Source organism: Canis lupus, chromosome 6, assembly GCF_011100685.1.
Source record: "Canis lupus familiaris isolate Mischka breed German Shepherd chromosome 6, alternate assembly UU_Cfam_GSD_1.0, whole genome shotgun sequence".
In the NCBI taxonomy this organism is placed as follows: Eukaryota; Metazoa; Chordata; class Mammalia; order Carnivora; family Canidae; genus Canis; species Canis lupus.
In genome coordinates, this window is record NC_049227.1 from 9,578,072 (window position 1) to 9,650,160 (window position 72,089).

General features: G+C 40.6%; 3 protein-coding genes and 1 pseudogene across 3 annotated transcripts; 3 read left to right on the forward strand and 1 right to left on the reverse strand.

The window, feature by feature from the left end:
- Nucleotides 1–16,590: 16,590 nt before the first annotated feature.
- GJC3 (gap junction protein gamma 3) lies at nucleotides 16,591–26,262 on the forward strand. The gene is made up of 3 exons (XM_038538859.1): nucleotides 16,591–16,689; nucleotides 22,879–23,654; nucleotides 23,966–26,262. The coding sequence occupies exons 2-3, from the start codon at nucleotides 22,880–22,882 to the stop codon at nucleotides 23,971–23,973; spliced, it is 783 nt and encodes a 260-aa protein (XP_038394787.1). The 5' UTR covers nucleotides 16,591–16,689; nucleotide 22,879; the 3' UTR covers nucleotides 23,974–26,262.
- A 2,657-nt stretch (nucleotides 26,263–28,919) lies between these two features.
- TRIM4 (tripartite motif containing 4) lies at nucleotides 28,920–45,080 on the forward strand. The gene is made up of 6 exons (XM_038539344.1): nucleotides 28,920–29,388; nucleotides 34,163–34,258; nucleotides 34,912–35,142; nucleotides 39,679–39,701; nucleotides 39,938–40,035; nucleotides 43,442–45,080. Exons 1-6 carry the CDS (start codon nucleotides 28,996–28,998, stop codon nucleotides 44,026–44,028), a joined length of 1,428 nt encoding a protein of 475 aa, XP_038395272.1. The 5' UTR covers nucleotides 28,920–28,995; the 3' UTR covers nucleotides 44,029–45,080.
- Nucleotides 45,081–56,266: 11,186 nt separating this feature from the next.
- On the forward strand, nucleotides 56,267–57,226 carry OR2AE1 (olfactory receptor family 2 subfamily AE member 1). Its single transcript, NM_001389057.1, has one exon. It carries the CDS (start codon nucleotides 56,267–56,269, stop codon nucleotides 57,224–57,226), a length of 960 nt encoding a protein of 319 aa, NP_001375986.1.
- VN2R301P (vomeronasal 2 receptor 301 pseudogene) lies at nucleotides 62,562–63,445 on the reverse strand (annotated as a pseudogene).

Here is a 72,089-nt window from a genome sequence, read left to right on the forward strand (position 1 = left end):
AAGGCCCCTCTTGCATAGATATATTGGTGTGGTTTTGGGAAAGATGGTCTACCACTGCAGGGCAAACAGGATGATCCAGCCCTCACTGCTGACCTCCTGGAGCTGTGGCAGACTGTACACCTAATGTCCTCACTTCAGTAAGGTCCAAGTCAGACATTTCCACTTGGCTGAGTGCTTCTTGAGTCTTAGAGGTAATCTCCTATTTGTCACAAGAGGGAGATTATCCGTGGGCTGGGAGAGAGAAATAAGTTCTGCAGATGCTCCTGAATCAGTTGGACAGAATTTATTTCTTAGGAAATCTTGTGAATATTGGGTGAACCAGGCACGAGAACATTAGTAGGTATTCCAAAACCAAATAAGAATTGTTTTAAATATTATATTATTTGCAATTTTTCTTTCTACTCGAGAGTTCAACTGTCTAGTTGCATGGTTGTAGAGTGATTATGTCTGCTCCTTTATTCTTTTAGTATCCCCCCTCAAATTCTTGATGTTCCCATAACTCTCACCTATTTTCATTAATGCTCCATGATTCTCTTCTCTCTGAACAGCCACTCCCTGGGATCAATATAATCCCTATTTGGGGATGCCTCTTCCCTCCTGCTGATTATTCAAAAATAGTAATCCCTAATATGGTAAAAAATTTGGTTAGTGATCCAGGTTTCATAGACAGTATGTCTGGGTTTGATCACCAGCTTCACCACCAACTGCTAAATTTATGATTTTCAGCAAATTCGTACTTAATTCCTCTGTGCTTCAATTTCCTCATCGCTAAAATGGATATTATAGGAATAGCTTTATCACAGATGTTTTTGATGAGAATTAAATAAGATCACAGGCACCTGGTACATAGCACTTACTTGATAAATGCCATTAATTATAATCACCTAGTGTCTTCCTCTTCCTCTCTTTATCCATCACCTCTGTTACTAATGACTTCTGAACACAACTTTTCTATTCCAGCCAATGTACTTCCCAGTCCTTGTGTCTTGATCACTCCTACTTAGGAGACATGGTCCAGGCTCTTTTCCTAATTCATCCTTCTGGAGATTCTCTGCAGCTTTTGGGGCATTTTGTTCTCTAATCCCACTCTTTGCCCCTAATTTTATGCCTTGGTATCAACAATTTATGGGGTCTGAGGAACCAGCCCCTTGTCTTGTTTTGCATCTTGCCGTCTGTATGATCCACAGAAATTATGTATTCTGATTCTGTTTCCTCTTATGTAAAATGGCCTGGAGGATTCCTTAGGGTTTCATGTGGCTATAACAGCAATGGAAAGGAAAACATTCAGTGAAAACCCCAAATGGACTATGAACTCTGGACTGTGCTGAGAAAGTTCTAAATGCTGAGCAATGTCCTTGGAAATGAGGGAACAGGGTGGATCAGGAGACACACCATCCCTTATCCACAGGCAGCTTACATAGGCTAGTTTTTAAATATGGAATTCTCACAATAATCATGAGAGGAGTTGTTAATGCAAAGTTGCCCAGATGATTAAGTCACCTGATTAAGCCACTATGAAATATCTAGTGACTAGCAGAGCCACCACGTGAACCATGGTCAGAATGACCCCAAAGTTGGCTCATTTTCCACGCATCAGCCCTGGCCATAGGTGAGTTGGATGCTTTCTTTCTTTCTTTTTAAGATTTTATTTATTTATTCGTCACACACACACACACACACACACACACACACACAGGCAGAGAGAAAAGCAGTCTCCATGCAGGAAGCCGGATGTGGGGCTTGATCCCAGGACTCTGGGATTATGCCCCTAGCCGAAGGCAGACGTTTAACTGCTGAGCCACCCAGGCATCCCAAGTTGGATGCTTTATAAAGTGGGATCAGCTTCACATGGGTAGGGGTATGGTCAGTCGAACTTGGATAAGAGCTGATTCTGACACTACCTCCTGTGTGAAAGCTGAGGCCTGAAAGTGAGAATGGGAATATGATAGGGTAGGAAGAAAGCAGAGGAAGTATGGGGTAGGGAGTGCAGAGTGTCTGCATATTTCTACTTGTATCTTTTGTTGATCACTGGGGCTCTGATATTTCCTTCCTGCTAATTCCTGTTTTCATGCCTATTAGAGATTGCCCCTTGAGCTTGTGGAAACAGCACAGCACTCAGTCTACTGGCATTCTCTGTCCTTGGAATAGTCCATGGTGTCTTTCAAAGATGTCATTCCTTGTCTTATGAACTTGGCTTTCCTCCTGTCCTCCATCCCCATCACTTGGCTCTAGGACCCGAGGGGTTTTCTGCCTTTATTATCGTGGAGAAAGAAGATCTGACTACTGGGGTAGGCAGTGGCCTAAAACCTGAGGAAGACTTCACTAGATCCGGAAAATCTTGTATAAAGAAAGTCACAGAGTAAGGACCTGTCAAAGCGGAGGGGACTTTGAGGTATGGGTCAACTGTGAGACCCACTGTGGGGCGGCAGAAAGTCAAGAAGGAAAAACTTGATCTTTGGGATCAACAGCTGCCCATGGTCTCTGGTCTCCAGGGTTTTCTTCCTGTCAGCCTTGAGGGATTGATTGCATGCTTACACAGGCAAGAGCTTGTGTTCAAGAAGTTCAGGAAGGAGAATTTTCTAGAAATTCTGGTAATAAGCCAGATGTAATCATCATGGAATAAAACCAGGATGCTGCCTCTGTATCACCAGTTCTTTGAGTAAATTTGCTGCTAAGTTAAATTCTTGCCATACTAGTGAGAAATGCATTTGTTGACTATTTATAAATGTTATAGATTTTAAATCTTAAGAAAGTATTAGTTTATATTTTTGTTTCCTCCAGATTTTCATGTGATGATGGGTGCAGGACTAGCTTAGCTCTCTTCTCTCCAGGTCAGGCAGTATCTCGGGTGCAGTGCTGCTGCATTCAATTCTCTGGGCAGATGTCTTCCTTCTTCTTCTGACACTTTCTTTCTGCTGACCCCTCCTTAACACTTGTTATCAACCCTAGTAATCTCTCACTCTCCTCAAAACCAGATAGATAAATCCAGCTGTGGAAAAGAAGAAGGGAGAGAGAGAAGAAAGGTTTCTCTTCCCCTCGTGGTGGATACAGAAGTGCCAGGCCTCTATACTTCTTTCTCCTCCCTACTCTTGGGTGATCCCTGCATCCTACTGCTCCAGGTCTTGGCACATGTCATTAACATATGGCTGTGGGAGGAGGCTGGTCTCATTTGGTGGGAAGAGGAGAGACAAAGAGGGTACTGTTTGGTGGAATAAAGGAGTGGGATGAGAGCTCTCTTTACCCTCAGGCGCTTCTTTCCTGGCACCAATCCTCAGAAACTTATTGTGAAAGAGAAGTTTGTCTTAGTGCTTTAAGGTCTTGTAAAAAGCTTAGAAATAACTAGGCAAAAGCCCCCTCTCCCCAACCCCCAGCACCAAACTTAACCTCCTCCCCTGATACCCACACTGACCCGGGCACTGAGGACATTTATAAATGGAGCCATTGAGGAATCTGGAGAAATTCATCAAACTTTGAAAAGTGTCCCTATTCCCTGGGTTCTGTGTACCTCCCCACTTTCCACCCCCACTTCAGACATTTAGACAAGGACTTTGGTCACTCTGACTGGACCATCTGCATAGTCCTGAATGTGGGATCCTAGCTCTTGGTTTCCAAGGAGATGATCACATGCCATGAGCAAAGACACCTAACTCCGTGGCTCCTCCTTGAGAAGCGGTTTGGTAGAGGGGGAAGAGTCTGACCCTAAAGCCATCTTTAGTTCCTATCCTGCCCCCTTCCAGAGCAGAAATAAATTAAATAGAGACCAGAAACACAATAGAAAAGATCAATGAAACTAAGAGCTATGTTTTTTTAAAAAAGATAAACCAAATTAACAAACCTTTAGCTAGGCTTACCAAGAAAAAAAGAGGGAAGATTCAAATAAAATTACAAATGAAAGAGGAGATATTACAACTGATACCACAAAAATACAAAGAAGCATAAGAGACTATTATGAATAATTATACATCAACAAATTGGACAACCTAGGAGAAATGGATAAATTCCTAGAAATGTACAACCTACCAAGTCTGAATCATGAATAGAAAATATGGACAGACCAATGATAAGTAAGGAGATTGAATCAGTAGCCAAAAAACTCCAATAATAAAGCCCAGGACCAGATGGCTTCATGGGTGAATTCTAGCAAAAATAAAAAAAATTAATGTCAGTTCTGCTCAAACTCTTCTAAAAAAGAAAATGAGGAAATACTTCCAAACTCATTTTATAAGGTCAGCATTACCTTCATATCAAAACCTTGTAATAAGGATATTACAAGAAAAGAAAACTATAGGGCACCTGGGTGGCTCAGTGTTTGAGCATCTGCCTTTGGTTCAGGTCATGATCTGAGGGTCCGGGGTCAAGTCCTGTGTCTCTGCCCCTCTCGCTGTGTCTCTTATGAATAAATAAATAAAATATTTAAAAAACTATAGACCAATATCCCTGATGAATATATATGCAAAAATTCTCAACAAAATACTAGCAAACCAAATTCAACAGCAGTTTTTAAAAAATATTTTATTTATTTATTCATGAGAGACATAGAGAGAGGCAGAGACAGAGGCAGAGACAGAGGCAGAGACAGCGGCGGGACTTGATCCCCTGATGGGATCACGCCTGAGCCAAAGACAAGACACTCAACTGCTGATCCACCCAGGCATTCCAAAACAGTTTTGCTTCCACCTTTCCCACTTGGATGCCCTTTATTTCTTTTTCTTGCCTAACTGGTCTAACTAGGATTTCCACTACTGTGCTGAATAGGACTGCTGGTATGGGCCTCTTCTTTTTGTTCCCAGTCTTAAAGAGAAAGTATTCAACCCTATCACCGTTGAGTATGATGTTAGCTATGGGTTTATCATATATAGCATTTGTTATGTTGAGATGTGTTCCTTCTATATTCAATTTGTTGAGAGTTTTTGTCATGAAAGAATACTGAATTTTATCAAATGCTTTTTCTGTAACTATTGAGATGACTATGTAACTATATGATTTTTGTCTTTCATTCTATTAATATGATTGTATCACATGTATTGATTTGCATATATTGCACCAACCTTGCATCCCAGGGATAAATCCTACTTGGTCATGGTATATAATCCTTTTAATTTGCTATTGAGGGACGTCTGGGTGGCTCAGCGATTGAGTGCCTGCCTTTGGCTCAGGGTGTGATCCTGGGTTCCTGGGATGGAGTCCCACATTGGGCTCCCTGCGAGGAGCCTGCTTCTCCCTCTGTCTATGTCTCTGCCAATCTCTGTGTGTCATGAATAAATAAATAACATCTTTTAAAAAAGACCTGAAACTATAGAACTCCCAGGACAAAACATAGGGAAAAATCTCATTGACATTTATCTTGGCAATGATTTTTTTTTGGATGTGATGCCAAAAACATAAGCAACAAAAGCAAAATAAATAAGTGGGAACATTAAAACGTTTCTACACAGCAAAAGAAACAATCATCAAGATGAAAAGGTAATCTAGGGAATGGGAGAAAATATTTGCCAACTCTATCTGACAATGGGTTAATATCCAAAATATGTAAGGAACTCATATAACTTACTGGCAAAACACCCCCAAATGCAATTTAAAACTGTGCAGAGGGAGGTACCTGGCTGGTTCAGTCAGAAGAGCATGTGATTCTTGATCTCAGGGTCATGAGTTCAAGCCCCATGTTGGGTGTAGAGATTACTAAAAAAAAAAAAAAAATAGATAAACTTTACAATATGCAGAGGACTTGAACAGATATTTCTTTCCAGAAAAGATATACAAATGGCCAACAAATATATCAAAGGGTGCTCATTATTACAAATCATCAGGGAAGTACTCATAAAAACCATAATGAGATATCACCTCACATCTGTTAGAATGGCTCTTCTGAAAAAGACAAGGGATAAAAATGTTAATTTGGATGTGGAGAAAGAGAACCCTGGTGGACTCTTGGTGGGAATTTGAATTGGTACAGCCACTATGAAAAAAAAGTATGGTCTTTCTAAAAATATGAAAAATAGAAGTACATTATTATCTAGCAATTTCACATTTGGGTATATATCCAAAAAAAAAAAAATGAAATCAGAATCTCAAAGAGGTATCTGCATTCCCATGTTCACTGCAACCTTATTTACAACAGCCACGGTATGGATACAAGTGTCCATCTATGGATGAATGAATAAAGGAGATGTCACACACACACACACACACACACACACACACACAAACACACTGGAATATTATTCGGTCATAAAAAAGGACATCCTGCCATTTGCGACAGCACGGATGAACTTTGATTTCACTTGATTTCGCGGATTTCACTTTGCCAAGTGAAATGAGCCAGACAGGAAAAGACAAATACTGCATCTCTTACAAATATGTGGAATCTAAAACATTGAACTCATAGAAACAGAGAGTGGAATGATGGCTGCCAGGGGCTGAGGGGTGAGGGATACGGGGAGATGTTGGTCAAAGGGTCAATCAGTTGTAAGGTAAGTAAGTGACCACAGTTAACAGGATTGTGTACTTGAAAGTTGCTGTGAGGAGGACTTTAATGTTCTTGCCATAACAACAACAAAAATGGTAATTCTGTGAGGTGAAGGATGTGTTAACTAACCTTATTGTGGTAAACATTCTGTAATATATATGTGTATTAAGTCATTATGTTGTATACCTTAACGTTATACAACATTATATGCCAATTATACCTCAATAGTTGGGGGAAAAAGTGCTGGCAAGTATACAGAGAAAGTGAAACCATCTACATTGCCACTGGGAATGTCAAATGTTGCCACCATTTTTGTTTTTTATTTTTATTTATTTATTTATTTTTATTTTTTTAAATTTATTTTTTATTGGTGTTCAATTTACTAACATACAGAATAACCCCCAGTGCCCGTCACCCATTCACTCCCACCCCCCGCCCTTCTCCCCTTCCACCACCCCTAGTTCGTTTCCCAGAGTTAGCAGTCTTTACGTTCTGTCTCCCTTTCTGATATTTGCCACACATTTCTTCTCCCTTCCCTTATATTCCCTTTCACTATTATTTATATTCCCCAAATGAATGAGAACATATAATGTTTGTCCTTCACCGACTGACTTACTTCACTCAGCATAATACCCTCCAGTTCCATCCACGTTGAAGCAAATGGTGGGTATTTGTCATTTCTAATAGCTGAGTAATATTCCATTGTATACATAAACCACATCTTCTTTATCCATTCATCTTTCGTTGGACACCGAGGCTCCTTCCACAGTTTGGCTATCGTTGTTGCCACCATTTTTGGAAACAAACTGGCAATTCTCCAAAAAGTTGAACATAGACTTTATAAATATGGAGACATGTGTCCACATGAAAGCTTGTACATACATATTGTGGCATTATTCAAAAAGGAGCACAACCAAAATGTCCATTAACTGATGAATGAATAAATAAAAATGGTACATCCATGAAATAGAATATTAGTTAGTAATAAAAAGGAATGAAATCCCAATACATATTACATCCTGCTTGAACCTTGAAAACACTATGGTAAGTGAAATAGGTTAATCACAAAAGGCCACATATTATATAATTCCATTTATGTTGAAAAACCTAGAATTGGAAATCTATAGAGATGGAAAGTAGGTTAATGGTTGCCCTGGGATAGGGGTGAGGGATGGGAGATGAGGAGTTATGATCAGTGGGTACAGGGTTTCTTTCGCTGTGATGGAATTTTCTAGATTACATAGTGGTGATGCACAATATTTTGAATACATTATACCTCAATGAATTGGAGACTTAAATGTGATTCATAGCTCAATAAGGTTATTATAAAAAAGATAGGTGGACAGCCAACAGTTGGATATTCTGTAGTAAGTACAATCAAAAGAAATCAAATCCAAAGGCCTTCATGTAAATCCAAAGGCCCTCGACAGGTTTCTGAACTGAGTTAGTTCTGAGCACTGTTAGTTTTAAGTACGGTAGACTGAGAGTCTATCGATTGAAGATGCAGTTGGATCTCCATGTGGAAGGAGTCTGCAACACCATGTCAGGTGTATGTAGTAGTGATTCCTTGAGTTCTTTCTCATTGTAATCTACAGCCATTTACTCAAAAAAGCCACATAACAGGGAAGGGGGATACCAAAATCTTTTGGGGATGGTTGGATACATGATTTGACTTGGCACTGACAAGCTGAGGACACTCCATCATAATGCATATGGCAGTTTGGCAATAAGTAGAGCCCTGGTCCAGCTCCCTTTCCCAGTACATCTAATTGTTGCTGGCTCTCCAGACCCATCCGGTAGTCATTTCCAATGTTTCAGAATGTATAATAAGAATGTATAAGCTTAGCATGTGGCTGAATTCCACATAGATTCCTTACCAACGGAGTAAAGCTATTATGGTTGACCCTTCAAACCCATGTTGTTTGAATTTGAACTGCACAACCAAAATCTGCATATAATCTGCATATAAGTAACTTATATGCAGATTTCTTTCAATAAATATATTGGAAAAATTTGGGGGAAGATTTGTAACACTTTGAAAAGAGTCACGGATGAATCATGTAGCCTAGAAATATTGAAAAAATTAAGTTAAAGGTATGTCATATATGTAGATGCAATCTATTTTATCATTTATGACCATAAAAATGCACGAATCTTTTTTATTTTTTATTATTTTTTAAAAGATTTTATTTTTAAGTAATCTCTATACCCAACATGGAACTTGAAATCACAACGCTGAGATCAAGAGTCACATGCTCCATCGAGTGAGCCAGCCATGTGCCCCGATAAATCTTATTTAAAAATATTAAAATTTATCAAAACTTATGCACATAGTTACAGACTGTACATGGTGCCATTTGCAGTCAAGAGAAATGTAAACAGATGTAAAGATGCAGTAATAAATCCTAACTGCATGAAATTACCTGTAAGTACATATTTTACTGTAATGATTTTCATAGCCACTTCCTGTTGCTGCTGCGGTGAGCTCAAGTGTGAGCAACAGCTTAAAAATCAAATGGGAAATCAGCGAGGGAGACAAACCACGAGGGACTCCTCGTGGAAACAAACTGAGAGTTGGGGGAGGGGACGCGGGACTGAGGGTTGGGGGATGGGGTAACTTGGTGATGGGCATTAAGGGGGGCACAAGGATGTGATGAGCACTGGGTGTTATATGCAACTGGTGAATCCCTGACCTCTGCCTCTGAAACCAATAACACATTATATGTTAATTAATTAAATTTAAATAAATTCTGTGGTATGAAATGTGAGGAAACATGATTCACATTGCCATTTTTTTGGTCTTTGATTATTGAACATTTGGCAAACATTTTTGTTTCAATAAAATCTCACATTGACATCGTCGATATGGTAAATATTTGCAAAACTCTTCTTCCATGGCTCAACCAATAAGCATTAGCAAAGAGCACAAGACCATTAAATTCATTCTATTTTTTTAAAGATTTTACTTACTTATTCATGAAAGACACAGAGAAGGCAAGAGACATAGGCAGAGCGGGAAGCAGGTTCCTCGCAGGGAGCCCGACTTGGGACTTGATCCCAGAACCCCGGGATCACACCCTGAGCTTAAGGCAGATGCTCAACCTCTGAGCCACCCAGGTGTCCCAATTCATTCTATTTCTTTCAGCAGTTCTACAAACGAGTGATGACTTACAGTATTTGCATATATATATTCAATTAATTTATCAACCATATTCATGATTTTCTTAGAGTCTACTTCAGAACTGAACATAAATGTTTTCAATATACTTCATATGGTGGAACAAAGCAGAATGAAAACATCTAGAGAACTGTCCATCATGATAGAAAATATTTTTAAAAATTTCTAGCTGAAAACAAAGGGCTCCTTGAGGAAGGGGAGGTGATGGGGTAACTGGGTGATGGGCACTGAGGAGAGCATTTGATGGGATGAGCACTGGGTGTTACACTACATGTTGACAAATTGAATTTAAATTTAAAAAATGTAAAGAAATAAATAAAAATAAAGCCTACAGTAAATATCATAAAAAATAAAACTTCTAGCTGAAGTTCTTCTTTGATAGTTGTAAAAGATTACAAAATATCTATGCTATAAGTATGATTTTTTTAGGCCATGAATTGACAACATTTATTTATGAGTTTGGAAGTATACTGAGACAAAATGTACTCAAAATATTAATTGAGCAGTATCTCTTATCACATGATTCATCTGAGGCTGAAGAAAAGTTCTTATAATTTTTAAATTTTGGTTCAATTCATCTTTGGGATTATTGAATTCTATGGGTAATTGTGTGGTGGCTTACTGAACTTTCATTGTTTTGGTAAAATACAGTGTTTTTAGTCTTCTTCATAATTTTGTAATGAAATTCCTATAGTTGAAATAATTTATTTTATCATCTCTCCATCTAAAAGTGGTTTCCAAAAAAAAAAAAGTGTGCATGTACAAGAATTCAAGCTATTTTATAGCTGGCCAAAGTTACAGGTGCAGATCACATTACAAATGGTTTAAAGCTTTTGTTGAACATGTAATTCTGATTTTAGGTGGCTAATTTGTTGATACTTCTTTGACTACTTCAAGGAAATTTCTTTTTTTTTTCTTTTTAAGATTTATTTGAGAGAGAGAGAGAGAGAGAGAGGGAGAGTGTGTGGATGTGTGGGGTAGGTAGGTGGAGGGGGAGGGACAGAGGTAGAGGGAGAGAATCCCAAGCAGACTCCCCATTGAGCTCAGAGCCCCATGTGGGGCTCAACCTCTCCACCCTGGGATCATGACCTGAACTGAAACTAAGAGTCCGATGCTTAACTGACTGCACCACCCAGGTGCCCCATGAGGAAATCTCTTGTTTTTTTCTTTCTTTAAAAAAAAAAAAAGATTTTATTTATTTATTTGAGAGAGAGAGAGAGAGAAGGGAGAGAAAGAGAGAGAGAGAGCATAAGTGGTTTGAGGGGCAGAGGGAGAAGCAGACTTACCACTGAGCAGGGAGCCTCATGCAGGGCTCCATCCCTGGACTCTGGGATTAAGACTGAGCTGAAGGCAGATGCTTAACCAACTGAGCCACCCAGGCACCCCATCATGAGGAAATTTCTTATCAAATTCACTATTTACTGAAAGTGTTTCTTACTATAGTCAACTATATTGCCTTAATTTATTAGAAAAACAAACAGCTTTTTAATTTTGCTCTGCCTCAGCGAATTCCAGCTGCTGATCATTGTGAAACCGAGACATATCTTTTTCCCCTTTTCTTTTCCAGTCACAGTGCTAGTTTTTACTTTTTTTTGCTTTTATCTAAATTCCAGTTAATTAACATACAGTGTTATGTTAGTTTCAGGTGTACAATACAGTGATTGAACACTTCCATACAACATCTGGTGCCCATCCCAACAGACAAGTGTGCTCCTTCATCCCTATGACCTATTTCTCCCTTCCCCTCACCTTCTTCCCTCTGGTAACCATCAGTATGTTCTCTATAATTAGGTACAATGCTAGCTAGATTCTTTTTTTTTTTTTTTTTAGATTCTTTATATCCATTTGATTTTGCATCAGTAGGGTGCTTTATTTTAAATTTAAAAATCTTTCCTATTTTAATGATTTTATTTTATTTTTTTTAAGATTTTATTTACTTATTCATGAGAGACAGAGAGAGGCAGAGAGACACAGGCAGAGGGAGAAGCAGGCTCCATGCAGGGAGCCTGACATGGGACTCGATCCTGGGCCCCCAGGATCATGCCCTGGGCCAAAGGCGGTGCTAAACCACCGAGCCACCCAGGCTGCCCAATTGATTTTATTTTTAAGTAATCCTTACACCCAAACTGGGTCTCAAACTCACAACCCCAAGCTCAAGAGTTGCACATTCCACTGACTGAGATAGCCAAACACATATTTAATTTTTTAAAAAACTAGTAAAAAACAAACAAACAAAACAAAAACTAGTAAATAATTTAATTGTTATAATTAAAATAAGAAAGCACTTCAATTTAATTACCACTATAATTTACATAGGTATCACTGTATCTCATGGTGTCTGCATAAGATATTTAATAAATACATTGTAATGTTACATTGGTAGGTAGGAAATTAAATAATTGAACTGAAATCAATCTATTGGCACTGACCAGATCAGTAAGAAGTTTAGTGAATTATCAGGAACAGTGCACATGCTTGACACTTGCACTACAATGTAACAATAATATCTTATGCAATGCATGGTTAAAGACCATGTTGTCCTACCGAAATAGCAAAATTGTCAGGATGCCTGGGTGGCTCAGTTAGCTAGGTGCCTGATTCTTGATTGCATGGTCTCGGAGTTGTGAAATCAAGTCTCATGTCAGGCTCCACTCAGGGAAGAGTTTGCTTTAGATTTCTTTTTCTCCATCTGCCCCTCCCCATGCTCTCTCTGTCTCTTTCTTTCCCTCTCAAATAAATAAATCTTTAAAAAAACAAGCAAACAGAAAAACAAAAGTTGTATTTAACAGAAAAAAACTTAATTGGGTTTCAGTTTTTAAATTTAAATAAAAATTAATTGTACTTAGATGAATTTAAAAATCCCTTTCCTCAGGGATCCCTGGGTGGCTCAGTGGTTTAGCACCTGCCTTCGGCCCTGGGCGTGATCCTGAAGTCCCGGGATCGAGTCCTGCATCGGGCTTCCTGCATGGAGCCTGCTTCTCTCTCTGCCTGTGTCTCTGTCTCTGTCTCTGTCTCTCTCTCTGTCTCTCATGAATAAATAAATAAAATATTAAAAAAATAATAAAAATCCCTTTCCTCAGTTGTCCCAGCCACATTTCAGATGTTCAATAGCTCCATGTGGCAATGGTTACCATATTGGATAGTATTAGACATAGGGTGAAATATAAGACTAATTTAGCGATCTTATAGATGACACTGTTTCAGTAACCAAAGGAAAGCATTATTTTCAAGCATACATATGGAGTACGTAAGAACACTGAGCTCATGTTAGATCATAGAGTAACAATATTAAAGGGCTGGAACTACAGAAATTATGTTCTTTCAGACCATGATGCAATTAACATAAAGACGATAAGAAGAAACTTCCCATACATTTAGAACTTTAAAAACATACTTCTAAACATTCCATGCAATTCAGACAAAATAATGATGGAAAATTAAAAAATATTTTAAGCTGAATGATAAAAATTCTACATATCAAAACTATCATATCCGGATAGGGAAGGATATCCGTAGACAAAAAGGACATACTATCAAAGAAAAGAATTGGAAGATTTGACTGTGTAAAGAATGTTTGTTATCTAAAGCCTCCATGATAAGAGTGAAAAATCAAATCACTACCTGGGAGAAGATATTTGCAAAATATAGAACTGACTAAAAAATAACATATACAAAATAGAAAAGTCTCCTACAAATCCTTAAGAAAAAGGAAAGCAGGCAGCCCAGGTGGCTCAGCAGTTTAGTGCTGCCTTCAGTCCAGGGTGTGATCCTGGAGACCCAGGATCGAGTCCCACATCAGGCTCCCTACATGGAGCCTGCTCCTCTCTCTGCCTGTGTTTCTGATTCTCTCTCTCTCTCTCTCTCTGTGTGTGTGTGTCTCTCATGAATAAATAAATAAAATCTTAAAAATAAAAGAAAAGGAATCCAATAAAACAATTGGGCAAAAATCAAGAACAGGCATTATGCTGGTTTCCGATGGCTGCTGTAACAAATTGCCACAGATTTAGTGGCTTACAACAACACAAATATGTTCTCTCACAGTTCTGGAGGTCATAAAATAAAAGTTTCTTTTTAAAGGTTTTATTTATTTATTTGAGAGAGAGAGCGAGCACACGAGCATGGGGGTGGGGTGGGGCAGAGGGAGAGGGAGGCTGATGCAGGCTCAATCCCAGGACACTGGAATCATGACCTGAGCCAAAAGCAGATGCTTAATTATGTGGTCAACAGAAATGACTTATAGACCCGCTAGATAGGAGAAGGCAGTTAAATAATATCTTTAAAGTTCTGAAAGAAAGGGGTGCCTGGGTGGCTCAGTCAGTTAAGTGTCTACCTTGGGCTCAGGTCATGATCCTAGGGTCCTGGGATGGAGCACCATGTAGGGCTTCCAGCTCAGCAGGGATCCTGCCTCTCCCTCTGCCACCCCCTACACTTGTGTGTGTTCTGTCTCTCTCAAATAAATAAAATAATTTTTTAAAGATTTTATTTATTTATTCACAAGAGGCACACACAGAGAGAGGGGCAGAGACTAGGCAGAGGGAGAAGCAGGCTCCATGTAGAAAGCCCCACATGGGACTCAATCCCAGGACTCCGGGATCACACTCTGTGCCAAAGGCAGCCGTTCAACTTCTGAGCCCTCCAGGTGTCCCTCAACCAAGTGTTCTTAAGCCAATTAAATAACAATTCAAGATTGAGGCTCAAATGAAAGCACTGTTAGGCCAAAGAGAATGAAAAGAGTTTACCCCTGGCAGTTCCCCAGTGGAAATACTACAGAAGGTTGTGTTTCCAGAAGAAGAAAATTTGGAATACCCATGTTCACAGAAGCACTATTTACAATAGTCAAGAGGTGAAAGCAATCTACATGTCCATCAGTGGATGAATGAATGAACAGAATTTGATATATACATTCATACACACAATGAATATTACCTGACCTTTCAAAAAAGAATAAAGTTCTGATGGATAACTACAATCTGGATGAATCCTGAAGGCATTAAACTAAGCCAGTCACATAAAGACAGATGCTGTATGATTCTACCGACATAAGGTATCTAAAGCAGTCGAATTCGTGGTAACAGAAGGTACAGTGGTGTCACCAGGGGCAGAGGGGAGGAAGAAATGGGTACAAGGTTTCAGTTTTGCAAGATGAAAGAGTTCCAGAGATCTGTTGCACAGCAACATGAGTACATATAACATTACTGAACTTCACACGTAAAATGATTAAGATGGTTTAAAAAAGGAAGAAAGGAAAATGTAACCCAGATGGAAAGTATGAGATTCAAGAAGCAACACTGAGCAAAGAAACTGTAAATGTTGGTAAATTTAAATAAGAATTGAGTTAAATATTCTGTTTGCAATGCACAGAATGAATTAGAGGAAAACAAATCTAGGAGTGGGGACACTAGGATGGTGTTACAGTAATTCATTCTTGAACTACAACACCATCTTAATTTAAGGGACAGAATCAGTACCACCAGTCAGTTGAGAAGATGTGGTCAATGAAGGAGAGGCTGTCAGTGATGATGCCCAAGTTTTTGATTGGGGTCCGGGGCAGATGGTGAAGTTAGTCATTGAGGTGTAGAACATGCAAGCAGAGGATTTTAATTTTCTTGATGGTACAAAATAACAATGGGTCTACAATCAGAAGCTCTTTCAAAGATGCTAATTTGAATAACAGGGAAGCTGGCCATGTTGTAGTGTTTAAGAGTTTGCCATCTGCAGCTAGACTGCCTTTTCAAATCCCAAATTCTCCAACTCACTAGCTGGTTAACCTTGAATAAGTTATGTAACGTCTCTGTTCTTTATCTCTCTTTTCTGTAAAAGAGGATCATAATAGACTTACGTCATGAGGTTGTCATGGGGGATAAGTAAATTACTAGCCATCTAGCACTTAGAATATTCATCATTTATTTATTAAGTACTGAATAAATGTTAGTGTAATGGGATATTAAATTGGAAAATTTGGGATTTCAAGATGTAATGTTTTAGAAAATACAACATGTATGACACTCTGAAGTGACTTGCTAGTCTGAGATGAAATATTTCAAATAACAAAAAAAGCCCCAAATAAAGAAATAATGGTTATGCCATTCTTAAGCCCCATGCCCACATCAGAGTCATATGCTATGGCAAAAATTGTTGGAAATTAGAGAGAGGATATCTTTGGAAAGAGATATGCTGTTAGTTCTCCTCAAGGGTAAGGGGTGAGGGTGCTGCCTCCTGCATCTCAAACCTAGAGAGAGGGACCATCTAGAAGATGGTTGAACAATGCCCCAAAGGCCCACAGGGGCAGCATCTGGAACTCTCTTCCATGGAGAGTGCAGGGTTAGCTCTGGTCAAGACTCTGTGGCAATGAGTTAGTTACTCTCTCACCCACCACCTGCTGACCCAGCCTTGCCCCTTCCTTCCTCTGAAGGAGCTCCTGCTCTAGCAATGGGGCCGGGAATGGGTTGTCAGGCAGGTGTCACAGGTCTCACTGGGCCTGGTGGAGAGGGGCTTTGGCTCCCTGAGTTCCTGAGGGACATGGAGCAGAGGCCCATCAAGCAGTTTTACCCAGACACACACACACACACACACACACACACACACTCACATGCACATTCTTTTGTGTATAAACTTGTGCTTTGGGTACTTTGGCCAAAGTGGGGGACAGTGGAGGGCTTCATAGAGATTTAAACTTAAAGAAATTTTATCTGTTGTTGCCTGTGTACTGACTCTCCCCAACCCCCAACATGCAGAGGCCACTGCTCTCCTTTCAGATGGTTTCCAAAATCCCTGTTTCAGCGCACTTAAGAGAGGTACCCCTCACCCCCAACAACAGAAGGCTATTCTCCAGAGCCCATTCTTCAATAGCAGGGCTGCCGGCTCCTCCAGCTGCCCGTTCTGTTACTCTTCACTAAGGCTGCCAGGAATGAAGAGGGGAGGGGGAAGACGTGGGTGGTGGCAGGAGGCAGGGCCTGGGGGAGAGCTGGGACCCTGCTGGCTCCAGCCTGAGGACTTTGCCTGGCCTCTTTTCTCCGCTGTTGGTGCTCTTGCTCAGTGCTGCCAGGTGAGTGCTGGGCAGAGAGCAACTGGGCTGGCGCAGGGGCCTGGGGGCAGTGGGGGTGGGGGCTGCCTGGGTGCTAGACTGGGTTTCTCTAACTCATGCATATACCAGGGACCTGGGGCGGTATTAGTACAATTCAGATTTGATTTGCTAAGCCTGGGATGCAGCCTGAGATTCTGCAATCCTGGTGATGCCTGTGCATCCAGGGGTCGTATTTTGGGTGCAAGAATCTAGAACGTTTTCCAGGCCAGATGGGGCAACACAGGAGCAGTGAGCCGGGTCCAGCACTGCCCTTGGTGCACGTCCCTCCCTCATGCCTTAATTGGCTGGGAGGGTTTCTGAAACCAAGGGGATCCTGAATTTTTTCTTCCAAAGAACAGAAATGCTTAGAAACATTCTTACCAAAATCATGATGGAATTTTTAAAAATCTATTTACATATTTGAAAATCCCCTCACATTCTGGGCTTTCCACCCTCCCCCAAATCTTGAGTTCACGGGTATTGCTTCATTAAGTAAAATCATTATGCTGAGTGAAATAAGTCCATCGGAGAAGGACAAACATTATATGTTCTCATTCATTTGGGGAATATAAATAATAGTGAAAGGGAATAGAAGGGAAGGGAGAAGAAATGGGTAGGAAATATCAGAAAGGGAGACAGAACATAAAGACTCCTAACTCTGGGAAATGAACTAGGGGTGGTGGAAGGGGAGGAGGGCGGGGGGTGGGGGTGAATGGGTGACGGGCACTGAGGGGGGCACTTGATGGGATGAGCACTGGGTGTTATTCTGTATGTTGGCAAATTGAACACCAATAAAAAATATATTTATTGTTAAAAAAATCTTGACAGGGCTCAAATACTGCCAACTCCTTCCCAAAAGATTTATTTTTGAACTATTTCTCCACTTCTAGAAACAGAATGGTGTCCCTTGAGCTGAACTTTGAAAACAATGCTGAGCCCTAAGCTCCCTTAGTCCCACTCTAACTTGGGGGCTCTGGGCTCATGAGCAAAGCTGTAGATGTGTCTGTAGGAGGGGAATGAGGGAGACCAGAGGGCTGGGGATGGCTAGAACAAATGGGGGAGACTACAAGCTCCCAAGAATGCAGGAGATGAGGGAGGAGGAAGGCCTGTATTTAGGCCCTGGTTTTTATAGAAATTGCCTTTGGTCTCTAGACTTTGGGAGATGGAGCAGTTTTGTGTGAACTTTCCAGGAGGTCCCAGGATTAGTTTTTGGTGGTAACAGCCACAGTGCAGAGGGTCAGAAGAGTGCTCAGAATTAGATATGGAAGCTCCAAGCCATGGGGTTCTTGGGCAAATCCTTTTGTCCTGCTTTTTCTGTTCTCTCTCTCCCAAATCTCCAAAGCTCTGGAGACCCCAGTTCAGTTCCTAGAGCCTCTCAGAGGACATTGGGTGTCTGGCTACAGGTCTGGAGTGGGCACAGGAGAGAGAGAAAGAGAGAAGAACCAGGGATAGGGCCTCCAAGAATTACTAAAATTCCCAACATCAGAATATGCCAAGCCTGCTCTGTGTTAAATTCCAGGTCTGCTGGGAATGTGCTGGAGATGTGCTTAGAGCATGTTGGGCCTGTACTTTGAAATGTGGTGAGGCTGAGAGCCAGACTTGAGAATTTACCAAGTTAGCTTTTAGTTTGGCAATGCTCCAGGAGAACCAGGGCAGAAGCCCCCAGAGCCTTCTGCCTCCCTGAAGTGCAAGGACCCCACAGCCTCACATAAGACAGGGAGAGGCTGCAGGCTTCCTCATAGATGGGGCTTGTTGAATGACGATGTGCAAGCAGCCTGGAAATGGGCTGGTCACTAAATAAAACCCCTCCGAGATGCTCCACTACAGATGTCTTGCTTTACAGAGCTGAAGTGGTAATGGTCAGTGTCCTCCAAAGGTGGTAGTTCTCAACCCGGGAGCATCTGACCCCAGGGGACATTTAGCAGTGTCTGGAGACATTTGGGGGTTGGACATTTGGGGAGAAGTGTGCTACTGGCATCTAGTGGGCCAAGGCCAGGAATGCTGCTAAACATCTCAAAACACACATGCCAGCATTCCCTACCCTAAATAAAATGATCAGGCTCCAGATATCACTGTTGCCAAGGCTGAGACCCACGGCCAGCCGTGGAAGCTGATCTTCCTTCTGGTTCTCTGTGGGACTCAGTATCCCTCCAAATCAAAACTTGGTTGAACATTTACAGAGCAACTTCTTTTTTTCCCCCAGGCACTCCACTAAGTGTTTTCTCATCAATAAGCAAGCTAGTGATTTTGCTTTGTTGTGGTCTTGATTTTCAAATTAGGAAACAGATTTTCAATGACTCATTTTTCTTCCTCTGCATTCTGGAAGAATTACCCAGTGTGCTTGCCAGCACCACAATCTGATTTGCCTTCAAAGTGGATTTTTGTTGTGCCACTGGTGATCTTTCTCCTCCTTTGTAGTGGGTTTAAATACTTAACGATCCATCTACTCTCATTTTCTCGGAGTCTTGGGAATTAGAGGGGGTAAATCTCTATCTTCAGTCTGCCATCTTTAATCATGAGGCCATGATATTGCATCTTTCTAAGGACTGAAAGTAGATTTCCTCTAAAAATCTCAACTCAGTTTTATGGAGAAGAATCTTCAGTGGCCTGATTTACTCTGAGTCTTCACAGTCTGTGACAGAGATAGAAACATAGGGACTGAGTGGCAGGTAGAAGAGGTTCTGACTCTGATTGCTAGTGGCTCCAAATACGGTTTCTCACAGCTCGTGGATAATGATATGGTTCTCTGGTCAATTAAGCCCCTTATAACAGTCGCTTGGAAGCAACTCATTCTATCTGTTCTGACTGCACAGAAGTGTTCATGCTGCCTAAACTCTGGCGTAATGGCCTGTTCTTATCTATATACGTCACACTTGAATAACACAAATTTGAACCCTGCTGGTACACTTACATATGTATTTTTTAAAGTAATCTCTATGCTCAATGTGGGGCTCAAACTCGTGACCCTGAGATCAAGAATGGCATGCTCCTAGCCCGCAAGATGCCCCAGCAGATTTTTTTTTTTTTAAGGAGTTGACAGCAAAAACCACAATAAAGGCATTTATTTACAACTGCCCACTACACTTCATGGGATGGAATGGAAGGCTACTAGGGCAGGAGTTGAGCCTTAAGTTCCCCAGGGAGGAATTGCTAAGGACGTTGGCAGGGCTGTAGGTCATCCCGTGTGCTGTTGGGGTGGTCAGGTCGAACACCTGGGGTTTGGTGCTGCCCCAGGGCAGCTGTGCACCTAGGCTTCTCCCTGCTGGGCATCGACCCCTCCTCAAGGTAGCTTCCTGGAGGTGGGCAACTCATGAGTGGCTGCAGCTGTCAATGGCTTCAGGCTGGTGGTGCATGTCCAGGCAGATGGGGCAGCTGTGCTGTGCTGCTGGACAGCTGTCCTTGCCTGAGGATCCACCTGGAAGCTGCGTCCATTGAGTTGGGGTCATCAGGCTGTGGAACATCACTATCCTGGAGCCAGGCCAGGCCAGTAGCTGCACCTGCTCCTATCCCTGCCTTCCAGCCTATAGATGTTTTTTTTTCAATATACATAAACTAGTGTGAACATATTTTCTCTTCCTTATGATTTTCTCAGTAACATATTTTTTTCTGTAGCTTACTTTTACTGGAAGAATACAGTATATAATACTCATAACATACAAAATGTGTTAATTGACTATGTTGTTGGCAAGACTTTTGCTCAACAGAAGGCTTAAGTAGTAAAGTTTTGGGGAGGAGCCAAAAGTTATATGTAGATTTTTGACTGTGTAGGTGTCAGTGTCCCCTAACCCCCACACTGTTCAAGGGTCAGCTATAGTTTATAACATGAGTACCCATTTAAATTGCCTTGTGTGTCTTTTTAGGTATTATAATTGGGAAGCTGATATGAGGCAAAATAGGGCATGTCTCATTTGCTGCCATGTCAAAAACTTAGAAATCCAGGTTGTTACTATTACTGGAGTTGAAAGGGAGGCGCCTAAGCAAGTGCAGAGAGGAAACAAGGGTGGATAAGTCCTTGATGCAGCTGGCAGGGGGCCAAGGACATAGGTCTGGGAGGGAGAGTGGACTTGGGCAAGTGGAGAGCCACTTCTCTAATATCCGACAGGAATAAGTGGCATGACATGAGGGGGGGCTGCGTGGCTCCCCATCAAAGAGTTTCTATTTTCCTTGTGGAATAAAAGGTTTTCAGGATCTTCTGAGACTGAAGGGATCCAGTGTATAAGAGTTTGGGCTGATTAATGGAAAAAAGATGTCATTTCCTAATTTTTATATCACATTATAGGCATTTTTTAATGTGGGTCCCACAGATTGCTGATTTTATTTACCACTATTTCTTAAAAATTTACTATTATTTAGAAAGATTCAAATGCTTTTAGGGCTAATGTAATTTAAAAGGATGCTTACTTACATTTTAAAATGTTATTAGAATTATGTACTTAAATCTATAATTATTTAATTACTGTGGAAAAGTCCAAGTCATTAAATTATATTGGCTGGGTTTGAAAATTTGAAAATCATCACCCTACTGAACTTATAAAGTAACTTGAAAATTTGAAAAAGAAATCATTTAAAAAGACGAATAAACTGTAATTAAGGGTATAATTTTCAACTAAAAGGATCAAATATATGTAAAAAGTAAAAAGCAAAAACTAAAAAAGCAAAACATTACAGTAAGTGGTGAACTGATCTAAAAAGCATTACTTGTACATTCCTTTAAACAGTTATTATTAGAGGACTCTTGGGTGGCTCAGCGGTTGAGTATCTGCCTTTGGCGTAGGTTGTGATCCTGGGATCCGGGATTGGGTCCCATGCCGGGCTCCCCATGGGGAGCCTGCTTCTCTCTCTGTCTGTGTCTCTGCCTCTCTCTCTGTGTCTCTCATGAATAAATAAATAAAATATTTAAAAAAATAAATAAAAGCCCCACTAAAAAATTAGAAGCAAAAGAGTAATTTAATTATCCTCAAGGGAAAAAAAAAGAGTTTGGGCTGAACAGGGATGGTGAGAAACAGTGGCTGGGCATTGAGGAGGGCTCCCTGTTGATAGCATGAGGGCTGCAGCAGGGTGCTATTCTGTCTGGAGAAGTGACAGATTTCTGAACCCTGTTCCTGACCATGGTCACCTCTCACCATGCAGGAGAGATGAGCCCAAGGAACAATGACAAAGCAGGGCCGAATTTCAAATTTTTATCCAGTCAGCTCTGGCTTTAGCCTTATACCTCATTGCATTCCCTTAGTAGACTCTTCTGGGTCTTCTTTCTTTCTTTCTTTCTTTCTTTCTTTCTTTCTTTCTTTCTTTCTTCTTCCTTCCTTCCTTCCTTCCTTCCTTCTTTCTTTCTTTGCTTCTTTCCTTCTTTCTTTCTTTTTTTAATTTTTTTTTTTTAAAGATTTTTTACTTATTTATTCATGAGAGAGAGAGAGAGAGGGAGGCAGGGACACAGGCATAGGAACCTGATGTGGGACTCGATCCCGGAACTCCAGGATCACATCCTGGGCCAAAGGCAGGCGCTAAACCCCTGAGCCACCCATGGATCCCCTTGGTTTTCTTTAAAATGTTCTCCTTTTCCAAAGCTGGTTAGGTCTAAGGAACACCAGACTAAAGTGGGCCTTGACACTCACTCTGTTCACTTGATCCACATTGAGCTCCCTACCCTAATCGCATCTCAGTCGTACTACCTTGATGAGAGTGAAGGCCAGACCCACACACCTGTGAGCAGCTGAGGCATGGTGGCAGAGAAAAGCAGAGGGCAAGAGAATGCATGTTCCCCTGGGGTCATGTTCCGGTGCCACTGACAGTAGTAGCACCAGGCTAGGTGGCCATCAGCTGGGGAAGTGATTGTTTTCAGAGGGCTCTGGACTCTGACTAGCCTTTGGGAAAGGGACAGAGGGAGGGAGGGAAAGAGAGACAAAGATAGACCTTAGTCTTCTACCACACTGTACAGAGGGGGGCAGGAGAGAGAGCCATACCCACATCCACTCACTATTTTACATAGATGACTCCATTATCTGTAATTAGGAGCCATCAGTCTCGGGAATAAATCAACCAGACCCTTGGAGAAGAGCAAGAAGGATTGCTTTATCTATCCTTGGATTAACAGGAAAGAGGTGGTCTTGCCCTCCTCCTAAAGGACAGGGAGCAACACACCCACACTCATTATTGTCCTCTGGTCCCTAACAGGATGTGTGGCAGTTTCCTGAGGCAGCTGTTGGCTGAAGACAGCAGGCATTCCACTGCCGTGGGGCACCTCCTACTTCCCGTGCTCCTGGGATTCCGTCTTGTGCTGCTGGCTGCCAGTGGGACGGGGATCTATGGTGATGAGCAGAGTGAATTTGTGTGTCACACTCAGCAGGCAGGCTGCAAGGCCGCCTGCTATGATGCCTTCCACCCCTTCTCCCCACTGCGCTTCTGGGCCTTTCAGGTCATCTTGGTGGCTGTGCCCAGCACCCTCTACATGGGTCTCATTCTCTATCATGTGATCTGGCGGTGGGAAGAATCAGGGAAGGTGAAGGAGGAGACCCTGATCCACCAGGGGGAGAAGAGCAGAGACGCCTCAGGGGCTGGAAGCCCCAGGCTGCTCTGGGCCTATGTAGCACAGCTGGGGGTGCGGCTGGTCCTTGAGGGAGCAGCCTTGGGGTTGCAGTACCATCTGTATGGGTTCAAGATACCTAGCTCCTTTGCATGTCGTCGAGAACCTTGCCTTGGCAGTATAACCTGTTACCTGTCCCGCCCCTTTGAGAAGACCATCTTCCTAAAGACCATGTTTGGGGTCAGTGGGCTCTGTCTCTTATTTACTCTTGTGGAGCTTGTGCTCCTGGGCCTGGGGAAATGGTGGAGGACCTGGAAGCACAAATCTCCTTCTAACTACTCTTCAACTTCAGAGAGTACCAAAAAACACAAGGATCCGACTGATAACTTCCCAGCGGTGGAAGCCAAAGAGCAGTTCCAAGAAGCAGGTGAGAAGGCACTGGCGTCCCTCCTTCTTCTTGCTTCTGATGTCTCTGTCCTGATGATCTCCCACAGCAGGTCCCTCTACCTCTGGGAGGCACAACTCCCACATGTTGCAAAACAGAAAACCAGGTTCTAGGCAGATGTCTTCTGACCACTGCTCCCATTTCATCTCCCAATCCCCATCTCTCTCAGTTTGACAATTCCTTCCAATGAATCAGGACCAGGGCACTCAGTCTGTTGTACCTCCTGCCTTTCCACTTAGTCCTCTTCCTACTTAGAAAAAGTCTCAAGTCCCATTTGGTTTTCTACTTTACAGAGTTATGAAGCTACCTGACTCACTTCTGAAGGGAACCCTATGATTGGATCTTCTTCCGAACATCCAGTGAGTGGGGATTTACTTCTATGACAAATTAGAGGCTGTTGAAGCATCTCTAAGGGCCATAGTGGCGACGCTGCCTGAAGCATTTCCCGGGACAACTCTCGCTTATGCCTTCCTACCAGAACCTTCTGGTGTCAGCCGCACAATTTTCACGGGCTTGGTTCCAGAGTCAGCCAGCAGAAGCCTCCATAAAACTGTGCTTCTCCCCTGTCCTGCACAATAATACTGCTGCTTTTGGCATTCCTGTTGCTGAATACGATTTCACTGTCATGGTGACTCTACTTACCCTTCCTCTGTTGTTCCATGTTCTCTGCTCCCCCCAACTTCAAAGGCCTGTAACCTATGGATGTCGCCAGCCCCACAGCATTTGTCATATTCAGATTGGCCTTCTGCACATATATAACCCAATGTCCTTGAACATTCAGATTTAATTTATCCAAACACTCAGCCATATCCCTTAGGCAGATTACTGTGAACTCAGAGGCTTATGTCGACTTGAGGCCACTGCCAGCTCGGACTTTTGCTCAATACTTGTTCTCCACTGGACAGAAACTATCCTCTTGTCTCCAGACCAGCAGCAACTCACATCCAGAGCCAAATTTCTACTTTTTAAACTCATATCCCTCATTTCACCCAGAAAAGATGGTAGAGTTTTGCTGCTGATTCGGGGTAAAAGGAAGGGAGGTTTATATCACAGTGTGATTTAGCAGATAATTTAAAACTAAATATCAAGCTTCTCTTTTCTTGAGCCTCTCCATCCCATCTGTCTGAGGGTGTTCCAGCCTCTTACCTTCCTGTAGAAACATCTTCCCCCTCAGATCTCCCTTGCTCTCAAATTCTCAATGACCTGGTTTTGTTTTCTCCTTCTGAACCCAAAATCATCCCTGGGCAAATCAGGAAGGCTCATTCCTAAGGAAATACATTTGGTCCCCCCAAAAATCAATAACTAGAAAATAATTTTTCTTTCTGCTATGCAAGTATTTTATAAAGAATCCCTCATCTACTGTAACCAGAGTCCAGCCAAGTAACCAAGGATGGAAAAAAACATGTCATTTGGAATTCCCCTGATAACCTTTTAAAATAGCTTTATTAAGATACAGTTTCATATGTCATATAATCCAACCACTTAAAGTTTACAATTCAATGGCTTTTAGTGTAGTTACAGAGTTGTGCATTTATTAATACAATTTTAGGACTTTTTCATCAACTTGAAAAGAAACCCTACAACTCTTAGTTTTTACCCCCAAACTTCCATGCTCCTTCCCCCCAAATAAGCAACCACTGATATACTTTCTCTCCATATGTATATTTATTTCCTCTTGTATACAGATTTTCCTGTTCTGGACCTTTCCTATAAATGGAATCAATCATAGAATATGTGGTCTTTGTGACTGGCTTCTTTCACTTAGCATGCTTTTGAAGTGTATCTGTGTTGTAGCACATATCAGTACTTCATTCCTGTTTATGGTTTAATATGATTTCATTGTATGGCTTACCACACATTTTGGTCCATTTTTTGGTTGATGGACATCTGAACTGTTTCTACTTGTTGGCTATTATGAATAATGGTGCTATGAACATTCATATACTAGTTTTTGTGTGGATATACGTCTTCAACTCTCTTGGGTAAATACCTAGGAGTGGAATTGCTGGGGCATATGGTTACTCATTTTAAGGAACTACAAAACTGTTATCCAACAGCAGCTACACCATTTACATTCCCAGCAGCGATGTATAAATGGGTTTCAATTTATCCACATCCCCATCAATACTTGGTTATCCTCTTCCTACCTTCTTCCTTTTTCTTTCCTTCCTTCTCTTTTTTTCCTTTCTTTTTAAAAATTGTAGCCATCTTAGTGGGGTGAAGTGTTAGCTCATTGTGGTATGGTTCACATTTCCCTAATGATGTTAAATATCTTTTCATGTACTTATTGACTATTGGTATATTTTCTTTAGAGAAATGTCTACTCAGATCTTTCGCCCATTTTTTAATTGGGTTGTTTGTATGTTTGTTGTTGAGTTCTTTACATATTCTGGATACTAGGTCCTTAACTATGATTCCCAAATATTTTCACCCATTCAGTGGGTTGTCTTTCACTTCACTGATCATGTCCTTTGATGCAAAAATTTTTAATTCTTTTAAAGAACTGAATACATTCTTGTTTTATTATTTTTAAAGATTTTATTTATTCATGAGAGACGAGAGAGAGAGAGAGAGAGAGAGAGAGAGAGAGAGAGAGAGAGAAGCCAGAGGGAGAAGCAGGCTCTCTGCAGGATCCAGGTGTGGGACTCAGTCCCGGATTCTGGGACCATGCCCTGAGCCAAAGGCAGCTGCTCAACTGCTGAGCCACCCAGGTGTCCCAAAAGTTTTTAATTTTGATGAAATTCAAGTTTTTCTTTTGCTGCTTCTGATTTTGGTGTTAGGTTTAAGAAACTGATACTTAATCCATGACTGTGAAGATTGACACCTATGTTTCCTTCTAAAAGTTTTATAGTTTCAGCTTTACATTTAGGTCTGATTGATTTTGAATTAATTTTTATATATGGTATAAAGGTTCAATTCATTCTTTTGCATGTGGGTATCTAGTTGTCCCTTCACCATTTGTTGAAAAGCCCATTTTTCTTCTATATAATGATTTTTGGCATCCTTGTTGAAAATCTGTTGCTTTTCCATATATAGCACTATTTCTGGACTCTCAATTCTATTCCATTGATCTGTATTTTTACTCTTACCCTAGTATCACATGTTTTGATTGCTGTAGTTTTGTAGTAAGGTTTGAAATTGGAAAGTATGAATCCTCTTACTTTGTTCTTCTTTTTCAAGGTTGTTTGGCTATTTGGGGTCCCTTGAAATTCCATATGAATAAAACTGCGACTTAGCAATCCTCAGTATTTTCAGTAAAGAAGGAAGTTCATCTCAGAAGTATGGCAGGATAGAAAAAAAAAAAAAAAGAAGTATGGCAGGATAGAAGCCATAAGGACCTTAAGGTGTCATGGGACATTGTTTGCCACTCAATACATAGGCAGACATACAGACACATACACACTTACATTACATTCATGGTAAAAAATCAGTAAATCAGTAACTGATGAGACCACTTCTTCCTGCTTAGTCCATATTAAGACTCAGATTCTTCTCCTTACAGTATTCCATAGAATCAGTATTATTGTAATAACTTTGTACGGGGACAGATGGTGATTACACTTCTCGTGGGGAGAGCTGAGTAATGTACAGAATTGCTGAATCACTAAGCTGTGCCCTGAAACTAATGTACCATTGTAAGTCGGTTATACTTGAATAAATACTAAAAAATAAAAAAAATAAAAAATACAGTATTCCAATTTTCAAAGAATATGCATTTATTAGTTGTATAAAAACCCCGAAAAGTAGATATCCTGTCGGACTTTTGTCAAAAACCCCAACACAGAGATCACAGGAACCCCCTTTTTAAGTCATTTAACTGGACATTCAGTAACTACTTACTGAGCATATTATGGAAAGGCAGTATCTGATATTGAGACACAAGAAGAATTTAAAAATTTCATTCATAAGAAAAAGGATAGAGTGAGAAGAGGAAAATAAAAAATCCTATGAAGGGAAAGAGACAATTCTCTGAAAAAGGGAAGCATGTTGTTTGTTGAAAGCCTCCATGGATGTTTCTTGAGAGCAAAATGCTTACTCTTCACGTTGGGTATCACAAAGGCTATAGCCATGCTTCGGAATCTTAACCATTCCCACCCGAAACAACTGATTTCCTTTCCTGGTCCTATCAGACTGTTCGTGATGTCCTCCTTAGGACAGGTGCAGCTCCACTCTCCAGGCTATGTTCTGGCACCCTGGTCTTCACCTCCTCAGGTAGGAGGGTCGAGAATGCTCCAGCAGCTGGGGCTGCAGCTAGACCTGCTCCTTTCCAGTATGTTAGGTAGATCCACTCAGCAGGTCACCCCTAGTTGGCTTAGAGCATCCCATACACACAGACCTACTGCGAGTTGAACCACCGAACTGGTGGGAAGTCTTCTATCTGGGTAACACCATCTAACCCAAGATTCTTGACCCTGACAAGTGTTAGAAGCCCTATTTGCGCTAGGTGAGCGTGTTCCATGCTCTAAGAATGAACTTCTTTGACCTGGTGTTTGTCTCCTGTGCTTGGAAAGAGAGGGACATCAGGCTGAAGCGGGGTAAACAGCCATCTCCCCACGAGCTCGAGGGGGCTAAACACTCCCTTTCCTGGGGGCCTCTCCGAATACTGGCTCTTCAGTTCACCTGACCCCTCCAACACCTGGAGAATATGTGGGCTTCACAGTAGAAAATCCTGCCTTTCCAAGAGCTCAACTAGCCCTTGGGGCTGGACACCGAGAACCAAGGCTGACTGAAACGAACGGACTTCAGGGAGCGCGAGCTTAACCGCCCAGCGCCTCCTCTGTCCCCACTCCAGGCCCAGCTGCACAGATCCCTGTGGTCCTCCAGGCCCGGGGCTGCAGCACGCCCAGAGAACCCGCCCGGGTTGCCGCTCTCCGAGGACGTCGGAACTTACGCCTCCCCGAGCCGGGGGCAGACGCGAATCTCATCTCCCCGACGCGAAGGAAGGAAAGACCCGTTAGTGCCTCCCGGCTCGGCTCTTCCGGCTGCGGCTCGCCAGGACTCCGCGCGTCCGCTCTAGGCGTTCCCGGAGCCAGTTCCGCATCTCTATGGTTGGCCCGAGGGCAGCCAGCATCCCGTCGTGCCCCGCGGCCAGGCCCGGGCAGCCCTGCACCGCCCTCGCGTCGCGGAAACACCGCCGCTGCCAGGCTCGTGCCCAGGCTCCGCAGCGGGCGCGCACGAGGGAGGGCGGGACCCGAGCCTCGAGCGCGGAGCTCCCGCACTGCCCCCTTCCGGCCGCCGGCAGCCAGCCGGCCGCGCCCGCGCCCGCGCCCGCCCCCGCGCCTGGCGTCCGACACAGAGCCCGACCCCGGGACAGAGAGGCGACATGGAAGCCGAGGACCTGCAGGAGGACCTGACTTGCTCCATCTGCCTGGACTATTTCGAGGAGCCGGTGTCCATCGAGTGCGGCCACAACTTCTGCCGCGGCTGCCTGCACCGCAGCTGGGCGCCGGGCGGTGGCTCGTTCCCCTGCCCCGAGTGCCGCCATCTGTCGCCGCCCGCCTCGCTGCGGCCCAACTGGGCCCTGGCCCGGCTGACGGAGAAGACGCGGCGCCGCCGCCAGGGCCCCGTGCCCCCCGGCCAGTGCGGCCGCCACCGGGAAGCGCTGCGGCTCTTCTGCGAGGAAGACCAGCGGCCCGTGTGCTTGGTGTGCAGGGAGTCCCAGGAGCACCAGGCGCACACCATGGCGCCCATCGACGAGGCCTTCGGCAGCTACCGGGTGAGCCGGCCGTGGCGGGGCTGCGGTAGTCTCGGGAACGCTTACGTTGACCTCGAGACCCGCCAGGTGGCCGCTATTCCCGCTGAATAAGGACGACCCCCTCCCGCCCCCGGGTGCAAATTTAAAGCGATTGACCGATCGCAGAGCTGGGCTTGAAACTGGGATGGGGAGGGTCTGCGGAGAATTTTCAAGGTACTGGCCCCTGGGAGCTTCTAGTTGAAGACAGTCATACCGGGAGGGTGTAGGTCAGTGTCGCCCTATAGAACCAGGATGCGAGCCACGTTTATAATAAAACTTTCCTAGTGGTAAAAAGAAACGGGTGGTGCTAATTTTAATAATATACTTTATTGAACCCAATTATCCAGACTGTTATTCAACAGTAATCGCTATGGAAAATTATCGTTAAGATATTTTACTTTTGTTTTTCATAATAGGCCTTTGCAGTCTGTGTTTATGTTGACTGTCCACATTTTGGGTGCTCACCTGGCTAATGGGTATTGTATTGGACAGTGCAGATGTATAGCTACAGGTGTTAACAGACAACTGATGTTTTGGGAAAAGCCAGGCTTGGAATGATGAGGCGGGGGTATGTTACGATCTTTCTTTCATCATTTGGGAAAAATCACTTAAATGTTTGAATTTGAGGATTATGTGTCCTGCCAATTTTATGGGTTAAGGAGTTTCAGTTGGATCAATCAGTTTATCTTAATTCTGCTCCAGCCACACTGCCTTTTTGCTTTTGTTTCAAGCCTGTTCTCTTTCTCTTACCTCCACCTTCCGCCCTTTACATCTTTTTAGCTTTTAGCTTGAAGACTTTCCTTGATCATCCTTTCCAGAGTAGTCCTATATCCTTCTATGCTGTAACTCCAGTGGTCTCCCAACAGATTTGGTATCTAGTAAGTACTGCTTGAATATGTGGGTTGAATGAAACAAGTGTTTTGTAAACTATAAAATGCTGTACAGTTTTATCAATTGATTACAAACAGGAGATATGCCAAGTGGCACTACAAAGTATACATCCATTCCTTCACCCAGTAACATTTATTTATGCTTACTATATGCCAGGTGTTGTTCTAGGATCTGGACATAAACGGATAAGAAAGACATAGACCTTGTCTTTTAGGGGACAGCAGCGTGTAGACCAAAAATTTCAGTGTGTGAATGAGTTACCCCAGTTTGTATCAAGTGGATCAAAGGTCTGAGGTTGATCAGGGAAGAGTGGGAAATGGTTTCACCAAGTTGAACAGAAACTCACTCTTGGAGGGTGAGTACAATACATAGGGGAGAGGATATTCAGGCGAAGGGAACAGCATATTCAACTGTGTGGTGGCTTGGAATGGCTTGTGATGAATCTAAGAGGACTGGAAGTTGCTCAGTATTTCTGGAGAGTAGAGGGAGGGAGGACGCTTGGAATTTGGGTTGAAGAACTTCTTGGTGTTGCTCTCCTGCCACTTCGTGGCAGTTTCTGTTATTGCAGGGGACGAGTTTTCTAATCCTGGAATTCTTATTTTTATTTGGGGGAGTGGGGGGAGGCTGTTCATATTCCAGCTGTGGCAGGATTCAGTCTTGGAATAGAACCAATGATACAGGATAATTCGTGCATGCTGGAATTGTTAAGGGTTTTTTTTAAAAAAAACTGAAAAATGCTATTTAAAAGTTTTTTTTTTTCATTATTAAACAAAAATGAAAACTTAAAAAATTCTTGGTCATATTCAAAACGACTGATCTGATTACGGACCTCCCATGTACATCAAATTTGATAGTAATCACAAAATAGCAGTTACATAATTGATAAATGAATACAATTATTTGAAATAGCTTCCCAAATAGCAGGTTATATGCCTATTTAAGTTAACAATTAGGGATGATAAATAGATTACATAAGGTTAGAAAGTGTTGTATTAGAAAATAGCATAGGTGATTTTGTGATGTATAACAGAACTATATAAATCCCTTTACAACCTAATCTCATCCCCTCTCAACATTTTAATATGCAAGTTCCAAGCAAATGTGAAAGTTGGAGGAATTTTATAGTAACACAAGTATACCCGCATCTACATTCTGCCACTAGCATTTTACTCCATTTATCACTTGTCTATTCATCTGTCTTTTCTCTGCATCCATCAATTCCTATTTCCTTTTGAGGCATTTAAAATTAATTGCAGACTTCCTCCTGTACTTTAGCATGCATACTGTCTACCACACTTAATGTTTGTGGTGTTTTTTGAAGTAACAATACAATTAAATATGCACATCTTTAGTATATGTTTGCTGAGCTTTGACAAATGCACACACTGGGCACCTTAAATCCTCAAGATAAAGAATGATACCGGGGTGCCTGACTGGCTCAGTTGGTGTAAGATGTGACTCTTGATCTTGGGGTTGTAAGCTCGAGCCCCACATTGGAAATTACTTAAAAATAAAATCTTATATACATAGGGCAGCCCCAGTGGCACAACAATTTAGCGCTGCCTGCAGTCCAGGGTGTGATCCTGGAGACCCGGGATCGAGTTCCACATCAGGCTCCCTGTATGGAGCCTGTTTCTTCTGCCTGTGTCTCTGCCTTTCTCTCTCTCTCTCTCTGTGTGTCTCTTATGAATTAAATAAATAAATAAATAAATGAATAAAATCATATATATATATATCAATAAAAGACCATATCATCACCCCAGAAAGCTCCTCCACCCTCTTTCCCAGTTAATCTCTGCTCCCCCCCCCCCCCCCCCACGCAACCACAGTTCTAATTTTTTCCACTGAAGATTAGTTTAGCCTGTTGTTCTGGAACTTCATATAAATGGAATAATATTGTCTGTACTCCTCTATATAGGCTCCTTTTGCTCAGCATTAGTTTGATATTCACCCATTTTGTGTGATCAGTAGCCTGTAACTTTTTGCTACTGAGTCATATTCTGTTATATGAACATACCACAGTTTATCTTTCAATCACTGCATACCTGGGCTGTTCCCAGTTTTTAGCTCTTATGAATGAAGCTGATATATTCTCATACAGGTCTTTTTGTGGACATACACGAAAGGGAGAGGAGCAGAGAGAGAGGGAGAAGCAGACTCCCCATTGAGCAGGGAGCCCCATGCAGGACTCGATCCCAGCACTCCAGGATCATGACCTGAGCCAAAGGCAGGCACTTCACTGACTGAGCCACCCAGGCGCCCCTTAGATCTCTTTCTTGACCCTTAACTGCTAACTGTACCGATTCGGATGTCCCGCACACAGCTCAAACTCAGTTTATTCAAGTTGAATATAATTTTTCACCTTCTATTTACACACCACTCATTTCCCCGTATTACCTAATTTGGTAAATAGCCCACAGTCCTAGGGGTCAAGCCGGAACCCAGGGGCTGAATCTGGACTCCTTTCTCCTGCAGCCCTTTGGTAGCCAGTTCCTGCTGGTTTTCCTCCTGTGTGTGCACGCCTTGAACCTGCCTGCTTCTGTCTTCCGGGTGCTGCCCCTCCATAGCCCATTTGGTTAATTCCTTTTATTTTTTAAAGCTCCCTCAGGTTTTTAAATTACAAAATGGTATATGCCTTTTGTAGAAAATCAAACAAAACAAATTTATAAAAATTTTAGTCCTCCTTTGCCCCAATTTCCAAGCCATTTCTATTCCCCAGAAATAACCAGGGTTAATAATAATTAGATATATATTTTTCCACATTTCTATTTAAATACAAACACACACACACATAGGGGCACTTGAGTGGCTCAATCATTGGTTGAGCGTCTGGCTCTTGATTTCATTTCAAGTCATGGTCTCCTGATAGTGGCATTGAGCAGGGTGGAGGGCTCCATGCTCAGTAGGGCGTCTGCATGCCCTTCTTTCCCTCTGCTTCTTTCCCTGCTCACACATGCCCCCTCTCTCTCAAATAAATAAATCTTAAAAAGATAAATACAGATTTCTATGATACTATTGTCTTGCAGCTTAGTTTTGTTTTGTTTTGTTTTTTTAACATAAGATAGCATAGCATCAGCCTTAATGGGATGAGCACTGGGTGTTATATCTTGGCAGGTCGAACTCCAATAAAAAATATACCAAAAAAAAAAAAAAAGATAGCATGTCAGTATATAGAGAGCTGCCTGAGAGTGGTATAGAGTATCAATATGCCATAATTTATTTCATAATTCCCCATTGATGGATAATGAATAATGCTGCAATGCATGTTCCTATACATACTGATTATTTTTACCAGTGTTTCTTTGGACAGATTATTGGAAGTAGGATTATGCACATTTTAAATGATTCTAAATCCTGCTGGTTGCCCTTCAAAAAGATGGCAACTTTTGGGATCCCTGGGTGGCGCAGCGGTTTAGCGCCTGCCTTTGGCCCAGGGCGCGATCCTGGAGACCCGGGATCGAATCCCACGTCGGGCTCCTGGTGCATGGAGCCTGCTTCTCCCTCTGCCTGTGTCTCTGCCTCTCTCTCTCTCTCTCTCTGTGTGACTATCATAAATAAATAAAAAAAAAAAATTAAGATGGCAACTTTTTACAAAAATCTCATACTATTATAGTGTCAGAGGCCTCCCTTGCCAATATTAGATATTTATTAATCCTCTAATAGTTTTCATTTTTTGCCAGCTTAGTAGGCAGACTCTATATAGTGTTAGGAAGATTTCAGACCAGAATACTTTTTATGCCTAAGTCTGTAACTGTCTTCCACATTTTCTCAATTTCATTTCCTGTTTGTATTAGGTGAGTTTTAGCTCTTGAACAGTCAGGATGCTGGGGGAGATGATTTCTCTGATATGTGTTTCTGCCGGCAGGACAAGCTTTGTAAGACTCAGTGTAGTCTGAAGGACAAGATAAAGAAAGCCATGCATTTACAGGACATGGAAGTGAAGAATGCTGCTGAGTGGAAGGTAATAGCAGAAGCTGTTGGGCATTTCTTGCCCCTGGGGCCCTTTGGTATTGTTGGGAAGAGTTGTGAGTCTTCCTGAAGATAAAGTGATAGAACAGAAAGTGTCTGTCTCTGCTGACCTGTGGCTTTGGGCGATGGGAGTTTCACATACTTCATCCCCATGTCTCTAAGGAAATGTTTTCTCCTTCCCACTTTTTCCTAAGTATACTCCCTAGGTTGTAGTTGGTTTGGGTCCACGGCACTGTGGAAAGGAAATTGGCTTTGCTTTCAGAGATACTAGTCTAGTTGGGAGGCACGAGGTGCATGCATACATGCCCACCTAAAGTTTTAACGAAACTAAATTGTAGGTGTTCTGGAGGCTAAACCAACGAAGAGATGCAAAAGTGTATTTTAGTTTACAAGGTATACAAATAAGGCATTGCCACCAGCAGTAGAGACTCAAAGGTTACAAAGAATGAACTAATACTATACAGGCCAGTCCAAAGATGCCAAGTAGGGTATAAATAGATTAGCAGAAACTTGCAGAGGGCGGGCAGGAGCTTTCTGGAGGAGTGATTAGGATGCAAGCGCCAGGGATGGTTGGGGAGTCGCATGCATGGAACTGAGGAGCAGGCCAGACAGAATAAGGACTGAATGAATCTCATGTGGCTCTAGGAAAAGGTGAAGAGTCAGCGAATGAGACTCAGCGTGGAGTTTGCAAAACTGCACCTCTTCCTGACTGAAGAAGAACAACAATTTCTTCAGAGACTAAGTGAGGAAGAAGAAGAGATGAATAAGAAACATGATGAGAACATGTTAAAGCTCCATCAGATAATCACTTCCTTGAAGCAGCTCATCTTAGAGATCAGAGAGAAGAGCCAGAGCTCCACCCTCGTGTTGCTTCAGGTGAGACAGGGGAGGGTTTGGTTAACATTGCTCGCCCAGCTGCCCTGGTCTTTAGAGCAGAATGTCTTTCCTGGTGAGTGGGTTTAATAGAAGTGTATTCTCACTGTTGATAATTGCATTACTACTGTCATTGTACAATTAAAGAGTTGAAGATTTACCTTGCAAAGGAAATTAACATGAAAGGTATGCTGAGCTCAGGTATTATGAGATGCCTACATTCACTTGGTCTAATAGTTTGCGTAGGATCTGAGGCACATCTAAGACTTTTCATTCATCTTATTTATACATTTATTTTTTATTTAAGATTTTAATTCTTTATTTGACAGAGAGAGCACAAGCAGAGGGAGCAGCAGGCAGGAAGAGAGAGAAGCAGACTCCCGGATGAGCAGGGAGCTCAACGTGGGGCTTGATCCCAGGATCCTGGGATCATGACCTGAGCCAAAGGCAGATGCTTAACTGACTGAGCCACCCAGGCACCCTTTTTGTGTACATTTATAATTCTTTGTTAAAATAGTAAAGCAAAAAAACCCTAAAATCACAAAGTAGATAACTGTGTCAACAGATTTTAAGATAAATTTTTCTTACTAATTTTTAATCATTCTATCATAGCTTGACAATATCTTTGCTCTTAGCTCCAGATTTTGATTGATATATTCATTTATTATTTTGTTAATTAATTTATTTATTTTTGGTATATTCATTTAAATAATTTCTAATATCTGGCAACCTTTAAAAGGTTATAATTCTAATTCATTAGCACTCGGGTGTCTGGCTGGTTCAGTCAGTAGAGCATGTGACTCTTAAGGTTGGGAGTTCAAGCCCCACATTGGGTGTGGAGCCTACTAAAAAAAAAAAAAAAAGAAAGTAAAAAGTAATTCATTAACACTTAGATTTGGGATATTAAGCCAGTTTATTATCAGTAGTCCTTCCTTGGAGTTAATCTTTATATCCTCGGCAGGTCAAGTGTCCTTATAACTATTTCAGTTTTCAGATAGGATTCAACATTTGTGACCATCTTCTTTTTTTACTGCTGAGATAATTCACCTTTGGTCTTAGATCCCTCAGAACCTCTCCTTTCTCCATATGATGTCTCTGAAGAGGAAAGAACTGTTGAAGGACCCTTCAGTCTATGATTACTTTTTTTTTCTCTCTCATTAGGAGACAATGTTCTACCTTTAAGAAAGAGAGACACATGGACCCACTCACCAGTTATTTTCAGCAAGAAATCACTAGCAGGGTGTTATATGTCATCTAAGTGTAATGATTTCCAAGAATTGTCTAGAACTTTTGTAACTTGCCTGAGCTGTGAAGTTCCAGTTACATATCCAAACATATACTCTAGGATAACACATGTAAACATTTTTTTTTCAATATAGGTTTAATATCTACTCAGAATCTGAAACCTCATAGGTACACATGAACGAGCAGAATGCTTACCAAAAATATATCAGCCGATATAAGGGCAAGGTAGGGAAATGATTAAAGAAGATAGAACTAGATGATAGAGTCTCAGGGTCTAAGAGAACTTATTTTACCAATTCTTTCACCCATCTATGTATTTATTCCTTTATTCCTTAATTTTTAGCCCATTAGTTAATTCCATTCTTAGAATTATAGACACAAAACAAAACAAAACAAACAAACAAAAAAACTATAGGAACATCATAAAAACTATACTGTTGTACCTAATTTTTGTCTTTTTATTTGAATGTGTTCTTGTATAATACACAGTATTGCTTTGGTTTACGTATTTTTAATTTATGCAACAATTTAATCTTGTTGCATTGGATCTCTTGCTTTTTTCCTTAGACACTATGTTTCTAAGATCCATTCCTGTTGTCATATATACATTGGGTTTACATGTCCATCTACCACACTTTGCCAGTTCCTTCTTCCAGTGATAGAAATCCAAGTTGCCCTAGCACTATTACCACTATAAGTAATGCTGCAGTTTAATCATTAATACCTGAAATTCTTGTTTTTATTATTATTTTATTAGTTCTTGGGTTTGCTCCATAGCTCTAGCTCTTTCTCAGCCTCTGAAGCTGGCCTGCTTAGCTTATCTACATTGACCCTTTCATTTGCTGGTAAATGTTTTTAAGCTATATTTTCACCTTTAAGTATTGTGTCCACAGATTCAGACAGCCTTGATTTTATTGTCGTAATACAATAAACATGTTTAAAAACATTTTAAGTATAATATCTGTAGAGAAAAATGTATAAATCATAAACTTGACAGATTATCACCAAGGGATCCATCCATGAAACCACCAGCCTAGTCAAGTAATAGAACACGAGTAGCCTGCCAGATGCCCTGCCCTCCACCCCTATGCTTCTCTGTGAGGGTGCTCTTCCTCCAGACTTCTCACATGGTTTCATTTTGCCTGTTTTTGAATAAGAGTTTCAGTATGTGCTGCTTTTGCTTACCATTATGTTGTGAAATTAACCCATGTCACTGTAGATGGCAATTTGTTTCCTCACTGTGTAGTATTTCCCAACCAGGAGTGATTTTGCTCCTTCAGGGCAGTGCTGGAGACATTTTTGGTTGTCACAACTTGGGGGGGGGGTGGGGACTCCTACCAACATCTGGTATGTAGAGGCCGTAGATGCTCCTAAGCATCCTATAATGCACAGAACATGCCTCCCATCCAGCTCCCAGCAAAGATTTATCCAGCCCAAAATGTTAATAGTGCCAAGGTTGAAAAACCCTGCTGTATAGTATTCCATTGTATTAATATACCAAAATCTACTATTCATTTTACTGTTAGCAAAATTTGGGTTGTTTCTAAAAGTTTTTACTGTTAATTAAAAAAGCAAGTTATGAACATGACTTTTTGATGCACGTATGTCCACATTTCTACCAGTTGTGTATCTTTGAAAGCAATTCCTAGTCACAGGGCATATATGTTGGTTCAGCTTTGCTATAACAAACTATTTTCCAAAGTGGTTGCACCAGTTTACATTGTGACTTGCAATATGTGAGAGATCCAGTTGCTCTCTATACTAGGCAGTTCTTAAAATCGTCAGTTCTTTAATTTTGGCCATCCTGGATGATGTGTAATGTTATCTCAGGTCCTCAGTCAGCACCCTTTCTCTCCCCCAGAAAAGGTAGATGCATTTCCCTAATGCCTAATGAGGTTGAGTATTTTTTCATGTGGCAATTAACCATTCTCATACTTTTTTTTTAAAGCTTTCTTGAGGTATAATGTACATACCTTGTAATTCATCCCCTTTAAGTGTACTTTTTATAATTAAATAAGTGATTTTTTACAACTTTACCAAGTTGTGGAAACCTTACCAAAGTCCAGTTTTAGAGTATTTCAAACACCCCAATAAGATCACTCTGTGCTTGTTTATTTTTTATTTTTAAAAGATTTTTATTGGGATCCCTGGGTGGCGCAGCGGTTTAGCGCCTGCCTTTGGCCCAGGGCGTGATTCTGGAGACCCGGGATCGAATCCCACGTCGGGCTCCCGGTGCATGGAGCCTGCTTCTCCCTCTGCCTGTGTCTCTGCCTCTCTCTCTCTCACACTGTGTGCCTATCATAAAAAAAAAAAAAAAAAAAAAAAAAAAAAAAGATTTTTATTTATTTATTTATTTGAGAGAGGGAGAGAGAAACAGAGGGAGAGGGAGCAGGGAGCCCTGCTGAACAGGGAGCCTATGTGAAGCTCTATCCCAGGACACCAGAATCATGACCTGAGCAGAAGGCAGATGCTTAACTGATTGAGCCACCCATGCAGCCTACTTTGTGCTTGTTTATAGTTAATCTCTGTTCCTACTTCCAATCTCAGACAACCTACTTTATGACTCCATAGAGTACCCTTTTCTAAATATATAAACAGAGTCATACAGTGTGTAGTTTTTTGTCTATGGAATCTTTTATTTATAATGTCTTTGAGGATCATTCATGTTGTAGCATTTATTAGTATTATATTTGTATTCCTTTTTTTATTCCTGAATAGTATTTTATTATAGTATATACCACATTTTGTTGATTGTTCACCAATTGATGGACATTGGGTTGTTTCCACTTTTGGCTATTATGAATGATACTACCGTGAACATTCACCTGCCATTCTTTGTGTGGACATATGCATTTATTTCTCTTGGGTAGATGGTAGGAGCAGAATTGCTGGGTTGTATCATGTATTTATATTTAATTTGTTACACTGCCAAACTGTTTTCCAGTGTGGCTGTATCATTTTGTATTCCCACGACATCCTCACCAACACTTGTTACTGTCTGTGGTTGAAAGAGAATAGATGGAGAAGTAGGCAAAAGCCAGGAGAGAGTTAGCATCATGATGCCAAAGGAAAAAGAATAGTTTCAAGGAAGGGATTGGTTAATAATGTCGAAACAGTGCAGAGAGGTCATGTGAGAAAAAAGACACCATGTGTTCAATGCATTCGTTTTGGCAGCATGAGGTTATATGTGACATTAACAAAAGTTACTGACAGAAAAGTGTCCACTCATAGAGTTGAGTACTAGATCTCAAGAGGAGGGGATGTAACTTAATTATATTTTTATTCTCTTCACAGAATCCAAAAGATGTGTTGAACAGGTATGAGCTGCTGCTTTCTCATGGTGGCCTGAGTCGGGGGGAAATAGGCCTGGGCTCCATAGATTGGTGTGGGTACACCTTGAGAGTCTGGGTGGAGGAGTTCTACCACTAACTTTCACAAGGGGCGGGTGGGAGAGCAGTGATCTGAGCTTTGGGCTTGGAACCTTCAGTGGGAGTTGGGGCCTTGGCTGCCCGAGTTTTCTCTGAAGAAGAGCAGGCTTCTATGCCTTCCTTAGGAGTGAGAACCAGGATGTGAACTATTCCCCTGAAATTCTAAAGATGAAGACTGTGTGCCAGATACCAATGATGAAGGAAATGCTGAAGCAATTCCAAGGTAAGCATGGTTGGAGCTCCCAGAAATCTTTAAAATAAGAGAATAAGCAATGAGAAAAATCTAGAAAAGAGAGGAAACAGAACATGCAGCCAGCAAGAGGGTCATGAGGAATGGTGGTAACTAGAATACATGGGTATATGCTTCATTCAAGAAGCATTCACTTAACATGTTACCCTGTGTTGTAAGGTGTTTGTGATACAAAAAGGAAAAGACTGATTCTAAGAATTTAAGCAAACTAGAAAGACAGACTCCTATCACTTACTGTGCCATTGTGGGATCTACTGTTTATCATGGTATAAATAAAATATGGAAGTCAGAGAAAGAACTCTGTTGCAGGGGAAGTGGGGAGTTTTCATACAGAGGTGACATTATTCTGAGATTTGAGGGATGAATAGGTGTTTGTCAAGTGGAAAATGGAGGTACACTCTTGTAAGTAGAGGGAGCAGCATGAGCTAAGGTGTGGAGAAAGTGGAGAGGAGGGTATCCAATGTGACTAAGCCATAAGGTGCATTGTGGGGAAAGGCAGGAGCTGGTTGAGATGGTGAGTACAGGAAAGTCTGAAGATAAACTTATTGGATCTCCAGGGAAGTGCCAAGGCGTGTGGGTGTTGTAAAAGCTACACAGGCACATCCACATCCCTGATGAAGAACCATATGGTGGATGTCTACTTCCAGCTAAGATGACGTATTGGGGACTGGATTTACTCTTTAGCCTGAAACTTAGCTAACTAAAAAAACAAAAATAAAACAGACACAGTATATGAAACAACCATTTTCCCAAACCTGGATATCAAGCAGTACAGGACAAAGAAATGTGAAACAAATGAAATGAACTGTATGATTTTCTCCAGCCTCCAGCCTTAAGAGAGCTTCCAGGCCATCACAGGGAGTGGTAGGGGAGGTGGAGCCAGGTTGAGGAATGGAACGGCGTCCAGGGAGAACAAAGCAGTGAGAGCTTGCAGAAGACTGGCGAGGAGAGAGCCATCCAGAGGGCGATGATCTACAGAGGTGCCCCCTGAATTTTCAGCAGAGTAATGACCACTGACCAGCAAATGATTTTGAAGAACTATCTTAGACTGAGCAAGGACGTTTCAAAAAATGATTAGAAGGAATAGTTCCTGGTGCTCCCACAAGGCCTAAACAAAGCCTGTTCCTAGCAGCCATACTAGAAGACTCTTAATTCCTGGGAAACTAGAAGACTCTTAATTCCTGGGAAAGTCTTGCCTCCTTAGTGGTGAATAATTAACCCTACACTGGGCACTGCTTTGGACCCACCTTATAAATCGTGAATACTAGATCCAAAAGGATCAAATTATTTCAAAGTAACTGCATCCCAGGACAAAGCTCAAGAAAAATTTTAAAAACGAGCACCTAACAATGTATATTTACAATGTCTGGCATCCAATCAAAGATTACTGGGGATGCAAAAAGGTAGGAAAGCATGACCCATAGTGAGAATAATTGAAACTGACCTAGGATTGACCCAAATGTTAGCATAAGCACAGAAGGACTTTAATATAGTTATTATTGCTATCCCATAAAGAAGTATTTGGAGACGTGGGAGATCTAAAAAATCCCAAGTCAAACCTCTGGAGATAAACTACAGTGATTGAGACTAATACATTGATTGGGATTAACAGGTGATGAGATGTTGCAGAAAAAATGGTTAGTGAATTTGAAGGTGCATCAGTGGAAACTACAAAATGAAACACACAGGAAAAAACCTTAAGCCATGAAAAGAGTGTTGGTGAGCTGGGGGATAATCTTATGCAGCCTTATGTGTGGTAAGTGGGATTCCTGAAGAAATGAGTGGGATGGGGATGAGACAGGAAAAATATCTGAAGAAATAGCTCCAAATTTTCCAAATTTGGTAAGTACCATAAGTCTATAGATCCAGTAAGTTCACAAGCCCTAAGCACAAGAAATATGAGGGAAACTATACCTAAACCAGTGTAAAGAGAACATTTTGATGCAAGAAGAGGAAAAAAAAAGAACATGGTACTTAACAATGGAAAAAAAGGATGATGTTCCATTTCTCTGAATTCACCAAATACTTAAGAAAGAAATTTCAAAAAAAAAAGAAGAGAAAAGAAAGAATTCTCCATTCTACATGAGCTCTGAACAAAAAAAACTGAAGAGGGAAGAATGCCCAATTCATTCTACCTGGCCTGCATTATCAGGATACCCAGATCAGACAAAGAGATTATGAGAGAAAAGGGCGATAGATAAGTGTCCCTCATGGACACAGAAGAATTCTGAAGATAATTTTAGCAATTTGAACCTATCTACATATTTACACATAATGCATCACAACCAAATGGGTTTTTTTCTAGAAAAGCAAGATTGGTTTAACATTTGAAAAATCAGTGTAATTCACCACATTACCAAACTAAAAAAAAAAAAAAAAAAGGAAAACTATATGAACACCTCAGTAGATGTAGAAAAAGCATTTGTCAAAATCTAACATCCATTCCCAATTAAAAAAAAAAAAAAACTCTTGGGACACCTGGGTGGCTCAGTGATGGGAGCCTGCTTCTCCCTCTGCCTGTGTCTCTGCCTCTCTCATGAATACATAAATAAAATCTTTAAAAAAATTCAATAAACTGGAGAGACATGGAGAGTCTGGGAGGAAAGAGCTTTGGGAGGCAGGGAGGCCAGGGAGGAAACTAGAGACACAGTTCAAGTGGAGGATGTTGAAACTGAATGAAGATGGTGGCAATGGGATGGAGAGGAGGCAAAGAACTTGAGTGGTATTTCAGAGGTGAAATTGATAGGACTTGGTGATGAATAAGCTATCCAGGGTCAGAGGGAAAGAGGAGTCAGAGAACCTTAAGATTTCAAAGTGTAAGTGTTTAGGTGGAGGTAGTGCTCTTATAGCTCGGAGAATACAGAAGACAAGATATCTGCATGTAAGGGCTAGGAGTTCTAAGAGGATGGGAGGGGACTTAGGATAGTGAGTTGCGTTTTGAGTGATCTGTTATGTGCCTGTGGAGATGCCCAGCGAGCATTGAGGGGAAAACTTGTCAACAGTGCCACCTCCATGTCTCAGTGCAAAGCCCCAGCCTATCAGCCATCTCGGTCTGGTCTGATTCAACAAGGCAGAAGTTGGTAACATTTCTCCCAATTTAATGCTGTTTGTGAAGACTTGGGGCCATGAAATAATGAGCTTCCTGTTTTTAGGTCTTAGTGGTTTAGAGCAGAAGGGAAATGAAGATTTTACTGTGCATAAGGCCACCTCGTGGCCTGCTAGGCCCAGCTGAGGGTGAGCTGAGAGGCAGTGGGGAGTCTCATCCTTGACAGTTCTTGTTAGGAGAAGTTCTGAACTGAAGCTGGAAGAGGGGCATTTCTGGAGGAGGGTTGGTGGTAAGCTATTGCATTATAAATCACTGCTCTCGTTTTCTCTGCAGTGGCTGTAAGTGTAGCTGTGGATACAGCTCATCCCAAACTTGTCTTCTCCCAGGATGGGAGATACGTGAAGAATGGAGCATCAGCCAGTTCTTGGCCATTGTTTTCTTCAGCGTGGAGCTACGTTAGTGGATGGAGGAACCCTCAGAAGAACGCAGAGTTTGTGGAAAGATTTCAGCACTTACCCTGTGTTTTGGGAAAAAACGTTTTCATTTCAGGGAGGCATTACTGGGAAGTTGAGAACCGAGATAGCCTGGAGATTGCTGTGGGGGTGTGTCGGGAGGACGTCATGGGGCTTGCAGATGGTTCAAAAATGTCCCCCCATGTAGGAATCTGGGCTATTTGTTGGAGTTCTGCTGGCTTTTGGCCCCTAACAAGCTCTCCTGTAAGTCCTACCAAGCAAGAGCCTGCTCTTCACCGGGTGGGGGTTTTCCTAGATTCTGGGGCTGGGGACATCTCCTTCTACAGTGCTGTAGATGGCACGCATCTCCACACCTTTTCTTGCCCTCTGGTCTCCCGCCTCCGGCCATTTTTTTGGTTGAGTCCATTAGCATCTTTAGTCATCCCAGCAGTGACTGGTGGGAAATGAGGTTGTTCTTCTCTTGCCCAAGAATCTCCTCCCGTACCCCAGCCCAGAGACATACATCCCTTGGCCCTCTGCTCTCACTTCCCACATACTGGTCCAGGGAGCACATCAGTACTGTCCATTCCATTTCATGTTTTGTTCACTCCCTGTGTGTGTGCTGTGCATAGACAGGGATGGCAGACCCCACTGGTTGCCTTCCCAGCAGCCACTTGCTCCACTTCCCTCCTTCTCTTCTGGTTCTTCCTAATTGAACTGTTTGATGGGCACCCTCCCTGCGCTTCAGGAGAGCCAGTCCCACATGAGGCAATTCTGGCCAATGAGCCTGGATGAGAAATTTTCTAAGGTGCTTCTGGGGAAAGATTTTATAGCTTTAAAGAAGAGGTGTTTGAGGAGACACAGCCCCTTTTCTGATATTAGCAGGTGTCTTGGAACTGCGGAGAGCACAGTAACAGTGGAAAGGAAGAAAACATGGTCATTGGCATCGCTGGACTATTGGAATTTCCTTAATCTGAAATTTCTTATTATAGGAGATGATTGCTCCCTTATTGTATAAGGCAGTCCAGGTTGCCTTTTGGTATAGGATTATTTCACTGTCCCTGAAATTTGACAAATTTGTAGACTCTGCTTTTGTTCAGTCATGTAATTCTTCTCTCCAGTAAGTACCGATACCCCTCACTTTTCTGGACCAGAAAGTTGAGATCTTCCCTTACTCTGCCTGCGTTTGCTGTTACTGTTCTTCGCCCACCCACGTCTGTGCCCTCAAGTATTCATTATGGTATTCATCTGTCAGATTCTTACATTGGATATGCAAGGTTTTAATGTCACACCTAAAATGTTGGGAGACACTTGCTAAGTATTCACACTGTGGTGCTGGCCTCTTCGGTAATGCTCTCACACAACTCCTGGCGAAGCTCAGTGTAAGATGGAAATTAAAATCCTCTTTCTACAAGTAAGAAAACAGAACTTTGGAGGAACTCAGTACTGTTTAGCTGGCAGATGAGAGTGTTGGGATTAAATGCAGATTTGTCTGAAATAAAAGCCTGTGCTCTTTTCTAGTCTGTGTTTATTTTATTTTATTTTTATTCTGTTTATTTGTAAGTATTTATTGAGCGCAGATTATAGGTCAGCATCACCTTTATTTTAGGTTTTTGTTTTGTTACATGTTTTTTTCCGTGTATATGTACTTTCCTGCATTTTAGCTTTCTTCCCTACATTATAAGCTCTCAGCAGATTATAATAGATGCAGGGTAGTTATTTTTAAAACAATGATTATTTCTCTCTGGTTGGGTAAGTCATGTACTTATAAAATTTGGAACATACAAAAAATATAAAGTTGAAAGTTACTGATAATCTCACCACTTCTAATATTTTAATATATTTCCTCCTAGACTTTCAGTAGACTTTCTGGCAGCGACTTAACAGGGTTTCTTACAAAACCTCCAACATCTTCCCTAACCTCTCCTCCCCTCTTATGTTCCTATCCATCCTGGCTTGTCTTCCTCTTCGCCTGAGCAACCCCTCATTTAATGATTTCTGTTGAGTTCTCCTTAACTTTCCAAGGTACTTGCTGTTAGGAGTTGAATTGTGTCCTCCAAAAAGATATGATGAAGTCCTATCTGTGAATATGACCTTATTTAGAAATTAAGATAAGGTCATTAGGGTGGGCCCTGATACAATATGACTGGGACTGTGATAATTAGAGGGCAATCTGCAGGTGTGCATGGAAATGCTGTGTGAAGACACAGAGGGAAGATGGAAGAAAACAGATGAACATATGGGAAGAGGGTAAAGAAAAAAAGGAGAGGGACACCTGGGTGGCTCAGTGGTTGAGCGTCTGCCTTTTGCTCAGGGTGTGATCCTGGGGTCCAGGGATTGAGCCCCGTATTGGGCTTCCTGCAGGGAGCCTGCTTCTCCCTCTGCCTATGTCTCTGCCTCTCTGTGTGTCTCTCATGAATAAATAAATAAAATATTAAAAAGAAAAAAAAAGGAGAGAGGGAACTAAGCCATAAGTGAATCTTGATAGAGAACAAACTCAGGCTTGAGGTGGGCAGGGGATAGGCCTGGTAGGTGATGGGTATTAAAGAGGGCACTTGCTGTGATCAGGAAAAAAAAAAAAAAAGTTACTGTTCTTTCCAACCTTGGTCCAGCAGAATGGCTCCCTCAAAGAAGGGTAGTGAGAAGAAGGGCTGTTCTGCCAAAGAGGTAGTGGCAAGAGAATATACCGTCAACATTTACAAGCATCCATGGAATGGGTTTCAAGAAGTATGTTCCTTGAGCACTCAAAGAAATCTGGGAATTTGCTATGAAGGAGATGGGAATTCAAGTGCACATTGACACTAGGCTCAACAAAGCTGATTGGCCCAAAGGAATAAGGAATGTTCCATACCGTATCTGTGTGTGGTTGTCCAAAAGACATTGGATGAAGATTCACCAAATGAGCTCCATATATTTTAACCTATGTATTTGTCACAACTTTCAAAAATCTGCAATTAATGTGGATAAGAACTAGCCACTGATGTCAAATAAAGGTATAGAATTGCAAAGAAAAAAAAGTTTCTGTTTGATATAGTTGGACAAAAATATATTGTTTTGCTAGTTTTTTTTTTAGTTTCATTTTTCCTGTTTTCTGCCGCCTCATTTTATTATGTTTTAAAAAATAAAATTCATTTCGTTTCCTCTACTTATATATACTTCTTTTAAAAACATCTTTAGTCATTGCCATAGAGTTTGCATTGTACATTTTGAAAAATCTGAATCTACCCTCAAGGAACATGTCATATAATGCATGGTGAAAGACTTTATAATAGTAGACCTTGTTTTCCAGGCAATAAATGCCCAATACATTGTTACCTTTAATGCTTTAAACACTTACTTGCTTTTAAACATCTCGTATGTTGCAAGTGTAAGGGGGCATGAACTGACACACACAAAAAAGGTGGAAAGGAGACAATGAAGAATCCAAGGTAACTGAAGACTCCTAAGAGGTTTTGGAAAAATGACTTCTAGCAATTGACTCCATTTTTGGAGCCAAGAGAGACTCTCCGGAAACAGAAAGTCACAACTCCTCTGGAATCTGGATATCGACAGTTTACCCTTCAATTCTTCATGATCTGGAGTCTTTTCAGGGCTAAAAGAAAGAATACAGAAGATAGATAATTCTGAAATAGAAAAGATTTCCAGAGTCAAAAGTATCAGGGTCCTTTGAAAAACTTGAAGGTACAGTTTATCTGCCTTTCCTCAGTTTTACCATTATCAGTGCTATGGTGGATATACAGAATACTTGTTGACAGATCATCCCATTTTCAGTTTCTCATTTAGCATGACATACACTTTCAGGTCTTGCTTCTTTACCCATTGTAAGAATCTCTGGCTTTTAGTTGAAATGTTTAGTCCATTTATACTTGATGAAATTATTGATATAGTTGAGTTTAAATCTACCAACTTGCTTGTTTTTGATTTCCCCTTTCTGCTTTTTTTTTTTTTTTGTATTACTCTCTTTGTGCCTTCTTTTGAGGTAATAAGATATTTAAAATTTTTATTTCATTTCAGCTTTTGGGTCTCTTTAAAGCTATACTATTAAAAAAATAAAGATTTAAAATTTGACATTTTGGTCAATTGTTCTTCAACAAGGGTGCCAGGAATACAGAATGAGGAAATTATTGGCTCTTCAATAAGTGGTTTTTGGGAAATTGGGTCCTTACACAAAAAGTCAAAATGAGGGGATCCCTGGGTGGCTCAGTGGTTTGGCGCCTGCCTTTGGCCCAGGGTGTGATCCTGGAGTCCTGGGATTGAGTCCCACATCAGGTTCCTGGCATGGAGCCTGCTTCTCCCTCTGCCTGTGTCTCTGCCTCTGTGTGTGTGTCTTTCATGAATAAATAAAATCTTTAAAAAATAAATCTTAAAAAAAGTAAAAATGATTTAAATATTAAATGTAAGATCTGAAACTGTAAAACCCCTAGAAGAAAACAGAGAAAAATCTTTTTTTTTTTTTTTTTAAAGAGGACATGAATGGACAACGGGTACATAGAAAAAGTGCTCAACATGCCGAATCATCAGGGAAATGCAAATCAAACCTGCAATGAAATACTGCCTCATTTATTTGGATGGCTATTACCAAGAAAGCAAAAGTTTATGGGAAACAGTATAGAGGCTCCTCAAAAAATTAGAACTACCATATGATCTAGAAATCCCACTTCTCACTATGTATCTTAAAGACTTGAAATCAGTATCTCAGATATCGTGCCCAGCACAGAGCCTGACATGTGACTTGATCCCATGACCTTGAAGTCATGACCTGAGCTGAAGTCAAGAGTTGGACACCTAACTGCCTCATGGTCCTGCTATGTTTGACAACATGGATAAATCTGGAGGACTTAGCTAAGTGAAATAAATCAGATGCAAAAGGACAAATGCTACATGATACCACTTATACATATAAGGAATGTAAACTAGTCAATTTCATAGAAGCAGAGATTAGAGTGGTGGCTGCAAAGGACAGGATGGGGAGAGAAATGGGGAAGTATTAGTTAAAGGGTATAAAGCTTCAGTTATACAAGAGGAATACGTCCTGGAAATGTGCTGTACAGCACAGATCCTATAGTTAACAAAATTTTAAGTATACAATACAATATTGTTAAGAGTGAGATCTTATGTTAAGTGTTCTTATCACCAAAAAATAATAAGGAAGGCAGCAGGAAATTTTGTAGGTGATGGGTATGTTTATGACATAGATTAGAATGATGGTTTTGTGGATGTACCTTGATCTCCAAACTCATCACGTTTTATTCATTAAATATATACAGATTTTTGTATGTCAGTCATACCTTATTAAAGTGGTTTGAACAAAATATCTACTTATTTCTCTTCTGATTTCTCCTTTGATATGCATTAGAGTTATGCTATTTAGTTAATATTTGAGATTTTTCTGATATCTTTCTAATTGTGATCTGAAAAAATACTTTGACCTAAATTCTTTAAAAATTTAATGATGCTTTTATTATACACAGTAGTATATGGTCCATCTTGATAAATGTTCCATATGCACTTGAAAGATGTGTACTATTCTTTTGTTGAAGGGGGTGTTCTACAAGTGTCAATCAGGTCTATTTAGTTCATAGTGTTTTTATTCCTCAAATATTTTTTTCTATCCTTTCTGTCTCTGCTATTTCAGGACTCCAATTATATGTATATTAGACTATTTAAGGTTGTCCTAAGGCTCACAGATGCACTGTTCATTATTTTTTCCATTTTTTCCTGTCTTGTTTCATTTTGAATAGTTTTTATTGCTGTCTTCATACACCAGTATTTTCTTTTGCAATGTTCAATTTGCTGCTAATTACCCTGGATTATTTTTCATTATAGACACTGTAGTTTTCAATGCTATAAACATGTATGTGTATGTGTTTTATTTTTCTTGCCTCTGCTAACATGCTTAATCCTTCCTTTAGCATTTTGAACAGATGGAATACAGTTTTTTTAAGATTTTATTTATTTATTCATGAGCGACAGAGATAGAGAAAGAGAGAGAGGGAGAGAGACAGGCAGAGGGAGAAGTAGGCTCTATGCAGGGAGCTTGATGTGGGACTCGATCCTGGGTCTCCAGGATTGCTCCCTGGGCTGAAGGCGGCGCTAAACCGTTGAGCCACCTGGGCTGCCTGGAATACAGTTTTAATAAGTGCAATGTCTTTGCGAATTCTGTCTGATCTAAACAACATAATCAGTAAGATACCCCAAGTTGGTATATTATCAGTTCTGGGTGGTTTCAAGTCACAGATTTTTCTATTTATTATGGGTAATATTTTCCTGTTTCTTTGCATGCTTCTTAATTTTTTACCGGATGCTAGACATTGTGAATTTACCTTGGCATGTCCTGGATATTTTTGTATCCCTACAAATATTCTTGAGCTTTGTTCTGGAATGCAATTAGGATATTGTTATTTGAATCCATTTAGATCTTTCTTTTTAGGATTTGTTAGGCAGAACCATAGCAGTGTGTGGTCTAGATCTAATTATTCCTCAGGACCCTTCTGCGTATCACACCAATACTCTGAAACAGATTTTCTGATTTTTTAAAAAGATTTTATTTATTTATTCATGAGACACACACAGAAAGAGAGAGAGAGAGAGAGAGAGAGAGAGAGGCAGAGGGAGAAGCAGGCTCCATGCAGGGAGCCTGACATGGGTCTCAATCCCAGGTCTCCAGGATCAGGCCCTGGGCTGAAGGTGGCGCTAAACCGCTGAGCCACCCAGGCTGCGCAGATTTTCTGATTTGATGGTGGGAACAACCACTATTAAATTGGAGTGGTAGAGTATTGGATGTGAAGCCATAAGTATAGCATCAGAGCTTCCAGATGTATGTATTCCCTCTATATAAAAATGCCTGAGAGAATATCAACAGAGAGACCCAAGCCAAGATGAAAGATAGGCAAAGAAGACAAACATAATTTTGGCAAACATAATAGGCAAACATATTTTTATGTTACTGAATCTAGCTGAGATCAGTTCTATCCCATTCATTGCTATGATTCCATACCCTTCCCTTAAGATAGTATAAGTTTTGTTTTATGTCACTTGAGTATTGTCACAAGAGTATTGATTAGTGCAAATTCTTAGTTGAACATGATATATTTATTTATTTGCTTTATTTGTAAGTCCATGGGGGAAGGGACTATGCTTGCATGTTAATCACTGTCCACATGCTACCCAAATACAGTGCTTGGGACACAGCAGATGCTTATCAAATATTTTTCAAAGAAATTAATGAATTGTATAAATGACATACTGCCTTAATTAGAGATTACATTCTGGTGAGAAAAAGAGCACCAGGTAAAAGTATTAGAAAGTAGGTTTTAAAAAATATTATATTTTTAAGTAATCTCTACACTCAATGTGGGGCTCAAACTTAAGAATTCCAAGATCAAGAGTTGATGCTCTATTGACTGAGCCAGCCAGGTGCTCCAACAGTGGGTTGTGAAGAAAGTAATGATACATTGGATCTACCCAAAGAATAAACCACAAGCTAAAATCCATAAAGTAGACATTTTAGTGTCTCAGTTGAGATAGAGAACAGAGAATAAATAGCTCAACATATCCCTATAATGGAAGAGCATGGTATGAGAATGAAATGGTAGTAAATAAAAAGAAGATGTACAGATATGTCATTTTCTTTTTAAACTTTTGTATCTGAAATCTTTTCACATATTAATGTAGTCTATAAAATTGGAGTTTGGCCCACAGTCAGGGTGGGAAAGACTAGTGGTAATTGCCTGCCTTCATTCTTTGACTTCTTTTCTATGATATGGCACATGGGGAAACCCTCAAAAGTGTGTTGTGAGCAATAGGGATTAGATCTTCCCTAGATTGTGCTCTCAAAAGAGTTGGATAGAAAGGGGTTAGAGAGATTTGGGTTCTAAGATGAAAAACAAGCCAAGACTCTAGGGATTACTTGACTTCATGGTTAATTGGCCCTTGGAGAAGATATTCCCATGTTATCTTCAGACTTACACTCCTCAAAATATCTCATTCCCCAGACCCCTACAAGCAAACTCCAAGCAAAGCCCTTTGGGAATGCTTATTTCAATGCATATGGCAAGTCTAATTGGCATCTTGAGTAATGGTTTCCAGAAGAGATTCAGGATGTGTCTTCTGGGCTGGGATCCCTGATGCCATATATTTAGTGTCCTCAGTTTGCCTCAGCTGACATCATAGGTCCTCTGGGTTAGAGGGATGTTCTATTTTTCGCAGATGGTACTCCTCCGTCCTCAAGATTGGTTCATGTCAGGTCAATTTTATTCTCATTATAACCCCTATGATTCCTGCTGAAGAATCATTTATGCAGTTAAGAAGGGGCCTATTCTAAAAATGCCAGTGCTAGGAAAAAATTCTTATTTTATCAAGCAGGAAAGGAAGTATAAAGGAAGAAGAGAGTGCCTTGAGTTATTCAAAATAGGAGAAAATCCCAAACAGATTTTCTTTTGATTCTGGATTCATTGATGATTATGCTAGTATTAAATGTAGTTTCTTAATCAGATCATATTAATGCAAATTCAAAGTTTGCATTACCATTTTGGGATGGAGCAGTGCTTCAGATATATGTTTAGAGGCAGATGAAGCATATGCATGATTCAAAGGCCCAACTGGTAGAGGTTAAAGAAGTTTAGTTATGCAATCTGTCCTGATGTGTACTGGAGTGTAAAATCTGAGTACTGATTGCAGGAGCATTACAGAATTTCATTTACTGTTGCTCCTGGTAATACTCTGTCACTAGGATAATTAATGTCAACAGTGGTGACTGTATAGGGCAATATCTTCTCTACCATTCCACTGGTAAATGGAGATTTCCAGGATTAGATAAGGAAGTCTGATGAACACCTCAGAAAAAAAAACCTGTTTGAATGATCAGTAGCCAGTGTGTGAGTCAGTGTGGACCTATTCAGCCTTCTCTATTCCACTTCTATACTTGTTCTGCCCACAAGTCTCTGCAGAGGGAATTTCAGGTAAGGTAAGGCTGGGACTAGGAAACCTTTATTAGAAACTAGGGCATCCTAAAGCATTGTCAGCTTATTTCCTCATCTCTTTAGCCTAAGGGTGATATTTGGTCAGTTCATGAAGAAAGCTGCCAGAGAAGGCAGAAGAAAAAATCACTTGAGGGCTACAAATCAGAAAGGGAAATTATTAGGAGAGTTGTCTAAGAGAAGAAGAGAGTCATGAATCAGGTGATGGAAAAGCTTACACTATGGGGCCTTACAGAGAAAGATGGAAACTGAGGAAGGAAATAGGAGAGCATATGGATACCTAAGTCAAAGCAAAATATGTGGGTGTTTCACTGCGTTGGAGTGATTGGAGGGAGCATGGAGAAAGTTTATTTTTTTTATTTTTTTATTTTTTTAGAAAGTTTAGCTCTTAGTCCACAAGAGGCTAAGTTTGAAATAACAATGTGAGGTGGTGGTCAAAAATAGTCTGTATTAATATGGAGAGAGAGAATAATAAATGGGACCTCTTATTGGTCAAATTATACTTTGAAGAACACATTGGGTTCTGAGTTATCTGCTTTAAAAATGAAGTAGATAATCTGGAATGCATTAAAATCTAGGGAAATGTTCAGGGAGGAAAAACATAAAGGGGGATGGTGTGGATATTCTGGGTATCAATTTGGACTATTATTCTTTTGAGTTGGGCTTCACCATGCAGACTAAGCTTTCATTATGATCAGCATTCATGTAAGAATTAGATAAAGGGCGGATCGGAAAATCTGGCTGGTTAAATGTTATAATCCTACTTTTATCAACCTGGATTTGAAGGCTCTCAGGCCTATCCAGGTAATATCTCCCTCTTATGTTCAAGTATATAAATATGGTGGCTTTGTTTATGTCCACTTGGCACCTATACACAACTCTTTAAACCATACTTAATTCCAAATAAAGACAATACCAAGTTGCATCTAACATGATACACCTATCCCATGTACAACCAAAAACATATTAAACTTTTCCTAAGAAGGGGATACAAAACACACCAAGTATTTTCCCATAAGATGATACAGAATCCCCTTTTTACCTTTAGATGAGTATTCATTCTACTCCTATCTCATTCATACTCCCCTTTTATATCCTATAATTTTAAATACTGAGATATGAAGTTAACTATATTAATATATCTTATGTTAGGAAAGGGATGACCCAGGGGAAGAAAACCAAAACATACAGGTAATGCACATATACAAAATGTTCATATCAAAATAAGGAAGAAATGCCTATAACTATTACACTTTTTGTTTCTGCAGCTGTTCCCATGATCATGGCAGGTGTTTATAACTATCTTCTTTTACTACTGATTCCATATTCCCTTTTTCCACAATTGGTCATGGTTCCCTGTCTGTGGAGTTACCCAAATCTTCATTCCTGAAGGCCATTAGCAGTCCTGTTTGAATTGGGTTGTTGTAGTTTTCCACTGACTTTTATCACAGGACATTTGAGTACAGAGAGGAAGCCTAGAAAATATCCTACATTCCTGACATACTCTTTATCCCTGCGGTGTGGTAGAAACTCAATTTCTCCTTACAAGTCAGGATCAATCACACCAAATCAGTAGAATAACCTCCTTTGCTTGTTGATTCAATGATATGAGGAGCCCAAAGTGGCAGGGTGGCAGTCTCAACTCTCAGTAAATGGAATCATTGTTGTTACCTGTGGAAGACTTTCTACCTTTGGAGCTAAGATCTTTAAACCAGCAAAGGCTAAAAGTCCAGAGATAGGAATAAAATGTTTGCTGGTGGATCATCGTTATAGATGTTATAGTGAGAGGACTCATTTCCATTTCCACCTCTTGATTCCCGGTCCTGTAAACCCTTGTGATGGGAGAAACAGCACCAGAAGCTGGATGCGGATTTAAAGCATATAGCACATCCTGGAGGACATTGCTCTAGCAATGGGAGTGTTGCCAACTAACTGTTGCTGTAACTGAATCTTCAAAAGGCTGTTCTACTGTTCTATCAAGACAGTTCTTTCAAGATGATAGTGTGGTAAGACTATTAGATTTCATGAACATGGGCCCAATCTCACACTTCATTTGTTGTGAAATGAGTTCCTTAGTCAGAAGCAATGGTTCTTGGAATACTATTATGGTGAATAAAACATTCTGTAAGTCCACAGGTGGTAGTTGTGGCAGTAGCACTGGAGGCAAGGAAGGCAAAACCATACCCAGAGTAAGTGTCTATTCCAGTCACAACAAAATTGTGTCCCTCCCACGATGGAAGCAGTCCAGCATAATCAGTCTGCCACCAAGCAGCTGGCTGATTCCCCTGGTGAATGCTGCCATATCAGGGACTCTGTGTTGGTCTCTTGTTGGCTGACTGGGCACCAGAAGTGTCTGTAGCTAGGCTGGTTTTGGTGAGTGGAGGTCCATGTTGCTGAGCTGATTCCTGCCACTTTGGCCACTTTGCTTATGAGTCCATTGGAATGAACAGGAGTGACTGAAAGAGTGTTAACTGATGTCACAGAATGCGTTGGCACTTAGGATGACTTATTTTATGGACAATAGTAATGGGTATTTCTTCCTTGTTTGTTATAGGAATATTTTGCATATTTTTTGTTATATGCAGGATAGTTACGTTAGGCAGAAGGATGACTTTGTTGTGTTTGTTGGTTTAAGGAGATGTGTATGAATGCCAAACTAACAGGGGATGGGCTCTGGTGGTCTTGAAATGTGTCAGCTTGCCTAAGGTGAACTTCACTTCTCAGAATTCCCATTTTTGTACAGTTTTGTTGAAAGAGGGCTATAGGAGAGATTCTAAGGGAGATTAGAGGGTGGAAGGGAAGCCCTATTTTGTAACTTGCATATGTTGTTGCTGATCTGCTGACTTACCTCATTGGTATGAGGCAGCAACTGGGCCTGAGTTGCTCTACCTCCCCCTGGATCCTCCTCTAGTTTCTCTGACTTGTGGGCCAAGTGTGCATGGTTAGCCTCACTAGGAAGGGCCCCAGCTTCAGCAAGATAACCATACCACCAATTCCAGAAGCAACAAGAGCTGATGTGAGTTTTAGTCTGCCTTTGTGGGTTTATTTAAGTTCATGCTTGTGGGTTCCAGCCTGCCCTTGATCTAATGCACTTCATTTCCATTTCCCTTCTTTACCACTTGCCCGATGGACTTCAAGTTCCACCATCAGACACTAAGGTGAGAGCCTTTTATATAGACTGCTTAACCAGCTTTCACAATTGTGTAAGGCCAAATTTCTGAACAATCCATTAAGTGCATATGTATATACCTTTATACTTACAAAAAATTGTACACATATATACTTATAAAAAAGTATATATCTAATATATATAAAATTTAGTACGTATATAAAGTATATATATACTTGTAAAAGTATATATGTGTATAAAGATATACACATATATGTGTGTGTATATATATTTCTTCCTTAATGAGGAGAGGCTTTTGTTTTGAAGTTTGGCACTTAATAGAATCTGTTCTGGAATTTCAGACTTACATTTGTACTGAGAGATTTGAAGTTTCTTTCTTTCTTTCTTTCTTTCTTTCTTTCTTTCTTTCTTTCTTTCTTTCTTTCTTTCGTTTACTTTAAGAATTAGAGCTGTTGAAGAATGAGAAATAGAAAAAAATTCTCTTCACAGATTCTTTGGTAGATCAAAAGGTGCTTACTGTCTTATTGCTGAACCCCAGTATTTCTGATATCACATTTCACCTCTGCTTCCTCTTCCCCCAGAGACTGAGAAAGGGGAGATGTGGCAGAGGAATCAGACCTTTCTGGCAGACTTCATCCTTGAAGGCCTCTTTGATGACTCTCTCATCCACCTTTTCCTTTTCTCCTTAACCATATTGGTCTTCCTTATTGCAGTGAGTGGCAACACGCTCACTATTCTCCTCATCTGTGCTGATGCCCAGCTTCACACACCCATGTACTTCCTGCTCAGTCAGCTCTCCCTCATGGATCTAATGCATGTCTCCACAACCATCCCAAAGATGGCTACCAATTATCTATCTGGCAAGAAGACCATCTCCTTTGTGGGCTGCGCTACCCAGCACTTCCTCTATTTGTCTCTGGGTGGTGGTGAGTGTCTTCTCTTAGTTCTCATGTCCTATGACCGCTATGTTGCCATTTGTCATCCACTTCGTTATACCATTCTCATGAACAGAAAGGTGGGATTGATGATGGCTATCATGTCATGGTTGGGGGCATCCATAAACTCTCTAATTCACACAGTGATCTTGATGCATTTCCCTTTCTGTGGGTCTCGGAAAATCCACCACTTCTACTGTGAGTTTCCAGCTGTTGTGAAGTTGGTGTGTGGAGACATCACTGTTTATGAGACCATAGTGTATATCAGCAGTGTCATACTTCTCCTCTTCCCCATTTTCCTAGTTTCTACATCTTATGGCTTCATCCTCCACAGTGTCATTCAGATGCATTCAGCTGGGAGTAAGAGAAATGCCTTTGCTACTTGTAGCTCTCACCTCATTGTGGTTTCTTTCTGGTTTGGGGCCTGCATCTTTTCATATATGAGGCCCAGGTCCCAGCGTACTCCATTGCAAGACAAAGTTGGTTCTGTGTTTTATAGCATCATTACTCCCACCCTCAATCCTTTGATTTATACTCTCCGGAATAAGGATATAGCTAAGGCTATGAGAAGAGTACTAGGGAGAGATATTCTCACTCAGAGACAGCAATTGCCATTGCCCTGAATATAAGAGTGGAATGGGATAAGCTCCCTGAGTTGATCTGCATAAGCCTCTAAGATTTTCAAGAGTCCAGATCCCTGATGACTGACTACTGCAAAAATGAAGTGGTTAACACACAATTCCAGTATTCTAATTTGCTCTCAGTCATCTAAGTACCGTAGAATATTATCGTAGTCCATTTGGGCTGCTGTAACAAAAATACCATAGGTTAGGTGGCTTAAACAACAAACATTTTATTTTCTCACAGTTCTGGAGGTTGAGAAGTCCAAGATCAACCACTGAAATTACTAGACACTCCCTTATTTCTTTTTGATTTCTTTAAAAAAACCTTGTCAAAACATGTTTCCCTAAGTGAAATAAGTCAGATAGAGAAAGACAAATACCATATGATTTCACTCATATATGGAGTTTAAGAAACAAAACAGATGAACATACGGTAGGGGGAAAATAAAGAGAAGGAAAAAATCATAAGAGACCCTTAATTATAGAGAACAAACTCTGGGTTGATGGAGGGCAGTGGGTGGGGAGTGGGATAGATGGATGATGGGTTGTAAGGATGGCACTTGTGATGAGCACCGGGTATTGCAGTATGTGATGAATCACTGAATTCTACTCCTGAAACCAATATTGTATTGTATGTTAGCCAGTTAAAATTTAAATAAAAATTTTAAAAAAGAAAAAAACCCAGCACTCTACATCTTCTGTCCTCTGCTTCTATTTTATAATACTATTTTGCACAATGCTACATATTATATTATTATATTATATTATATTATATTATATTATATTATATTATAATATGTCTTACTAGGATGTGAACTGTTGAGGGCAAGGACCTTACTTTACTATTGTCTCACCAGAGTCAAGAAAAGAGCCTGACGTGAAAAAAGTACTCAGGAGCTGTTTGTTGCATAGAACAATAAACAAAGGAACCTAGATTGTTTTACTATCCCACATGACATTAATGACATTTAACTCAAAAAGGGGAAGAGATATAAAAATGAATAATATAATAGATGGCTTGGCAGATATCCTTGATCTCAGACAGCCAAATGTTAATCCCTTGCAAATGCAGAGAGGTCTGATGTCTCAGTGAACTTTTCTGGGGTCTAATGGTTTGAGGGATTCCAAAGTAAAGACAAATTTCTATATCTTGCTTCTCTCTGAGTTAAAAAACTCATGAATCTCTGGGACCTTCTTCAGATGAATCACACTTTAAGTTTGAGAGCCAAGTTATGCCGTTTTCCACAAGAAAGCATTTTCCTTTTGAGAAACAGCTTTCTGGTATTCTATAAGATGAGCCACTAGTTGGGTGCCATCTTACCCATGTAGCTCTAAGGTTAGATTTGCCAAGTAATACTCCAGTATCAAGTAGAATGGACTTTTATAGAAACTGTGCCTGTGTTGTTTCCAAAGGTGCAAGGGCTTTGCACAAACAGTGAGCTCACAGTCCCAAGTAGATAGAAGTGGTTCCACTGCTACCTCTCTTTCTACACATACAAGTATGACCGTGTCAGGAATGCTTTAAGATTATTTGAAAATGAAACAGTATAAGCCAAATTTATGGATGGTTATTCATGTAATACTAGCATCTGCCAAAAGTAAATAATACAGTGTTGTATGGGCTTCCCTTGAGAAGAGATATAACACTATATCTCAGTATTATAATCATTCTTTATATAGTCTAGATATTAATCCCTTATCAGATATATGGTTTAGAAATCTTTTCTCTCATTCCATAGATTGCCTTTTCATTCTGTTGATTGTGTCCTTTGATAAATGGAAGGTTGTTTGTTTGTTTTTTACAGATTTATTTATTTGTTTGTGAGAGAGCAACAATGAAATAACCAGATTTAAAAATGACCAAAAGGGGGATGCCTGGGTGGCTCAGTGGTTTAGCACCTGCTTTCAGCCCAGGGCATGATCCTGGAGTCCCGGGATCGAGTCCCACATCAGGCTCCCTGTGTGGAGCCTGCTTCTCCCTCTGCCTATGCCTCTGCCTCTCTCTCTCTCTCTCTCTCTCTGTCTCATGAATGAATGAATAAAATCTTTTTAATAAATGACCAAAAGGCTTGAACAGACATTTCTCCAAACAAGTCATACCAATGGCCAACAAGCACATGAAAAGATGCTCAGTATCACGAATTGTTAGGGATATGATTAGGAAAAAAAATCAGCTCAAATTGGATTAAAAACTTGAAAGTAAGACCTGAAACCATAAAACTACTAGAAGAAAATGTAGGGGGTAGTCTCCTTGACATCAGTCTTGGCAATGAGTTTTTGGATTTGATACCAAAAGCCAAGGCAACAAAAACAAAGACAAAAAAATGGAACTATATCAAACCATAAAACTTCTGCACAAAGAAAATATTAGCAAAATGAAAAGGCAACCTACAGAATAGGAGAAAATATTTGGAAATCATATATCTGATAAGGGGTTAATGATCCAAAATGTATAAGGAACTCATCTAACTCAATAGCAAAAAAAAAAAAATCTGATTTAAAAATGGTCAGAGGAACTAAATAGTTTCCAAAGAAGACATGCAAATGGCTAACAGGCATATAAAAAGATGCTCAACATCCTTAAAAATAAAGGAAATGCAAATCAAAACCACAATGAAGAAAGGAGAACCCTCTTGCACTGTTGGTGGAAATGTGAACTGGTACAGCCACTCTGGAAAACTGTGTGGAAGTTCCTCAAAGAGTTAAAAATAGAGCTGCCCTACGACCCAGCAATTACACTGCTGGGGATTTACCCCAAAGATACAGATGCAGTGAAATGGCAGGACACCTGCACCCAATGTTTATACAGCAATGTCCACAATAGCCAAACTGTGGAAGGAGCCTCGATGTCCATCTAAAGATAAATGGATAAAGAAGATGTGGTCTATGCATACAATGGAATATTACTCAGCCATTAGAAATGACAAATACCCACCATTTGCTTCAACATGGATGGAAATGGAGGGTAGTATGCTAAGTGGAGTAAGTCAATCGGAGAAGGACAAACATTATATGATCTCATTCATTTGGGGAATATAAAAAATAGTGAAAGGGAATAAAGGGGAAAGGAGAGAAAATGAGTGGGAAATATCAGTAAGGGAGACAGAACATGAGAGATTCCTAACTCTGGGAAACAAATAAGGGGTGGTGGAAACAGACAGAGGTGGGCAGGGGGTTGGGGGTGACTGGGTGATGGGCACTGAGGGGGGCAGTTGATGGGATGAGCACTGGGTGTTATGCTATATGTTGGCAAATCGAACGCCAATAAAAAATATACAAAAAAAGAAAAACAAAACAAAAACCACGATGAAATACTCCCCCACACCTGTTTGAATGGCTATTACCAAAAATATATAAGTGCTGGCAAGGATGTGGAGAAAAGGAGCAAAGAGAACCCTTGTGCACTGTTGGTAGGAGTGTAAAGCAGTACAGCTACTACTGAAAACAGTATAGAGGTTCCTCAAAAAATTAAAAATAGAACTACCATATGATCCAGCAATTCTAGTTCTGGGTGTATATCCAAAGGAAGTGAAATTACTATCACCCCAGGTTTATTGCAGCATTATTTATAATAGCCAAGACATGGAAATGATCTAAATGTCCAACATCCATCTATGGATTGATTACTGGGTAAAGAAAAATGCACGTGTACACACACACACACACACACACACACACACATATATACACAGAGGAATTTAATTTAGCCATAAAAGGAAGGAAATCCTGCCATTTACAGCAATATGGATGGACCTGGATATCATTCTGTCTATTCATTATGGCGATTGGTTGCCCACAATGTGAAGCTACTTAACACTATTGAACACTTTTTTAAAAATTTAAATTCAATTTGCCAACATATAGTATAACACCCAGTGCTCATCCCATCAAGTGCCCCCCTCAGTGCCCATCACCCAGCTACCTCATTCCCCCACCCACCTCCCTTTCCACAACCCTTTGTTTCCCAGAGTTAGGAGTCTCTCATGGTTTGTCTCCCTCTCTAACTTTTCCCCTTCAGTTCCCCTCCTTTCCCTTATAATTACTTTCACTATTTCTTATATTCCATGTATGAGTGTGAACCGAACACTTAAAAATAGTTAATAGTAAATTTTGTTATGTGCATTTCATAATAATTTTAAAAATTTATGTAAAAAAATTAGGTTGGGTTGAACACAAAGCACTTTCATCATTTTTTTTTAATTAAAAAAAAATTTTTTTTTATTTATTTATGATAGTCACACAGAGAGAGGCAGAGACATAGGCAGAGGGAGAAGCAGGCTCCATGCACCGGGAGCCTGACGTGGGATTCAATCCCGGGTCTCCAGGATCGTGCCCTGGGCCAAAGGCAGGCGCTAAACCGCTGCGCCACCCAGGGATCCCCACTTTCATCATTAATGAAATATTCATTTAGTTTTAAAAAAAGGTATGATCCCAAAGCCTACTATAACATAAATTTTAATGGAAAAAATACCAAAAACATTCCCACAAAAGCCAAGAAAAATACAAAGCCCACAGTTTCTACTACTATTAAGCATTTTATGATTTTGCCAATATAATTAGAAGGATAAAACTTGAGCAGAAACATTTTATTATATTAGTTTACATATATTAGATGTCCAAGAGAATCAACTTATAATTAACTGGAACCAACAAGTAAGCTCAAGAAATGTACAAGAAACAATGCACTACTCAACTCAAATAACCAATCAGAAAATATAACAAAACATTAATAAATCAAGTGAAAATGAAAATGGAGATAAAGCACATTCCCTTCCACAACTTAATCTTTAAATTCAAAATGATTATAGTTCAAATCTCTTAGTATGTATTATGGAATCTACCAAGACAATTCAAAAAGTCAAATCACAGAGAAAATCTGTAAGAATAAGCACAAAATAACTGAAAAAGAGCAACCATGAAGAACAGGTACTATCAGCTGTCAGAACATGCTATGAAATCCAGGAAATTCATTCAAGGAAAGAATCAATGAAAGAATAGTGAATTCAGAACACAAATTTATATATAAGAATTTAGTTTATAGTAATGACATTTCAAACCAGGGGGAAAATGATATAGAGCATGTATATATCCATGTCAAGATGTGGGGAGAGAATGATCAAATACTGCTTAATTTTCAGCCTTTTTAAATATTTTATGGAATCACGAAATAGAGCCTTAAAATATTTTCTTCTAGAGTTGTTTTAATAAGATTTATTTATTTATTTATTTATTTATTTATTTATTTATTTATTTTAGAGAGAGTGTGTGTGCAAGTGGAGGGAGGGGCAGAAGGAGACGGAGAGAGAATCTCAAGTGAATTTCACACTGAGCCCCATGTGGGGCTTGATCTCATGATCCTGAGCCAAATCAAGAGTGAGTTTAACTGACTGAGCCACCCAGGTGCCCCTCTCCTAGAATTTGTTTTACCACTTAATCTTGGCAAGTTTTTCTTAGTTGGCTTTGGGAGAATATTCCAGCACTTTGAAGCAAAGATGGTTCCTAGTAACCCAGCACTGGAAGCCCAGATAGAAAAGATATCTACAGCTGCCGTGACCTTCCCTTTGGTGCTATTATACACAGGGAGGAATGTGATTCAGGCACTAGAGAACATCAGTATGCTGAATGTCAGGAACTTGGTTTCAGTGGAAGTGTCAGGGAGGCTCCTGGCCAGGAAAGCCAAGGTGAAGCTTGCAAGGGCCAAGGGACCCGAATATCCTAAGGAATGGTAGAACATAATGACAGAGCTCTTACTGCACACAAGGAATCAGTGAGTAGATGGGAATGGCAGACTTGGTTGCCCCTAATAGTAACCACTGCCTCACCTTTCTCCCTGGTGTTGTGATCTTGAAAGCCAGAACTACAGAGATTTTTCTTTTTTGCCAAAATGGTGGAAATAGCCACAGTGAACAGGACTCCAAGTGTCATTTGTTGGAGGATGCAGGTGGCAGTAATGGGATGGCCAAGGAAGAGTAAGGAGCAGAGGGAGCACAGGATGAGGTAAATGAACAGGATGTAACTGAGAGATTGGTTATTAGCTTTGACATGGGAATTTCCCTATATTTCACAAAAATCCCAAGAACCAGAGTTGTAAGGGCTGCACAAGCAAGCACCAACCCCAAAGATCTTCAGGGCCCAAGAAAATCACAACCTTTAAGAGACAATGACCAGATCACTATTTGGGTATTGATTGTCTGGACACTTCATACATTGCTTCATATTTGGCAATAAAAACAAAGGGCCATTATCTTGGATTCAGTGAATCTTATGAGCTCCCCAAATACTCACATTTGGCCAAATTGCTAAAATTAGACACCAAATAAAGGAATGTTACAGAGAGAAAAATCCAAGTTATCTATTTTTTCTTGGTATATCAAGGGCCAAGCAGCCCTGAATCACTTGTTTTGCTCATCTTCCATATGCAAGGAAATAAGTTTTTTCTTATAAACAAAAATTATACCCAATCATATCACTTAAATATAGGTAGAGTAGGACATATCCTGGATTCAGTCACTTAAAAGCGAGCATTTATTGATTACCTGCAACAACACAGATAATATCCCAAGTTCTGCAGATAGAGATGGCAAGACAAAAACTCTCACTTAAGAAGCTTCAAAGTTACATTATTTCTGCTGAGTAATTGCAAGCCTATCTCCTATTCATTATCACTTCCACTAATTTGTTCAGATTTGAGTAACTTCTTTTTTAACAAAATAACTCCCTAAATGAGACTCACTGTCTTCAGTCTTGAATATTTCTCATCTCTCATTCATTCAATCACACCTATTGCTGTTTCCTTTTTTCTTAAGATTTTATTTATTTGAGAGAGAGAGAGTGTGTGTGTGTGAGAGTGAGTGAGAGAGTGAGCGAGCGGGTGAGTAGGAGTGAGGTAAGGGGCAGAGGGAGGAGCAGACTCCCAGCTGAGCAGGGAGCCTGATGTGGGACTGTATTCCAGGTCTCCAGGATCATGACCTGAGCTGAAGGCAGATGCTTAACTGATTGAGCCACCCAGGTGCCCCTGAAATGTACATTTCTAATAAATTCCCAAGCGATATTGATGCTGTTGGCATAAGTTTGAGAGCCACTGTTCTAGATAAAGTCTAAACTGCTAGCAAAACATAAAAGGTTCATTATTATCCAGGTTCTGCCTACTTCCCTTGTAGTGCCTTTTTTGAGGCAGTAAGCTAGAAAGGATAAAGAAACTAGATTAAATCCACACAAATCTTAAGATTATTTGTTCCAACTCTCTAAAGAAAGTCCATGGCATTTTGAAAGGGATTGCATTGAATGTGTAAATTTCCCTGGGTAGCATAGACATTTTCACAATATTAATTCTTCCAAAAGACCCCGAATAGCCAGGGGAATATTGAAAAAGAAAACCAGAGCCGGAGACATCACAATGCCGGATTTCAGGTTGTACTACAAAGCTGTGATCATCAAGACAGTGTGATACTGGCACAAAAACAGATACATAGTTCAATGGAACAGAATAAAGAACCCAGAAGTGGACCCTCAACTCTATGGTCAACTCCTCTTCAACAAAGTAGGAAAGACTATCCACTAGAAAAAGGACAGTGTCTTCAATAAATGGTGCTGGGAAAATTGGACAGCCACATGCAAAAGGATGAAACTAGACCATTCTCTTACACCACACACAAAGATAAACTCAAAATGGTAGAAAGATCTAAATGTGAGACAGGAATCCATCAAAATCCTAGGGGAGAACATGAGCAACACCCTTTTTGACTTGGCCACAGTAACTTCTTGCAAGATACATCTATGAAGGCAAAGGAAACAAAAGCAAAAATGAACTATTGGGACTTCATCAAGATAAGAAGCTTTTGCACAGCAAAGGATACAGTCAACAAAACTAAAAGACAACCTACAGAATGAGAGAAGATATTTGCAAATGGCATATCAGATAAAGGGCTAGTTTCCAAGATCTATAAAGAACTTCTTAAACTCAACACCCAAGAAACAAAAAATCCAATCATGAAATGAGTAGAAGACATGAACAGAAAATTCACCAAAGACAAAGACATGGCCAAAAAGCACATGAGAAAATGCTCTGCATCACTTGCCATCAGGGAAATACAAATCAAAACCATAATGAGATACCACCTCACACCAGAGAATGGTGAAGATTAACAAGACGGGAAACAACAAATGTTGGAGAGGATGAGGAGAAAAGGAAACCCTCTTGCATTGTTGGTGGGAATGTGAACTGATACAGCCACTCTGGAAAACTGTGTGGAGGTTCCTCAAAGTTAAAAATAAAGGGCAGCCCAGGTGGCTCAGCGGTTTAGTCCTGCCTTTGGCCCAGGGCGTGTTCCTGGAGTCCCAGGATCCAGTCCCATGTCAGGCTCCCTGCATGGAGCTTGCTTCTCCCTCTGCTTGTGTCTCTGCCTCTCTCTCTCTCTCTCTGTCTCTCACGAATAAATAAATAAAATCTTTTTTTTTTTTAAGAGTTAAAAATAGAACTATCCTACGACCCAGCAATTGCACTACTGGGGATTTACCCCAAAGATACAGATGCAGTGAAAGACTGAGACACCTGCACCCCAATGTTTATAGCAGCAATGTCCACAATAGCCAAACTGTGGAAGGAGCCTCGGTGCCCACTGAAAGATGAATGGATAAAGAAGATGTGGTCTATATACACAATGGAATATTACTGAGCCATTAGAAACAACGAATACCCACCATTTGCTGCAACATGGATGGAACTGGAGGGTATTATGCTGAGTGAAGTAAGTCAATTGGAGAGGACAATCATTATATGGTTTCACTATACAGGGAATATAAAAAATAGTGAAAGGCATTATAGGGGAAAGGAGGGAAAATGAGTGGGAAATATCAGAGAGGGTGACAGAACATGAGAGACTCCTAACTCTGGGAAACGAACAAGGGGTAGTGGAAAGGGAGGTGGGCAGGGGAATGGGGTGACTGGGTGATGGCCACTGAGGGGGGCCCTTGATGGGATGAGCACTGGGAGGTTTCTTTTTTTATTATTGGAGTTCGATTTAAGCACTGGGTGTTATATGTTGGCAAATCGAACTCCAATAAAAAATATACAAAAAAAGGAAACTAAATTGAATGTACGCCTGTGATATTCCAGGCACTCTGCTTGATATATCATATATCTCATTTCTCACACAATCTTGTGAGGCAGGAGGTAAACAGTATCCAACCATTTTGCAGAAACAATTGAGACTTGAAGAGCTCAAATAATTCACCTAAGATCTTGGAGGTAGTGAAGGCAAGGCTAAGATCCAGCCAGACACAAGACCAGGGGGCTGGACTAGGATGAAGCAAATGAGATGCTGGGGTGGGGGTGGGGGTGGGGCAAAATTTAAGCACTCACTTTTCAGAGGCCACCCATGGCCTTGCAGGGCCCAGAGAGAGTCAGCACTTGCTTAAATTTTGTACCCCAGGCACTTCATCTTACCCTATTCCTGGCCCTATTCAGAACTATCTGACTCCAAAGTCTGTCATTTTTCCAATGCACACCTTTTGTTAACTTTAATACTTACTACAACCCTTTCTCTTAAAAAGCCATGATTCTCTTAGAATTAGAGGGCTTAGAGAAGTTTCTGTATTTTTTTCTCAATAGGAATTTATCAAGATTCAATTTCATAAATTTATCATTAAAAAGAAACTGCAGGGAAAATTCATTTATAAAATGCTAATAAATTAATTTAAAATAATATATTAGACAATCTCATCAAGTTCGTTAACAAAATTTAGCACACTGCAGTCAATTGGGGCTTTTTAAATGTTTTCAAATGCAAGAACTTGAAATAATATATAACTTAGAGTTAGGCAGTAGTGAATTCAAAGTAGTTAAAATATTGGCATCAATTTTATTTTTTATTTATTTTTAGAACAGTGGGTTTTTTTTTTAAAGTTTATTTATTTATTTTTTTAGTAATCTCTATATACAGTGTGGGGCTTGAACTCATGATCCCAAGATCAAGAGTTGTATGCTCTTCCAACTGAGCCAGCCAGGTGCCCTGTTATCAATTTCATATTAAATTATAATAAATAAAAACAACAAAATTCCTGAAGTTTCCTTTCTCTTTAATTTCATGGTATAGTTCAAATTGAGTGAAAATCATCCATTTCCTGGAGGTTTGGTGGATTTCCCACGGGAACCTGTCTGAACCTAGTGCATTTGGGGGTGGGTACCCCTCTGATATCTTTTTTTAAAGTTTTTAATTTTGATTCCAATATAGCTATATGCAGTATTATATTAGTTTCAGGTGTACAATGTAGTGATTCAACACTTCCATATATCTCCCTGTGCTCATCACAAGGAGTGACCTCCTTAATCCTCGTCACCTACTCCCCCCCTTCCCAGCCTCCCCTCTGGGAACCATCAGTTCTCTATAGTTTAGTTTGTTTCTTTCAACACTATATCAAAATCTTAAAATAAATCTATCTTTAATCTCAAAATGTTCCGTTATCCTCACACCTGTGCATATAACACTTGCTTTTTCTTCTTCCTGGGACACCATTTCTTCCCTTGTATACATGACTGACTGATTATAAACACCTGTCTCTAAATGAACTTGAATAATCCCACCAGAGAAGCGTGCCCATTAAAGGATAATTGACTCCATATTTCCTCAAGACATCCTGTTTATGTTTCTTTTTAAAAGTTTATTAATTAATTGATTAATTAATTAATTAATTTTATTGTTAGTATTTTAAAAGATTTTATTTGTTTGTTCATGAGAGACACACAGAGAGAGGCAGAGACATAGGCAGAGGGAGAAGCAGGCTCCCTGGAGGGAGCTTGCTGCAGGACTCAATCCTAGGACCCTGGGACCCCGAACCAAAGGCAGACGCTCAACCACTGAGCCACTGAGGTGCCTGAAGTTTATTTATTTATTTTAATAATCTGTGCACCATTGCCGGGTTCAAACTCCCTACCTCAAGGTCAAGCGTCACATACCTCTCCAGCTGAGCGAGCCAGACACCTCTCCCCTCCTTTTTATATTTCTATAATTACGTTTTTATACCTTATTGTACTTTACTTGCCTGCTTATATCACTAGGCTGGAGACATTCAATGGCAGTGTGGCTTCTTAGGAAAAAACAAGATTTGGAGTTAAAACAGTATTCAAAATTGGGCTTGTCTATTTACTAAGGGTCTGATCTTACTATTAATTTTGTGTGGGCGTTGCCGGCGAAGAGGGGAGCCTGAGACTCAGAAATTTGAATACCACAGTAGCATGGAGTGTGACCTCATGGAGATGACATCTTGGAGTCGTTGGAAGAGCTAGGTTACAAGGGTCCACTGTTGGAAGATGGTGCTCTGTCTCAGGCAGTCTCTGCTGGAGCCAGTTCCCCCGAGTTTACCAAACTCTGCTTGGCTGGTGTCTGAATTAAGAGTGTCTGTAAACTAGAGGAAATGTGCAAGCAACTAACAGCCCGAGTGAAGCCGAAGAATTCCAGCTTGAGGTGAGTGGGCTACTAGGGGAGATGAACTGTCCATATCTGTCACTGACATCTGGGGATGTGACCAAGCGCCTTCTCGTTCAGAACTGCCTCCTTTTGCTCACATACCTCTTCTCAGAACTAGAAGCTGCCAGAATGCTCTGTGTGAATACTCCTCCAAAAAAAGCCCAAGAAAGAGGCAGTAGTGAGGTCTTTCAATAGATGAAAGGCATATGTATTGCTCTAGGAATGTCCAAACCTCCAGCCAATATAACTATGTTCCAATTCTTCAGCGGGATTGAAAAAAAAGTAAGACCTTTAGTACCAGATTGTAGTGTATTAAAGGCATAGTTCTACATTTGTTTGCAATGAATCAAGTTAATTTCTCTTAATGGGAACCTAATGTGCATATTATTGATTGTTACTAAATGAGTTTGGGTTTAAATCCTATCTACCTTAAAGAGAAATTAGTATTTTACTATTTTTTTGAACTTGTTAGCATGTTTCTTTTTCAAAAAGGAAACTTTACACTTTGATTTATAAGCTGAAATAAACTAGGTATAATGTAAAAAGAATGAAGACTTAAGTCCTTTTAAAAATTTTATCCTTGAACTTTGAGGCAATTAATTTTTAAGGTCTGTATCATTAAATGTTACCACCCTCCTTTCCATTGACTGGACAAAAAAGGATGTAAACATTTTTGGTTTTTAATCCAGTCACTATGAATCTTACATGTTTCAATTGGCAAACTAGGTTTGTTGACTGCTAACATAATCTAGTATGTGAAAATAACTCAGAATTATTTTTATGCCACACATTAACTGTTAAGAGGTTTTTTAAAAAATATAATTGACTAGGAATAAGCAATTTTAGTAAATTAATGAATATAAGAGAAAAAAATTTTGTGTGTTTTTTTCCAGCGAATTATGGTGTCTTTCTCAAGAAGTATTTTATGACAACTTTTCTGGTATATATTTTTTACATTCGTTTTTATTTAAGTTTAATTTGCCAACATATAGTATAACACCCAGTGCTCATCCCATCAAGTGCCCTTCTCAGTGTCCATCATGCAGTTACCGCAATCCCCTCCCCACCTCCCCTTCCCGAACCCTCTGTTTCCCAGAGTTAGGAGTCTCTTACAGTTTGTCTCCCTCACTAATTTTTCCCACTCAGTTCCCCTCCTTTCTCTTATAATCCCTTTCACTATTTCTTATATTTCCCGTATGAGTGAAACCATATGATTGTCCTTCTCCAATTGATTTACTTAACTCAGCATAATACCCTCCAGTTCCATCCACATCGAAGAAAATGGTGAGTATTCGTCCTTTCTAATGGCTGAGGAATACTCCATTGTGTATATATACCACATCTTCTTTATCCATTCAAATGTCGAAGTATATCCAGGCTCCTAACACAGTTTGGCTACTGTGGACATTGCTGCTGTGAACCCTGGGGTGCAGGTGTCCCAGCATTTCACTGCATCTGTGTCTTTGAGATAAATACCCAGTAGTGCAATTGCTGGGTCATAGGGTAGCTCTGTTTTTAACACTTTGAGGAATCTCAAAGTGTTACACACATTGTTAGTGTGTAGAAATGCAACTGATTTCTGTGCATTGATTTTATATCCTGCCACATTGCTGAACTGCTGTATGAGTTCTAGCAATCTTGGGGTGGAGTCTATTGGGCTTTCTTTCTTTTTAAAAAATATTTTATTTATTCATTCATGAGAGACACAGAGAGAGACAGAGAGAGGCAGAGACACAAGCAGAGGGAGAAGCAGGCTCCACGCAGGGAGCCCGAGGTGGGACTCAATCCCAGGTCTCCAGGATCAGGCCCTGGGCCGAAGGCAACACTAAACCACTGAGCCACCCTGACTGCCCTCTTTTGGATCTTCTTTTTTTTTTTTTTTTTTTTTCCTCTTTTGGATCTTCTATATACAGTACCATGTCATCTGGGAAGAGAGAGAGAGTTTGACTTCTTCTTTGCCAATATGAATGCCTTTTATTTCTTTTTGTTGTCTGATTGCTGAGGCTAGGACTTCTAGTACTATGTTGAATAGCAGTGGTGAGAGTGAACATCCCTGTCTTGTTCCTGATCTTAGGGGAAAGGCTCTCAGTTCTTCCCCATTGAGAATGATATTCACTGTGGGCTTTTCATAAATAGCTTTTATGATATTGAGGAATGTCCCCTGTATCCCTATGCTTTGAAGAGTTTTAATCAGGATGCTGTATTTTGTCAAATGCTTTCTCTGCATCTATTGAGAGGATCATATGGTTCTTGTTTTTTCTCTTGTTGATGTGATCTATCACGTTGATTGTTTTACGAGTGTTGAACCACCCCTGCATCCTGGAGATAAATCCCACTTGGTCATGGTGAATAATCCTCTTAATGTACTGTTGGGTCCTAATGGCTAGTATCGTGGTGAGTTTTTTTGCATCCCTGTTCATCAGGGATATTGGTCTATAATTCTGCTTTTTCGGTGGAGTCATTGTCTGGTTTTGGGATCAAGGTAATGTTGGCCATATAGAACGAATTTGGAAGTATTCCCTCCCTTCCTCTCCTTTGAAACAGCTGTACTAGAATAGGTATTTCTTCTTTAAATGTTTGGTAGAGGGATCCCTGGGTGGCGCAGCGGTTTGGCGCCTGCCTTTGGCTCAGGGCGCGATCCTGGAGACCCAGGATCGAATCCCACGTCGGGCTCCCGGTGCATGGAGCCTGCTTCTCCCTCTGCCTATGTCTCTGCGCCTCTCTCTCTCTCTCTCTCTCTCTCTCTCTCTGTGTGTGTAACTATCATAAATAAATAAAAATTAAAAAAAAAAATAAATGTTTGGTAGAATTGCCCTGGGAAGCCATCTGCCCCTGGAATTTGTTTCTTGGGAGATTATTTTTAAAATTGGAGTTCAATTTGCCAACGTATAGCGTAACACCCAGTGCTCATCCCATCAACTGCCCCCCTCAGTGCCCATCACCCAGTCACCTCCCCCCCCCGCCCACCTCCCTTCCACCACTCCTTGCTCGTTTCCCAGAGTTAGGAGTCTCTCATGTTCTGTCTTCCTCTCTGATATTTCTCACTCATTTTCTCTCCTTTCCCCTTTATTCCCTTTCACTATTTTTTATATTCCCCAAATGAATGAGACCATATAGTGTTTGTCCTTCTCCAATTATTTCACTCAGCATAATACCCTCCACTTCCATCCACGTCGAAGCAAATGGTGGGTATTTGTTGTTTTCTAATGGCTCAATAATATCCCATTGTATATATATATATGCCACATCTTCTTTATCCATTCATATTTCAATGGGCACCGAGACTCCTTCCACAGTTTGGCTACTGTGGATATTGCTGCTGTAAACATTGGGGCGCAGGTGTCCCAGTGTTTCACTGCATCTGTATCTTTGGGGTAAATCCCTAGCAGTGCAATTGC

What these genes read in the sequence shown, in the direction of transcription:
- GJC3 (XM_038538859.1), top strand. Translation starts at nt 22,880, where the DNA reads ATGTGTGGCAGTTTCCTGAGGCAGCTGTTGGCTGAAGACAGCAGGCAT.
- TRIM4 (XM_038539344.1), top strand. Translation starts at nt 28,996, where the DNA reads ATGGAAGCCGAGGACCTGCAGGAGGACCTGACTTGCTCCATCTGCCTG. An exon ending in AGAATGCTGCTGAGTGGAAG is followed by an intron (nt 34,259 to 34,911) that starts GTAATAGCAGAA and finishes ATGTGGCTCTAG; the next exon opens with GAAAAGGTGAAGAGTCAGCG. An exon ending in AATGCTGAAGCAATTCCAAG is followed by an intron (nt 40,036 to 43,441) that starts GTAAGCATGGTT and finishes TTTTCTCTGCAG; the next exon opens with TGGCTGTAAGTGTAGCTGTG.
- OR2AE1 (NM_001389057.1), top strand. Translation starts at nt 56,267, where the DNA reads ATGTGGCAGAGGAATCAGACCTTTCTGGCAGACTTCATCCTTGAAGGC.